We start from the raw sequence: 72,089 nt of genomic DNA on the forward strand, positions 1-72,089 counted from the left end.
AGGAGACCCCCCACTATACACTGTACTGTACACTACATGGAGAGGAGACCCCACTATACACTGTACTGTACACTACATGGAGAGGAGACCCCACTATACACTGTACTGTACACTACATGGAGAGGAGACCCCCCTATACACTGTACTGTACACTACATGGAGAGGACCCCACTATACACTGTACTGTACACTACATGGAGGGAGACCCCACTATACACTGTACTGTACACTACATGGAGGACCCCACTATGCACTGTACTGTACACTACATGGAGAGGACCCCCACTATACACTGTACTGTACACTACATGGAGAGGAGACCCCACTATACACTGTACTGTACACTACATGGAGAGGAGACCCCACTATACACTGTACTGTACACTACATGGAGAGGAGACCCCCCTATACACTGTACTGTACACTACATGGAGAGGAGACCCCACTATACACTGTACTGTACACTACATGGAGAGGAGACCCCACTATACACTGTACTGTACACTACATGGAGAGGACCCCCACTATACACTGTACTGTACACTACATGGAGGGGAGACCCCACTATACACTGTACTGTACACTACATGGAGAGGAGACACCGCACTATACACTGTACTGTACACTACAGGGAGAGGAGACCCCACTATACACTGTACTGTACACTACATGGAGAGGAGACCCCACTATACACTGTACTGTACACTACATGGAGAGGAGACCCCACTATACACTGTACTGTACACTACATGGAGGGGAGACCCCACTATACACTGTACTGTACACTACATGGAGGACCCCACTATACACTGTACTGTACACTACATGGAGAGGAGACCCCACTATACACTGTACTGTACACTACATGGAGAGGACCCCCACTATACACTGTACTGTACACTACATGGAGGGGAGACCCCACTATACACTGTACTGTACACTACATGGAGAGGAGACCGCACTATACACTGTACTGTACACTACAGGGAGAGGAGACCCCACTATACACTGTACTGTACACTACATGGAGAGGAGACCCCACTATACACTGTACTGTACCCTACATGGAGGGGAGACCCCACTATACACTGTACTGTACACTACATGGAGGACCCCACTATACACTGTACTGTACACTACATGGAGAGGAGACCCCACTATACACTGTACTGTATACTACACGGAGAGGAGACCCCACTATACACTGTACTGTACACTACATGGAGGGGAGACCCCACTATACACTGTACTGTACACTACATGGAGAGGAGACCCCACTATACACTGTACTGTACACTACACGGAGAGGACCCCACTATACACTGTACTGTACACTTCATGGAGAGGAGACCCCACTATACACTGTACTGTACACTACATGGAGAGGACCCCCCACTATACACTGTACTGTACACTACATGGAGAGGAGACCCCACTATACACTGTACTGTACACTACATGGAGAGGAGACCCCACTATACACTGTACTGTACACTACATGGAGAGGAGACCCCACTATACACTGTACTGTACACTACACAGAGAGGAGACCCCACTATACACTGTACTGTATACTACATGGAAAGGAGACCCCACTATACACTGTACTGTACACTACATGGAGAGGACCCCCACTATACACTGTACTGTACACTACATGGAGGGGAGACCCCACTATACACTGTACTGTACACTACATGGAGAGGAGACCCCACTATACACTGTACTGTACACTACATGGAGAGGAGACCCCACTATACACTGTACTGTACACTACATGGAGAGGAGACCCCACTATACACTGTACTGTACACTACATGGAGAGGAGACCCCACTATACACTGTACTGTACACTACATGGAGAGGAGACCCCACTATACACTGTACTGTACACTACATGGAGAGGAGACCCCACTATACACTGTACTGTACACTACATGGAGAGGAGACCCCACTATACACTGTACTGTACACTACATGGAGAGGAGACCCCACTATACACTGTACTGTACACTACATGGAGAGGACCCCCACTATACACTGTACTGTACACTACATGGAGGGGAGACCCCACTATACGCTGTACTGTACACTACATGGAGAGGAGACCCCACTATACACTGTACTGTACACTACATGGAGAGGAGACCCCACTATACACTGTACTGTACACTACATGGAGAGGAGACCCCACTATACACTGTACTGTACACTACATGGAGAGGAGACCCCACTATACACTGTACTGTACACTACATGGAGAGGAGACCCCACTATACACTGTACTGTACACTACATGGAGAGGAGACCCCACTATACACTGTACAGTACACTACATGGAGAGGAGACCCCACTATACACTGTACTGTACACTACATGGAGAGGAGACCCCACTATACACTGTACTGTACACTACATGGAGAGGAGACCCCACTATACACTGTACTGTACACTACATGGAGAGGATACCCCCCTATACACTGTACTGTACACTACATGGAGAGGAGACCCCCCTATACACTGTACTGTACACTACATGGAGAGGAGACCCCACTATACACTGTACTGTACACTACATGGAGAGGACCCCACTATACACTGTACTGTACACTACATGGAGGGGAGACCCCACTATACACTGTACTGTACACTACATGGAGGACCCCACTATGCACTGTACTGTACACTACATGGAGAGGACCCCACTATACACTGTACTGTACACTACATGGAGAGGAGACCCCACTATACACTGTACTGTACACTACATGGAGAGGAGACCCCACTATACACTGTACTGTACACTACATGGAGAGGAGACCCCCCTATACACTGTACTGTACACTACATGGAGAGGAGACCCCACTATACACTGTACTGTACACTACATGGAGAGGAGACCCCACTATACACTGTACTGTACACTACATGGAGAGGAGACCCCACTATACACTGTACTGTACACTACATGGAGAGGAGACCCCACTATACACTGTACTGTACACTACATGGAGAGGAGACCCCACTATACACTGTACTGTACACTACATGGAGAGGAGACCCCACTATACACTGTACTGTACACTACATGGAGAGGAGACCCCACTATACACTGTACTGTACACTACATGGAGAGGAGACCCCACTATACACTGTACTGTACACTACATGGAGAGGAGACCCCACTATACACTGTACTGTACACTACATGGAGAGGACCCCCACTATACACTGTACTGTACACTACATGGAGGGGAGACCCCACTATACGCTGTACTGTACACTACATGGAGAGGAGACCCCACTATACACTGTACTGTACACTACATGGAGAGGAGACCCCACTATACACTGTACTGTACACTACATGGAGAGGAGACCCCACTATACACTGTACTGTACACTACATGGAGAGGAGACCCCACTATACACTGTACTGTACACTACATGGAGAGGAGACCCCACTATACACTGTACTGTACACTACATGGAGAGGAGACCCCACTATACACTGTACAGTACACTACATGGAGAGGAGACCCCACTATACACTGTACTGTACACTACATGGAGAGGAGACCCCACTATACACTGTACTGTACACTACATGGAGAGGAGACCCCACTATACACTGTACTGTACACTACATGGAGAGGATACCCCCCTATACACTGTACTGTACACTACATGGAGAGGAGACCCCCCTATACACTGTACTGTACACTACATGGAGAGGAGACCCCACTATACACTGTACTGTACACTACATGGAGAGGACCCCACTATACACTGTACTGTACACTACATGGAGGGGAGACCCCACTATACACTGTACTGTACACTACATGGAGGACCCCACTATGCACTGTACTGTACACTACATGGAGAGGACCCCACTATACACTGTACTGTACACTACATGGAGAGGAGACCCCACTATACACTGTACTGTACACTACATGGAGAGGAGACCCCACTATACACTGTACTGTACACTACATGGAGAGGAGACCCCCCTATACACTGTACTGTACACTACATGGAGAGGAGACCCCACTATACACTGTACTGTACACTACATGGAGAGGAGACCCCACTATACACTGTACTGTACACTACATGGAGGACCCCACTAGACCCCCACAAGCAGACCCCCCGCGCCCCCTTGCACCGGCCGTGTCTATAAAAAGATTTCGCTTCCTTCGCACTAATGTGTCTGTTTTGCATCATGAATATTTATGGAAACGTTCTGCAGGAAGCGGCGGCAGAGAGAAAACTCGATGAGATTCTGAAGACCCTCAAGGTGATTGAGATGAGAAAACAAAGTGATGTATCCAGGGAAGGGAGGAGAAGAGAAGGGCAGGAGAGGGATCAGCAAAACCAACACCGAGCCCACCTAATGTCCTCAGAGACCCCCAGTGATCCCCCAGAACTACAGAGACCCCCAGTGATCCCCCAGTACTACAGATACCCCAGAATTACAGAGACCCCAGTGATCCTTCAGAACTACAGAGACCCCCAGTGATCCCCCAGAACTACAGTGACCCCCAGAACTACAGAGACCCCCAGTGATCCCCCAGAACTACAGAGACCCCAGAACTACATAGACCCCCAGTGATCCCCCAGAACTACAGAGACCCCAGAACTACATAGACCCCCAGTGATCCCCCAGAACTACAGAGACCCCCAGTGATCCCCCAGTACTACAGAGACCCCCCAGTAATCCCCCAGATCTACAGAGACCCCAGAACTACAGAGACCCCAGTGATCCTTCAGAACTACAGAGACCCCCAGTCAGAACTACAGAGACCCCCAGTGATCCTCCAGAACTACAGAGACCCCCAGTGATCCCCCAGATCTACAGAGACCCCAGAACTACAGAGACCCCCAGTGATCCCCCAGAACTACAGAGACCCCCAGTGATCCCCCAGAACTACAGAGACCTCCAGTGATCCCCCAGAACTACAGAGACCCCAGAACTACAGAGACCCCAGTGATCCTTCAGAACTACAGAGACCCCCAGTGATCCCCCAGAACTACATAGACCCCCAGTGATCCCCCAGAACTACAGAGACCCCAGAACTACATAGACCTCCAGTGATCCCCCAGAACTACAGAGACCCCCAGTGATCCCCCAGTACTACAGAGACCCCCAGTAATCCCCCAGATCTACAGAGACCCCAGAACTACAGAGACCCCAGTGATCCTTCAGAACTACAGAGACCCCAGAACTACAGAGACCCCCCAGTGATCCCCCAGAACTACAGAGACCCTCAGTGATCCCCCAAAACTACAGAGACCCCCAGTGATCCCCCAGATCTACAGAGACCCCAGAACTACAGAGACCCCCAGTGATCCCCCAGAACTACAGAGACCCCAGAACTACAGAAACCCCCAGTGATCCTTCAGAACTACAGAGACCCTCAGTGATCCCCCAAAACTACAGAGACCCCCAGTGATCCCCCAGATCTACAGAGACCCCAGAACTACAGAGACCCCCAGTGATCCCCCAGAACTACAGAGACCCCAGAACTACAGAAACCCCCAGTGATCCCCCAGAACTACAGAGACCCCAGAACTACAGAGACCCCCAGTGATCCCCCAGTACTACAGAGACCCCCAGAACTACAGAGACCCCAGTGATCCTTCAGAACTACATAGACCCCAGAACTACAGAGACCCCCAGTGATCCCCCAGAACTAAAGAGACCCCAGAACTACAGAGACCCCCAGTGATCCCCCAGTACTACAGAGACCCCAGAACTAGAGACCCCAGAACTACAGAGACCCCCAGTGATCTCCCAGATCTAGAGAGACCCCCAGTGATCCTTCAGAACTACAGAGACCCCAGAACTACAGAGACCCCCAGTGATCCCCCACAACTACAGAGACCCCCGGTGATCCTCCAGAACTACAGAGACCCCCAGTGATCCTTCAGAACTACAGAGACCCCAGAACTACAGAGACCCCCAGTGATCCTTCAGAACTACAGAGACCCCAGAACTACAGAGACCCCCAGTGTTCCCCCAGAACTACAGAGACCCCAGAACTACAGAGACCCCCAGCGATCCTTCAGAACTACAGAGACCCCAGAACTACAGAGACCCCCAGTGATCCCCCAGAACTACAGAGACCCCAGAACTACAGAGACCCCCAGTGATCCTTCAGAACTACAGAGACCCCAGAACTACAGAGACCCCCAGTGATCCTTCAGAACTACAGAGACCCCAGAACTACAGAGACCCCCTGATCCCCCAGAACTACAGAGACCCCAGAACTACAGAGACCCCCAGTGATCCTTCAGAACTACAGAGACCCCAGAACTACAGAGACCCCCAGTGATCCCCCAGAACTACAGAGACCCCAGAACTACAGAGACCCCCCAGTGATCCCCCAGTACTACAGAGACCCCAGGAGACCCCAGAACTACAGAGACCCCAGACACAACAAAGAACAACTACAGAGATACACAATGTCAGAAGGCTGCAGGGAGATAGAAAGGTGGCGGAGGGGACAGGAGGATCTAACACCAAGAGCTGTGAAATCCTGCAGAGCATTGCACCTCCACCAATATAATATCAGAGAACCAGGGACAGACCCCTATATACTGCCCGGGGATGGGGGGTACCTACACCATAAAGAGGTAATTCCTAATATACAGAAACATGAGGACAAGTGACCGGAGATTTATCAAACCCCGTCCAGAGGAATAGTTGCTCAGCTGCCCATAGCAACCAATCAGATTGTTTCTTTCATTTTTCAGAGGCCTTTTCAAAAATGAAAGAAGCGATCTGATTGGTTGTTATGGGCAACTCAGCAACTTTTCCTCTGGACAGGGTTAGATAAATCTCCCTCTTGTACATAGAAGGAAGTATTATAGTAGTTATATTCTTGTATATAGAAGCGGTATTATAGTAGTTATATTCTTGTATATAGGAGCAGTATTATAGTAGTTATATTCCTGTATATAGGAGCAGTATTATAGTAGATATATTCTTGTATATAGGAGCAGTATTATAGTAGTTATATTCTTGTATATAGAAGCGGTATTATAGTAGTTATATTCTTGTATATAGGAGCAGTATTATAGTAGTTATATTCTTGTATATAGGAGCAGTATTATAGTAGTTATATTCTTGTATATAGGAGCAGTATTATAGTAGTTATATTCTTGTATATAGGAGCAGTATTATAGTAGTTATATTCTTGTATATAGGAGCAGTATTATAGTAGTTATATTCTTGTATATAGGAGCAGTATTATAGTAGTTATATTCTTGTATATAGGAGCAGTATAATAGTAGTTATATTCTTGTATATAGGAGCAGTATTATAGTAGTTATATTCTTGTATGTAGGAGCAGTATTATAGTAGTTATATTCTTGTATATAGGAGCAGTATTATAGTAGTTATATTCTTGTATATAGGAGGCAGTATTATAGTAGTTATATTCTTGTATATAGGAGGCAGTATTATAGTAGTTGTTACGCCGAGCGCTCCGGGTCCCCGCTCCTCCCCGGAGCGCTCGCTACACTCTCGCTGCGATACCGCCTCCAGCCGGGATGCGATTCGCGATGCGGGTGGCGCCCGCTCGCGATGCGCACCCCGGCTCCCGTACCTGACTCGCTCTCCGTCGGTCCTGTCCCGGCGCGCGCGGCCCCGCTCCCTAGGGCGCGCGCGCGCCGGGTCTCTGCGATTTAAAGGGCCACTGCGCCGCTGATTGGCGCAAGTGGTTCTAATCAGTGTGTTCACCTGTGCACTCCCTATGTATACCTCACTTCCCCTGCACTTCCTTGCCGGATCTTGTTGCCATCGTGCCAGTGAAAGCGTTTCCTTGTATGTTCCTAGCCTGTGTTCCAGACCTCCTGCCGTTGCCCCTGACTACGATCCTTGCTGCCTGCCCCGACCTTCTGCTACGTCCAACCTTGCTTCTGCCTACTCCCTTGTACCGCGCCTATCTTCAGCAGTCAGAGAGGTTGAGCCGTTGCTAGTGGATACGACCTGGTCACTACCGCCGCAGCAAGACCATCCCGCTTTGCGGCGGGCTCTGGTGAAAACCAGTAGTGACTTAGAACCGGTCCACTAGCACGGTCCACGCCAATCCCTCTCTGGCACAGAGGATCCACCTCCTGCCAGCCGGCATCGTGACAGTAGATCCGGCCATGGATCCCGCTGAAGTTCCTCTGCCAGTTGTCGCCGACCTCACCACGGTGGTCGCCCAGCAGTCACAACAGATAGCGCAACAAGGCCACCAGCTGTCTCAACTGACCGTGATGCTACAGCAGCTACTACCACAGCTTCAGCAATCTTCTCCTCCGCCAGCTCCTGCACCTCCTCCGCAGCGAGTGGCCGCTTCAGGCCTACGACTATCCTTGCCGGATAAATTTGATGGGGACTCTAAATTTTGCCGTGGCTTTCTTTCTCAATGTTCCCTGCACTTGGAGATGATGTCGGACCAGTTTCCTACTGAAAGGTCTAAGGTGGCTTTCGTAGTCAGCCTTCTATCTGGAAAAGCTCTGTCATGGGCCACACCGCTCTGGGACCGCAATGACCCCGTCACTGCCTCTGTACACTCCTTCTTCTCGGAAATTCGAAGTGTCTTTGAGGAACCTGCCCGAGCCTCTTCTGCTGAGACTGCCCTGTTGAACCTGGTCCAGGGTAATTCTTCCGTTGGCGAGTACGCCGTACAATTCCGTACTCTTGCTTCTGAACTATCCTGGAATAATGAGGCCCTCTGCGCGACCTTTAAAAAAGGCCTATCCAGCAACATTAAAGATGTTCTGGCCGCACGAGAAATCCCTGCTAACCTACATGAACTCATTCATCTAGCCACTCGCATTGACATGCGTTTTTCCGAAAGGCGTCAGGAGCTCCGCCAGGATATGGACTTTGTTCGCACGAGGCGTTTTTTCTCCCCGGCTCCTCTCTCCTCTGGTCCTCTGCAATCCGTTCCTGTGCCTCCCGCCGTGGAGGCTATGCAGGTCGACCGGTCTCGCCTGACACCTCAAGAGAGGACACGACGCCGCATGGAGAATCTCTGCCTGTACTGTGCCGGTACCGAACACTTCCTGAAAGATTGTCCTATCCGTCCTCCCCGCCTGGAAAGACGTACGCTGACTCCGCACAAAGGTGACACAGTCCTTGATGTCAACTCTGCTTCTCCACGTCTTACTGTGCCTGTGCGGATATCAGCCTCTACCTTCTCCTTCTCTACTATGGCCTTCTTGGATTCCGGATCTGCAGGAAATTTTATTTTGGCCTCTCTCATCAACAGGTTCAACATCCCGGTGACCAGTCTCGCCAGACCCCTCTACATCAATTGTGTTAACAATGAAAGATTGGACTGTACCATACGTTACCGCACGGAGCCCCTCCTAATGTGCATCGGACCTCATCACGAGAAAATTGAGTTTTTGGTCCTCCCCAATTGCACTTCCGAAATTCTCCTCGGACTACCCTGGCTTCAACACCATTCCCCAACCCTGGATTGGTCCGCTGGGGAGATCAAGAGTTGGGGTTCCTCTTGTTTCAAGGACTGCCTTAAACCGGTTCCCAGTACTCCTTGCCGTGACCCTGTGGTTCCCCCTGTAACCGGTCTCCCTAAGGCCTATATGGACTTTGCGGATGTTTTTTGCAAAAAACAAGCTGAGACTCTACCTCCTCACAGGCCTTATGACTGTCCTATTGACCTCCTCCCGGGCACTACTCCACCCCGGGGCAGAATTTATCCTCTCTCTGCCCCAGAGACTCTTGCTATGTCTGAGTACATCCAGGAAAATTTAAAAAAGGGCTTTATCCGCAAATCCTCCTCTCCTGCCGGAGCCGGATTTTTCTTTGTGTCCAAAAAAGATGGCTCCCTACGTCCTTGCATTGACTACCGCGGTCTTAATAAAATCACGGTAAAGAACCGCTACCCCCTACCTCTCATCTCTGAACTCTTTGATCGCCTCCAAGGTGTCCACATCTTTACCAAACTGGACTTAAGAGGTGCTTATAATCTCATCCGCATCAGGGAGGGGGACGAATGTAAGACTGCATTTAACACTAGAGATGGACACTTTGAGTATCTGGTCATGCCCTTTGGCCTGTGCAACGCCCCTGCCGTCTTCCAAGACTTTGTTAATGAAATTTTTCGTGATCTCTTATATTCCTGTGTTGTTGTGTATCTGGACGATATCCTGATTTTTTCTGCCAACCTAGAAGAACACCGCCAGCATGTCCGCATGGTTCTTCAGAGACTTCGTGACAATCAACTTTATGCCAAAATGGAGAAATGTCTGTTTGAATGTCAATCTCTTCCTTTCCTAGGATACTTGGTCTCTGGCCAGGGACTACAAATGGATCCAGACAAACTCTCTGCCGTCTTAGATTGGCCACGCCCCTCCGGACTCCGTGCTATCCAACGTTTTTTGGGGTTCGCCAATTATTACAGACAATTTATTCCACATTTTTCTACCATTGTGGCTCCTATCGTGGCTTTAACCAAAAAGAATGCCAATCCTAAGTCATGGCCTCCTCAAGCGGAAGACGCCTTTAAACAGCTCAAGTCTGCCTTTTCTTCGGCTCCCGTGCTCTCCAGACCTGACCCATCTAAACCCTTCCTATTGGAGGTTGATGCCTCCTCAGTAGGAGCTGGAGCGGTCCTTCTACAAAAAAATTCTTCCGGGCATGCTGTTACTTGTGGTTTTTTTTCTAGGACCTTCTCTCCGGCGGAGAGGAACTACTCCATCGGGGATCGAGAGCTACTAGCCATTAAATTAGCACTTGAGGAATGGAGGCATCTGCTGGAGGGATCAAGATTTCCAGTTATTATTTACACCGATCACAAGAACCTCTCCTATCTCCAGTCTGCCCAACGGCTGAATCCTCGCCAGGCCAGGTGGTCTCTGTTCTTTGCCCGATTTAATTTTGAAATTCACTTTCGGCCTGCCGATAAGAACATTAGGGCCGATGCTCTCTCTCGTTCCTCGGATGCCTCGGAAGTAGAGCTCTCTCCGCAACACATCATTCCTCCTGACTGCCTGATCTCCACTTCTCCAGCCTCCATCAGGCAAACTCCTCCAGGGAAGACCTTCGTCTCTCCACGCCAACGCCTCGGAATCCTCAAATGGGGTCACTCCTCCCATCTCGCAGGTCATGCGGGCATCAAGAAATCCGTGCAACTCATCTCTCGTTTCTATTGGTGGCCGACTCTGGAGACGGATGTTGTGGATTTTGTGCGAGCCTGCACTGTCTGTGCCCGGGATAAGACTCCTCGCCAGAAGCCCGCTGGTCTTCTTCATCCTCTGCCTGTCCCCGAACAGCCTTGGTCTCTGATTGGCATGGACTTTATTACAGACTTACCCCCATCCCGTGGCAACACTGTTGTTTGGGTGGTCGTTGATCGATTCTCCAAGATGGCACATTTCATCCCTCTTCCTGGTCTTCCTTCAGCGCCTCAGTTGGCAAAACAATTTTTTGTACACATTTTTCGTCTTCACGGGTTGCCCACGCAGATCGTCTCGGACAGAGGCGTCCAATTCGTGTCAAAATTCTGGAGGGCTCTCTGTAAACAACTCAAGATTAAATTAAACTTTTCTTCTGCCTATCATCCTCAATCCAATGGGCAAGTAGAAAGAATTAACCAGGTCCTGGGTGATTATTTACGGCATTTTGTTTCCTCCCGCCAGGATGACTGGGCAGATCTTCTACCATGGGCCGAATTCTCGTATAACTTCAGAGTCTCTGAATCTTCCTCCAAATCCCCATTTTTCGTGGTGCACGGCCGTCACCCTCTTCCCCCCCTCCCTACTCCCTTGCCCTCTGGTTTGCCCGCTGTGGATGAAATATCTCGTGATCTTTCCACCATATGGAAAGAGACCCAAAATTCTCTCTTACAGGCTTCATCACGCATGAAGAAGTTTGCTGATAAGAAAAGAAGAGCTCCCCCCATTTTTTCTCCTGGAGACAAGGTATGGCTCTCCGCTAAATATGTCCGCTTCCGTGTCCCTAGCTACAAATTGGGACCACGCTATCTTGGTCCTTTCAAAATTTTGTGCCAGATTAATCCTGTCTCTTACAAACTTCTTCTTCCTCCTTCTCTTCGTATTCCTAATGCCTTTCACGTTTCTCTTCTTAAACCACTCATCATCAACCGTTTCTCTCCCAAACTTGTTTCTCCCACTCCTGTTTCCGGCTCCTCGGACATCTTCTCCGTTAAGGAGATACTGGCCTCCAAGAAGGTCAGAGGGAAAACTTTTTTTTTGGTCGATTGGGAGGGTTGTGGTCCTGAAGAGAGATCCTGGGAACCTGAGGACAATATCCTAGACAAAAGTCTGCTCCTCAGGTTCTCAGGCTCTAAGAAGAGGGGGAGACCCAAGGGGGGGGGGTACTGTTACGCCGAGCGCTCCGGGTCCCCGCTCCTCCCCGGAGCGCTCGCTACACTCTCGCTGCGATACCGCCTCCAGCCGGGATGCGATTCGCGATGCGGGTGGCGCCCGCTCGCGATGCGCACCCCGGCTCCCGTACCTGACTCGCTCTCCATCGGTCCTGTCCCGGCGCGCGCGGCCCCGCTCCCTAGGGCGCGCGCGCGCCGGGTCTCTGCGATTTAAAGGGCCACTGCGCCGCTGATTGGCGCAAGTGGTTCTAATCAGTGTGTTCACCTGTGCACTCCCTATGTATACCTCACTTCCCCTGCACTCCCTCGCCGGATCTTGTTGCCATTGTGCCAGTGAAAGCGTTTCCTTGTGTGTTCCTAGCCTGTGTTCCAGACCTCCTGCCGTTGCCCCTGACTACGATCCTTGCTGCCTGCCCCGACCTTCTGCTACGTCCGACCTTGCTTCTGCCTACTCCCTTGTACCGCGCCTATCTTCAGCAGTCAGAGAGGTTGAGCCGTTGCTAGTGGATACGACCTGGTCACTACCTCCGCAGCAAGACCATCCCGCTTTGCGGCGGGCTCTGGTGAAAACCAGTAGTGACTTAGAACCGGTCCACTAGCACGGTCCACGCCAATCCCTCTCTGGCACAGAGGATCCACCTCCTGCCAGCCGGCATCGTGACAGTAGTTATATTCTTGTATGTAGGAGCAGTATTATAGTAGTTATATACTTGTATATAGGAGGCAGTATTATAGTAGTTATATTCTTGTATATAGGAGCAGTATTATAGTAGTTATATTCTTGTATATAGGAGCAGTATTATAGTAGTTATATTCTTGTATATAGGAGCAGTATTATAGTAGTTATATTCTTGTATATAGGAGCAGTATAATAGTAGTTATATTCTTGTATATAGGAGCAGTATTATAGTAGTTATATTCTTGTATGTAGGAGCAGTATTATAGTAGTTATATTCTTGTATATAGGAGCAGTATTATAGTAGTTATATTCCTGTATATAGGAGCAGTATTATAGTAGTTATATTCTTGTATATAGGAGCAGTATTATAGTAGTTATATTCTTGTATATAGGAGGCAGTATTATAGTAGTTATATTCTTGTATGTAGGAGCAGTATTATAGTAGTTATATACTTGTATATAGGAGGCAGTATTATAGTAGTTATATTCTTGTATATAGGAGCAGTATTATAGTAGTTATATTCTTGTATATAGGAGCAGTATTATAGTAGTTATATTCCTGTATATAGGAGCAGTATTATAGTAGTTATATTCTTGTATATAGGAGGCAGTATTATAGTAGTTATATTCTTGTATATAGGAGCAGTATTATAGTAGTTATATTCTTGTATATAGGAGCAGTATTATAGTAGTTATATTCTTGTATATAGGAGGCAGTATTATAGTAGTTATATTCTTGTATATAGGAGCAGTATTATAGTAGTTATATTCTTGTATATAGGAGCAGTATTATAGTAGTTATATTCTTGTATATAGGAGCAGTATTATAGTAGTTATATTCTTGTATATAGGAGCAGTATTATAGTAGTTATATTCTTGTATATAGGAGGCAGTATTATAGTAGTTATATTCTTGTATATAGGAGGCAGTATTATAGTAGTTATATTCTTGTATATAGGAGCAGTATTATAGTAGTTATATTCTTGTATATAGGAGCAGTATTATAGTGATATATTCTTGTATATAGGAGCAGTATTATAGTAGTTATATTCCTGTATATAGGAGCAGTATTATAGTAGTTATATTCCTGTATATAGGAGCAGTATTATAGTAGTTATATTCTTGTATATAGGAGCAGTATTATAGTAGTTATATTCTTGTATATAGGAGGCAGTATTATAGTAGTTATATTCTTGTATATAGGAGGCAGTATTATAGTAGTTATATTCTTGTATATAGGAGCAGTATTATAGTAGTTATATTCTTGTATATAGGAGCAGTATTATAGTAGTTATATTCTTGTATATAGGAGCAGTATTATAGTAGTTATATTCATGTATATAGGAGGCAGTATTATAGTAGTTATATTCTTGTATATAGGAGGCAGTATTATAGTAGTTATATTCTTGTATATAGGAGCAGTATTATAGTAGTTATGAATCCAAAAGAAGAAATTCACATCTGCACTCACCTGTATACAACTTCACTTTATTTAGTCATCATAAAGAATATACAAGCCGGCCTGGTGGGATCGGGAAACAAGGAGCGCAACAGCCGAGGCTGTGCGGGTCGGCGGCGAACAGCTGGTTTCGCAGGTAAAACCGCTTCCTCTGGCCAGTAGTTATTATTATAGTAGTTATATTCTTGTATATAGGAGTAGTATTATAATAGTTATATTCTTGTATATAGGAGCAGTATTATAGTAGTTATATTCTTGTATATAGAAGTATTATAGTAGTTATATTCTTGTATATAGGGGCAGTATTATAGTAGTTATATTCTTGTATATAGAAGTATTATAGTAGTTATATTCTTGTATATAGGAGCAGTATTATAGTAGATATATTCTTGTATATAGGAGCAGTATTATAATAGTTATATTCTTGTATATAGGAGACAGTATTATAGTAGTTATATTCTTGTATATAGGAGCAGTATTATAGTAGTTATATTCTTGTATATAGGAGACAGTATTATAGTAGTTATATTCTTGTATATAGGAGCAGTATTATAGTAGTTATATTCTTGTATATAGGAGCAGTATTATAGTAGTTATATTCTTGTATATAGGAGCAGTATTATAGTAGTTATATTCTTGTATATAGGAGCAGTATTATAGTAGTTATATTCTTGTATATAGGAGGCAGTATTATAGTAGTTATATTCTTGTATATAGGAGCAGTATTATAGTAGTTATATTCTTGTATATAGGAGCAGTATTATAGTAGTTATATTCTTGTATATAGGAGGCAGTATTATAGTAGTTATATTCTTGTATATAGAAGTATTATAGTAGTTATATTCTTGTATATAGGAGCAGTATTATAGTAGTTATATTCTTGTATATAGAAGTATTATAGTAGTTATATTTTTGTACATAGGGGGCAGTAGTACAGTATCTGCATGCGCTTGCTCCATCCATGTTAGCCTCAAAAGTGACTGTCCTTTCTGCTCATTTACATTCACTATGCAATATATACTTGGACTTGTAGTTCCCATCTATACAATATCCTTTACCCAGTATCGGTATCCAGCTTTGTGTACTAGGAACATCTCAAGTTTTTTGCTGTTTGGGACCTAAAGCTGCCTTTCAATTTCACAGATATTTTGGGGAGGGGGGATTTGCATCACTAAAATTTCAAAAAGCCCCTTGTGGTCCAGTTATTGGCAGCGGCCGGACGCTCCCGTCTTTCATGGCTGCTCCAGTTACATGCGGAGGACTGAGCAGGCCCCAGGATTTGCCAAGTACAATTAGTATGTTGGCAGCGGTGCTGAGTGCCCGGGGGTCGGTGTAAACCCCCAGTGATTAGCTGTCTTCGAGGCCGCCATCGCCACAATGCCGGTCTGTCTCCGGTACAATGCCACTGAGACCCCTTTCACAGCGCAGATCACATGTATGCGGAACACATCCAAAGTGACCCCGGTTATCACCGGGTAGGAGATGGTTCAGCGACAAATCAGAGGAGAGGAAGGAACGAAGACTGCAGAGAAGTTATCTGAGGATCCGGAGGAGGAGAGAGATGGCGGCACAGGAGGCGCCATACATTATATAATACACAGATATCTATTATGGAAGATTTATCAGAAGCCGTCCAGAGGAAAAGTTACTGAGTTGCCCATAGCAACCAATCAGATCTCTTCTTTCATATTTAACAAGGCCTCTGCAAAATGAAAGCAGCGATCTGATTGGTTGCTATGGGCGACTCAGTAACTTTTGCTCTGGACAAGTTTTGATAAATCTCCCCCCTTGTGTCCTGGGATCATGTGGAAGGTAACACATACCACCTACCTAACCATTGTACAGACCAAATCTCCCCTTTCATGGCAGCGACTCCAGCAGGATAATGCCCCCCGGCCACACTGCAGACATAAATGAGGAGCAGGACACATAGATCAAGGTGGAGATTCCTCAGATCTCTTCCGATCGATCATCTGTGGGATGTGTTGGAGAAACAAGTCCATGAAGGCCGTACTTCACACCTTACAGGACCCGATACCACAGGACACAGCACAGGGATATGGGGTCCGGGCCTTGGGGGTCACATCAGAGGGCTATGGGGCCCGGGCCTCGGGGGTCACATCACAGAGCTATTGGGTCCAGACATTAGGGGTCACATCAGAGGGCTATGGGGCACGGGCCTCGGGGGTCACATCAGAGGGCTATGGGGCCCGGGCCTCGGGGGTCACATCACAGAGCTATTGGGTCCAGACATTAGGGGTCACATCAGAGGGCTATGGGGCACGGGCCTCGGGGGTCACATCAGAGGGCTATGGGGCCCGGGCCTCGGGGGTCACATCACAGAGCTATTGGGTCCAGACATTAGGGGTCACATCAGAGGGCTATGGGGCACGGGCCTCGGGGGTCACATCAGAGGGCTATGGGGCCCGGGCCTCGGGAGTCACATCACAGAGCTATTGGGTCCAGACATTAGGGGTCACATCACAGGGCTATGGGGCCCGGGCCTCGGGGGTCACATCACAGAGCTATTGGGTCCAGACCTTAGGGGTCACATCATCACAGGGCTATGGGGTTTGAACCAAGGAGCGGGGGACATGACAGGGCTATGGGTTCACTACCTCAGGGGACACATCACAGAGCTATGGGGTTTGGATCTTTAGGGGAAGCGACATGTTATGGCTGATCGGTGTACACATGTATATGGTAACTGCAGGTTCGTCAGGGTCTGGTAATGTATCGCCTACAGACGCCGTCTCTCTTCACACCTCTTACACGGATTAATCATGGGATCATAATAAACCATAATTAGTTCAGTGTATAGTAATGACTTCCTGCGCAATCACCGATTAATGACGTCTCCTGCTGTTATATAACAATGTGGTATAAATGCTGCCGACTCCTGAACACGCCAATAGTGACAAGTTCACTCCAATCAGAGAGAATACGGAGTAACAAAACCGCCACACCGCGACATGACGCTGACTGACACCAGATGAAACATTCAGTGCAGCAAAAATGTTTCTGACCCTTTCTCCAGATCTGAGCCTCCACACAATCCTGTCTATGAGCTCCACAGGCAGTTCTTTCCACCTCATGGCTTGTTGTTTGCTCTGATATACATTGTCAGCTGTGAGACCTTATATAGACAGGGCTGTGTCTGAGCTCTACAGGCAGTTCTTTCCTCTTCATGACTTGGTGTTTGCTCTGATATACATTGTCAGCTGTGAGATCTTATATAGACAGGGCTGTGTCTGAGCTCTGCAGGCAGTTCTTTCCTTCTCATGACTTGGTGTTTGTTCTGATATACATTGTCAGCTGTGAGACCTTATATAGACAGGGCTGTGTCTGAGCTCTACAGGCAGTTCTTTCCTCTTCATGACTTTGTGTTTGCTCTGATATACATTGTCAGCTGTGAGACCGTATATAGACAGGGCTGTGTCTGGTCCAAACCTCACAGGACTACAAGCTCCATACAGACCTCACACCACAGGAGAGGACTACAAGTACCATACAGACCTCACACCACAGGAGAGGACTACAAGCACCATACAGACCTCACACCACAGGAGAGGACTACAAGCTCCATACAGGATCACACCACAGGAGAGGACTACAAGTACCATACAGGATCACACCACAGGAGAGGACTACAAGCTCCATACAGGATCACACCACAGGAGAGGACTACAAGCACCATACAGACCTCACACCACAGGAGAGGACTACAAGTACCATACAGGATCACACCACAGGAGAGGACTACAAGTACCATACAGGATCACACCACAGGAGAGGACTACAAGCACCATACAGGATCACACCACAGGAGAGGACTACAAGCACCATACAGGATCACACCACAGGGGAGGACTACAAGCACCATACAGGATCACACAACAGGAGAGGACTACAAGCTCCATACAGGATCACACCACAGGAGAGGACTACAAGCACCATACAGGATTATACCACAGGAGAGGACTACAAGTACCATACAGGATCACACCACAGGAGAGGACTACAAGCTCCATACAGGATCACACCACAGGAGAGGACTACAAGCACCATACAGGATCACACCACAGGAGAGGACTACAAGCTCCATACAGGATCACACCACAGGAGAGGACTACAAGTACCATACAGACCTCACACCACAGGAGAGGACTACAAGTACCATACAGACCTCACACCACAGGAGAGGACTACAAGCTCCATACAGACCTCACACCACAGGAGAGGACTACAAGCACCATACAGGATCACACCACAGGAGAGGACTACAAGTACCATACAGACCTCACACCACAGGAGAGGACTACAAGCACCATACAGGATCACACCACAGGAGAGGACTACAAGCACCATACAGACCTCACACCACAGGAGAGGACTACAACCTCCATACAGGATCACACCACAGGAGAGGACTACAAGCACCATACAGGATCACACCACAGGAGAGGACTACAAGCTCCATACAGACCTCATACCACAGGAGAGGACTACAAGTACCATACAGGATCACACCACAGGAGAGGACTACAAGTACCATACAGACCTCACACCACAGGAGAGGACTACAAGTACCATACAGACCTCACACCACAGGAGAGGACTACAAGCTCCATACAGACCTCACACCACAGGAGAGGACTACAACCTCCATACAGGATCACACCACAGGAGAGGACTACAAGTACCATACAGGATTATACCACAGGAGAGGACTACAAGTACCATACAGGATCACACCACAGGAGAGGACTACAAGCTCCATACAGACCTCACACCACAGGAGAGGACTACAAGTACCATACTGACCTCACACCACAGGAGAGGACTACAAGCACCATACAGATCTCACACCACAGGAGAGGACTACAAGTACCATACTGACCTCACACCACAGGAGAGGACTACAAGCACCATACAGATCTCACACCACAGGAGAGGACTACAAGTACCATACAGACCTCACATCACAGGAGAGGACTACAAGCTCCATACAGGATCACACCACAGGAGAGGACTACAAGCTCCATACAGGATCACACCACAGGAGAGGACTACAAGCACCATACAGACCTCACACCACAGGAGAGGACTACAAGCACCATACAGACCTCACACCACAGGAGAGGACTACAAGTACCATACAGGATCACACCACAGGAGAGGACTACAAGCACCATACAGACCTCACACCACAGGAGAGGACTACAAGCACCATACAGACCTCACACCACAGGAGAGGACTACAAGTACCATACAGGATTATACCACAGGAGAGGACTACAAGCTCCATACTGACCTCACACCACAGGAGAGGACTACAAGCACCATACAGACCTCACACCACAGGAGAGGACTACAAGCACCATACAGGATCACACCACAGGAGAGGACTACAAGCACCATACAGGATCACACCACAGGAGAGGACTACAAGCTCCATACAGGATCACACCACAGGAGAGGACTACAAGCACCATACAGGATCACACCACAGGAGAGGACTACAAGCTCCATACAGGATCACACCACAGGAGAGGACTACAAGCACCATACAGGATCACACCACAGGAGAGGACTACAAGCTCCATACAGTCCTCACACCACAGGAGAGGACTACAAGCTCCATACAGACCTCACACCACAGGAGAGGACTACAAGCTCCATACAGACCTCACACCACAGGAGAGGACTACAAGTACCATACAGGATCACACCACAGGAGAGGACTACAAGTACCATACAGGATCACACCACAGGAGAGGACTACAAGCACCATACAGGATCACACCACAGGAGAGGACTACAAGTACCATACAGGATCACACCACAGGAGAGGACTACAACCTCCATACAGGATCACACCACAGGAGAGGACTACAACCTCCATACAGGATCACACCACAGGAGAGGACTACAAGTACCATACAGTCCTCACACCACAGGAGAGGACTACAAGCACCATACAGGATCACACCACAGGAGAGGACTACAAGCTCCATACAGACCTCACACCACAGGAGAGGACTACAAGCACCATACAGGATCACACCACAGGAGAGGACTACAAGCTCCATACAGACCTCACACCACAGGAGAGGACTACAAGCTCCATACAGGATCACACCACAGGAGAGGACTACAACCTCCATACAGGATCACACCACAGGAGAGGACTACAAGTACCATACAGGATCACACCACAGGAGAGGACTACAACCTCCATACAGGATCACACCACAGGAGAGGACTACAACCTCCATACAGGATCACACCACAGGAGAGGACTACAAGTACCATACAGTCCTCACACCACAGGAGAGGACTACAAGCTCCATACAGACCTCACACCACAGGAGAGGACTACAAGCACCATACAGACCTCACACCACAGGAGAGGACTACAAGCACCATACAGACCTCACACCACAGGAGAGGACTACAAGTACCATACAGGATCACACCACAGGAGAGGACTACAAGCACCATACAGGATCACACCACAGGAGAGGACTACAAGCTCCATACAGACCTCACACCACAGGAGAGGACTGCAAGCTCCATACAGGATCACACCACAGGAGAGGACTACAAGCTCCATACAGACCTCACACCACAGGAGAGGACTACAAGCTCCATACAGACCTCACACCACAGGAGAGGACTACAAGCACCATACAGGATCACACCACAGGAGAGGACTACAAGTACCATACAGGATCACACCACAGGAGAGGACTACAAGCACCATACAGGATCACACCACAGGAGAGGACTACAAGCTCCATACAGACCTCACACCACAGGAGAGGACTACAAGCACCATACAGACCTCACACCACAGGAGAGGACTACAAGTACCATACAGGATCACACCACAGGAGAGGACTACAAGTACCATACAGACCTCACACCACAGGAGAGGACTACAAGTACCATACAGGATCACACCACAGGAGAGGACTACAAGCACCATACAGACCTCACACCACAGGAGAGGACTACAAGTACCATACAGACCTCACACCACAGGAGAGGACTACAAGTACCATACAGGATCACACCACAGGAGAGGACTACAAGCTCCATACAGTCCTCACACCACAGGAGAGGACTACAAGTACCATACAGGATCACACCACAGGAGAGGACTACAAGCACCATACAGGATCACACCACAGGAGAGGACTACAAGTACCATACAGACCTCACACCACAGGAGAGGACTACATGTACCATACTGACCTCACACCACAGGAGAGGACTACAAGCTCCATACAGGATCACACCACAGGAGAGGACTACAAGCACCATACAGACCTCACACCACAGGAGAGGACTACAAGTACCATACAGACCTCACACCACAGGAGAGGACTACAAGCTCCATACAGACCTCACACCACAGGAGAGGACTACAACCTCCATACAGGATCACACCACAGGAGAGGACTACAAGCACCATACAGGATCACACCACAGGAGAGGACTACAAGCACCATACAGGATCACACCACAGGAGAGGACTACAAGTACCATACAGGATCACACCACAGGAGAGGACTACAAGCTCCATACAGGATCACACCACAGGAGAGGACTACAAGCTCCATACAGGATCACACCACAGGAGAGGACTACAAGCTCCATACAGGATCACACCACAGGAGAGGACTACAAGCACCATACAGACCTCACACCTCAGGAGAGGACTACAAGCTCCATACAGGATCACACCACAGGAGAGGACTACAAGTACCATACTGACCTCACACCACAGGAGAGGACTACAAGCTCCATACAGACCTCACACCACAGGAGAGGACTACAAGCTCCATACAGGATCACACCACAGGAGAGGACTACAAGCTCCATACAGACCTCACACCACAGGAGAGGACTACAAGCTCCATACAGGATCACACCACAGGAGAGGACTACAAGCTCCATACAGACCTCACAGCACAGGAGAGGACTACAAGCTCCATACAGGATCACACCACAGGAGAGGACTACAAGCTCCATACAGACCTCACACCACAGGAGAGGACTACAAGCACCATACAGGATCACACCACAGGAGAGGACTACAAGCACCATACAGGATCACACCACAGGAGAGGACTACAAGTACCATACAGGATCACACCACAGGAGAGGACTACAAGCACCATACAGGATCACACCACAGGAGAGGACTACAAGCACCATACAGGATCACACCACAGGAGAGGACTACAAGCACCATACAGGATCACACCACAGGAGAGGACTACAAGCACCATACAGGATCACACCACAGGAGAGGACTACAAGCATCATACAGACCTCACACCACAGGAGAGGACTACAAGCACCATACAGGATCACACCACAGGAGAGGACTACAAGCTCCATACAGGATCACACCACAGGAGAGGACTACAAGCTCCATACAGGATCACACCACAGGAGAGGACTACAAGTACCATACAGACCTCACACCACAGGAGAGGACTACAACCTCCATACAGACCTCACACCACAGGAGAGGACTACAACCTCCATACAGTCCTCACACCACAGGAGAGGACTACAAGCACCATACAGGATTACACCACAGGAGAGGACTACAAGCACCATACAGGATCACACCACAGGAGAGGACTACAAGCTCCATACAGGATCACACCACAGGAGAGGACTACAAGTACCATACAGACCTCACACCACAGGAGAGGACTACAAGCACCATACAGACCTCACACCACAGGAGAGGACTACAAGCACCATACAGGATCACACCACAGGAGAGGACTACAAGCTCCATACAGGATCACACCACAGGAGAGGACTACAAGTACCATACAGTCCTCACACCACAGGAGAGGACTAAAAGCACCATACAGACCTCACACCACAGGAGAGGACTACAAGCACCATACAGACCTCACACCACAGGAGAGGACTACAAGTACCATACAGACCTCACACCACAGGAGAGGACTACAAGTACCATACAGACCTCACACCACAGGAGAGGACTACAAGCACCATACAGGATCACACCACAGGAGAGGACTACAAGCTCCATACAGGATCACACCACAGGAGAGGACTACAAGTACCATACAGTCCTCACACCACAGGAGAGGACTAAAAGCACCATACAGACCTCACACCACAGGAGAGGACTACAAGCACCATACAGACCTCACACCACAGGAGAGGACTACAAGCTCCATACAGACCTCACACCACAGGAGAGGACTACAAGCTCCATACAGGATCACACCACAGGAGAGGACTACAAGTACCATACAGACCTCACACCACAGGAGAGGACTACAAGCTCCATACAGACCTCACACCACAGGAGAGGACTACAAGGACCATACAGGATCACACCACAGGAGAGGACTACAAGTACCATACAGGATCACACCACAGGAGAGGACTACAAGCTCCATACAGACCTCACACCACAGGAGAGGACTACAAGCTCCATACAGACCTCACACCACAGGAGAGGACTACAAGTACCATACAGGATCACACAACAGGAGAGGACTACAAGTACCATACAGACCTCACACCACAGGAGAGGACTACAAGCTCCATACAGGATCACACAACAGGAGAGGACTACAAGTACCATACAGACCTCACACCACAGGAGAGGACTACAAGTACCATACAGGATCACACCACAGGAGAGGACTACAACCTCCATACAGACCTCACACCACAGGAGAGGACTACAAGTACCATACAGTCCTCACACCACAGGAGAGGACTACAAGTACCATACAGGATCACACCACAGGAGAGGACTACAAGTACCATACAGACCTCACACCACAGGAGAGGACTACAAGCACCATACAGGATCACACCACAGGAGAGGACTACAAGTACCATACAGACCTCACACCACAGGAGAGGACTACAAGCTCCATACAGACCTCACACCACAGGAGAGGACTACAAGCTCCATACAGTCCTCACACCACAGGAGAGGACTACAAGCACCATACAGGATCACACCACAGGAGAGGACTACAAGTACCATACAGGATCACAGCACAGGAGAGGACTACAAGCTCCATACAGACCTCACACCACAGGAGAGGACTACAAGCTCCATACAGACCTCACACCACAGGAGAGGACTACAAGCTCCATACAGGATCACACCACAGGAGAGGACTACAAGTACCATACAGGATCACACCACAGGAGAGGACTACAAGCTCCATACAGGATCACACCACAGGAGAGGACTACAAGCTCCATACAGGATCACACCACAGGAGAGGACTACAAGTACCATACAGACCTCACACCACAGGAGAGGACTACAAGTACCATACAGACCTCACACCACAGGAGAGGACTACAAGCTCCATACAGACCTCACACCACAGGAGAGGACTACAACCTCCATACAGACCTCACACCACAGGAGAGGACTACAAGTACCATACAGACCTCACACCACAGGAGAGGACTACAAGTACCATACAGGATCACACCACAGGAGAGGACTACAAGCTCCATACAGACCTCACACCACAGGAGAGGACTACAAGCTCCATACAGGATCACACCACAGGAGAGGACTACAAGTACCATACAGTCCTCACACCACAGGAGAGGACTACAAGCACCATACAGACCTCACACCACAGGAGAGGACTACAAGCTCCATACAGACCTCACACCACAGGAGAGGACTACAAGCTCCATACAGGATCACACCACAGGAGAGGACTACAAGTACCATACAGACCTCACACCACAGGAGAGGACTACAAGTACCATACTGACCTCACACCACAGGAGAGGACTACAAGCTCCATACAGACCTCACACCACAGGAGAGGACTACAAGCTCCATACAGGATCACACCACAGGAGAGGACTACAAGCACCATACAGGATCACACCACAGGAGAGGACTACAAGCACCATACAGGATCACACCACAGGAGAGGACTACAAGCTCCATACAGGATCACACCACAGGAGAGGACTACAAGCTCCATACAGGATCACACCACAGGAGAGGACTACAAGCTCCATACAGGATCACACCACAGGAGAGGACTACAAGCTCCATACAGGATCACACCACAGGAGAGGACTACAAGCACCATACAGGATCACACCACAGGAGAGGACTACAAGCACCATACAGGATCACACCACAGGAGAGGACTACAAGCACCATACAGACCTCACACCACAGGAGAGGACTACAAGCTCCATACAGTCCTCACACCACAGGAGAGGACTACAAGCTCCATACAGGATCACACCACAGGAGAGGACTACAAGCTCCATACAGGATCACACCACAGGAGAGGACTACAAGCTCCATACAGACCTCACACCACAGGAGAGGACTACAAGCACCATACAGACCTCACACCACAGGAGAGGACTACAAGCTCCATACAGGATCACACCACAGGAGAGGACTACAAGCTCCATACAGGATCACACCACAGGAGAGGACTACAAGCTCCATACAGGATCACACCACAGGAGAGGACTACAAGCTCCATACAGGATCACACCACAGGAGAGGACTACAAGCTCCATACAGGATCACACAACAGGAGAGGACTACAAGTACCATACAGACCTCACACCACAGGAGAGGACTACAAGCTCCATACAGACCTCACACCACAGGAGAGGACTACAAGCTCCATACAGGATCACACCACAGGAGAGGACTACAAGTACCATACAGACCTCACACCACAGGAGAGGACTACAAGCTCCATACTGACCTCACACCACAGGAGAGGACTACAAGCTCCATACTGACCTCACACCACAGGAGAGGACTACAAGCACCATACAGACCTCACACCACAGGAGAGGACTACAAGCTTCATACAGGATCACACCACAGGAGAGGACTACAAGCTCCATACAGGATCACACCACAGGAGAGGACTACAAGCTCCATACAGGATCACACCACAGGAGAGGACTACAAGTACCATACAGACCTCACACCACAGGAGAGGACTACAAGTACCATACTGACCTCACACCACAGGAGAGGACTACAAGCTTCATACAGGATCACACCACAGGAGAGGACTACAAGCTCCATACAGGATCACACCACAGGAGAGGACTACAAGCTCCATACAGGATCACACCACAGGAGAGGACTACAAGTACCATACAGACCTCACACCACAGGAGAGGACTACAAGTACCATACTGACCTCACACCACAGGAGAGGACTACAAGCTTCATACAGGATCACACCACAGGAGAGGACTACAAGCTCCATACAGGATCACACCACAGGAGAGGACTACAAGCTCCATACAGGATCACACCACAGGAGAGGACTACAAGTACCATACAGACCTCACACCACAGGAGAGGACTACAAGTACCATACTGACCTCACACCACAGGAGAGGACTACAAGCTCCATACAGACCTCACACCACAGGAGAGGACTACAAGCTCCATACAGGATCACACCACAGGAGAGGACTACAAGCACCATACAGGATCACACCACAGGAGAGGACTACAAGCACCATACAGGATCACACCACAGGAGAGGACTACAAGCTCCATACAGGATCACACCACAGGAGAGGACTACAAGCTCCATACAGGATCACACCACAGGAGAGGACTACAAGCTCCATACAGGATCACACCACAGGAGAGGACTACAAGCTCCATACAGGATCACACCACAGGAGAGGACTACAAGCACCATACAGGATCACACCACAGGAGAGGACTACAAGCACCATACAGGATCACACCACAGGAGAGGACTACAAGCACCATACAGACCTCACACCACAGGAGAGGACTACAAGCTCCATACAGTCCTCACACCACAGGAGAGGACTACAAGCTCCATACAGGATCACACCACAGGAGAGGACTACAAGCTCCATACAGGATCACACCACAGGAGAGGACTACAAGCTCCATACAGACCTCACACCACAGGAGAGGACTACAAGCACCATACAGACCTCACACCACAGGAGAGGACTACAAGCTCCATACAGGATCACACCACAGGAGAGGACTACAAGCTCCATACAGGATCACACCACAGGAGAGGACTACAAGCTCCATACAGGATCACACCACAGGAGAGGACTACAAGCTCCATACAGGATCACACCACAGGAGAGGACTACAAGCACCATACAGACCTCACACCACAGGAGAGGACTACAAGCTCCATACAGGATCACACCACAGGAGAGGACTACAAGCTCCATACAGGATCACACCACAGGAGAGGACTACAAGTACCATACAGGATCACACCACAGGAGAGGACTACAAGCTCCATACAGGATCACACAACAGGAGAGGACTACAAGTACCATACAGACCTCACACCACAGGAGAGGACTACAAGCTCCATACAGACCTCACACCACAGGAGAGGACTACAAGCTCCATACAGGATCACACCACAGGAGAGGACTACAAGTACCATACAGACCTCACACCACAGGAGAGGACTACAAGCTCCATACTGACCTCACACCACAGGAGAGGACTACAAGCTCCATACTGACCTCACACCACAGGAGAGGACTACAAGCACCATACAGACCTCACACCACAGGAGAGGACTACAAGCTTCATACAGGATCACACCACAGGAGAGGACTACAAGCTCCATACAGGATCACACCACAGGAGAGGACTACAAGCTCCATACAGGATCACACCACAGGAGAGGACTACAAGCTCCATACAGGATCACACCACAGGAGAGGACTACAAGCTCCATACTGACCTCACACCACAGGAGAGGACTACAAGTACCATACAGGATCACACCACAGGAGAGGACTACAAGCACCATACAGGATCACACCACAGGAGAGGACTACAAGCACCATACAGGATCACACCACAGGAGAGGACTACAAGCTCCATACAGGATCACACCACAGGAGAGGACTACAAGCACCATACAGGATTATACCACAGGAGAGGACTACAAGTACCATACAGGATCACACCACAGGAGAGGACTACAAGCTCCATACAGACCTCACACCACAGGAGAGGACTACAAGTACCATACAGACCTCACACCACAGGAGAGGACTACAAGCACCATACAGGATCACACCACAGGAGAGGACTACAAGCTCCATACAGGATCACACCACAGGAGAGGACTACAAGCACCATACAGGATCACACCACAGGAGAGGACTACAAGCTCCATACAGGATCACACCACAGGAGAGGACTACAAGCACCATACAGACCTCACACCACAGGAGAGGACTACAAGCTCCATACAGACCTCACACCACAGGAGAGGACTACAAGCTCCATACAGACCTCACACCACAGGAGAGGACTACAAGCACCATACAGACCTCACACCACAGGAGAGGACTACAAGCACCATACAGACCTCACACCACAGGAGAGGACTACAAGCACCATACAGGAACACACCACAGGAGAGGACTACAAGCACCATACAGGATCACACCACAGGAGAGGACTACAAGCTCCATACAGGATCACACCACAGGAGAGGACTACAAGCTCCATACAGGATCACACCACAGGAGAGGACTACAAGTACCATACAGGATCACACCACAGGAGAGGACTACAAGCACCATACAGGATCACACCACAGGAGAGGACTACAAGTACCATACAGACCTCACACCACAGGAGAGGACTACAAGTACCATACTGACCTCACACCACAGGAGAGGACTACAAGCTCCATACAGACCTCACACCACAGAAGAGGACTACAAGCTCCATACAGGATCACACCACAGGAGAGGACTACAAGTACCATACAGGATCACACCACAGGAGAGGACTACAAGCACCATACAGGATCACACCACAGGAGAGGACTACAAGTACCATACAGGATTACACCACAGGAGAGGACTACAAGCTCCATACAGACCTCACACCACAGGAGAGGACTACAAGTACCATACAGACCTCACACCACAGGAGAGGACTACAAGCACCATACAGACCTCACACCACAGGAGAGGACTACAAGTACCATACAGGCCTCACACCACAGGAGAGGACTACAAGTACCATACTGACCTCACACCACAGGAGAGGACTACAAGCACCATACAGACCTCACACCACAGGAGAGGACTACAAGTACCATACTGACCTCACACCACAGGAGAGGACTACAAGTACCATACAGACCTCACACCACAGGAGAGGACTACAAGTACCATACTGACCTCACACCACAGGAGAGGACTACAAGTACCATACAGACCTCACACCACAGGAGAGGACTACAAGTACCATACAGGATCACACCACAGGAGAGGACTACAAGCACCATACTGACCTCACACCACAGGAGAGGACTACAAGTACCATACAGACCTCACACCACAGGAGAGGACTACAAGTACCATACAGACCTCACACCACAGGAGAGGACTACAAGTACCATACAGGATCACACCACAGGAGAGGACTACAAGCACCATACAGACCTCACACCACAGGAGAGGACTACAAGCTCCATACAGGATCACACCACAGGAGAGGACTACAAGTACCATACAGGATCACACCACAGGAGAGGACTACAAGCTCCATACAGACCTCACACCACAGGAGAGGACTACAAGTACCATACTGACCTCACACCACAGGAGAGGACTACAAGTACCATACTGACCTCACACCACAGGAGAGGACTACAAGTACCATACTGACCTCACACCACAGGAGAGGTATCTGGAAGGAAATCTGTTTATAATTGATCGAAGGAAATTGAGAGCAAAACGTGCACCAGGAGCCAAGTGTGACCGTGTATATCTGACTCCAGATCCGGAGGATATTATTTATATCACATGATATGGAGAACGGATCCAAAGAAGAGACTGTTCTATTCAGGGTAAGGAGAGAAAGATATCATCCATATTGACTGAGAATTTATTACAGACTAACTATTCACTAGAGATCAGCGGTGACATCACTGAGAATACAGCCTATCCATCACTAGAGATCAGCGGTGACATCACTGAGAATACAGCCTATCCATCACTAGAGATCAGCGGTGACATCACTGAGAATACAGCCTATCCATCACTAGAGATCAGCGGTGATATATCTGAGAATACAGCCTATCCATCACTAGAGATCAGCGGTGATATATCTGAGAATACAGCCTATCCATTCACTAGAGATCAGCGGTGACATCACTGAGAATTCAGTCTATCCATTCACTAGAGATCAGCAGTGACATCACTGAGAATACAGCCTATTCATCACTAGAGATCAGCGGTGACATCAATGAGAATACATCCTATCCATCACTAGAGATCAGCGGTGACATCACTGAGAATACAGCCTATTCATCACTAGAGATCAGCGGTGACATCACTGAGAATACTGCCTATCCATTCACTAAAGATCAGCAGTGACATCACTGAGAATACAGCCTATCCATCACTAGAGATCAGTGGTGACATCACTGAGAATACAGCCTATCCATCACTAGAGATCAGCGGTGACATCACTGAGAATACAGCCTATCCATCACTAGAGATCAGCGGTGACATCACTGAGAATACAGCCTATCCATCACTAGAGATCAGCGGTGACATCACTGAGAATACAGCCTATCCATCACTAGAGATCAGCGGTGACATCACTGAGAATACAGCCTATCCATTCACTAGAGATCAGCAGTGACATCACTGAGAATACAGCCTAACCATTCACTAGAGATCAGCAGTGACATCAGTGAGAATGCAGCCTATCCATCACTAGAGATCAGCGGTGACATCACTGAGAATACAGCCTATCCATTCACTAGAGATCAGCGGTGACATCACTGAGAATACAACCTATCCATTCACTAGAGATCAGCAGTGATAACACTGAGAATACAGCCTATCCATCACTAGAGATCAGCGGTGACATCACTGAGAATACAGCCTATCCATCACTAGAGATCAGCGGTAAAATCACTGAGAATACAGCCTATCCATTACTAGAGATCAGCAGTGACATCACTGAGAATACAGCCTATCCATCATTAGAGATCAGCGGTGACATCACTGAGAATACAGCCTCTCCATTCACTAGAGATCAGCGGTGACATCACTGAGAATACAGCCTATCCATCACTAGAGATCAGCGGTGATATATCTGAGAATACAGCCTATCCATTACTAGAGATCAGCAGTGACATCACTGAGAATACAGCCTATCCATCACTAGAGATCAGCGGTGACATCACTGAGAATACAGCCTCTCCATTCACTAAAGATCAGCGGTGACATCACTGAGAATACAGCCTATCCATTCACTAGAGATCAGCAGTGACATCAGTGAGAATACAGCCTATCCATCACTAGAGATCAGCGGTGATATCACTGAGAATACAGCCTATCCATTCACTAGAGATCAGTGGTGACATGACTGAGAATACAGCCTATCCATTCACTAGAGATCAGCGGTGACATCACTGAGAATACAGCCTATCCATCACTATAGATCAGCGGTGATATCACTGAGAATACAGCCTATCCATCACTAGAGATCAGTGGTGACATGACTGAAAATACAGCCTATCCATTACTAGAGATCAGTGGTGATATCACTGAGAATACAGCATATCCATCACTAGAGATCAGCGGTGACATCACTGAGAATAAAGCCTATCCATCACTAGAGATCAGCGGTGACATCATTGAGAATACATCCTATCCATCACTAGAGATCAGCGGTGATAACAGTGAGAATACAGCCTCTCCATTCACTAGAGATCAGCGGTGACATCACTGAGAATACAGCCTATCCATTACTAGAGATCAGTGGTGACATCACTGAGAATACAGCCTATCCATCACTAGAGATCAGCGGTGACATCGCTGAGAATACAGCCTCTCCATACACTAGAGATCAGTGGTGATAACACTGGAAATACAGCCTATCCATCACTAGAGATCAGCGGTGACATCACTGAGAATACAGCCTATCCATCACTAGAGATCAGCGGTGACATCACTGAGAATAAAGCCTATCCATCACTAGAGATCAGCGGTGACATCACTGAGAATACAGCCTATCCATTACTAGAGATCAGCGGTGACATCACTGTGAATACAGCCTATCCATCACTAGAGATCAGCGGTGACATCACTGTGAATACAGTCTATCCATCACTAGAGATCAGCGGTGACATCACTGAGAATACAGCCTATCCATCACTAGAGATCAGCGGTGACATCACTGAGAATACAGCCTATCCATCACTAGAGATCAGCGGTGATAACACTGAGAATACAGCCTATCCATCACTAGAGATCAGCGGTGATAACACTGAGAATACAGCCTATCCATCACTAGAGATCAGTGGTGATATATCTGAGAATACAGCCTCTCCATTCACTAGAGATCAGCAGTGACATCACTGAGAATACAGCCTATCCATCACTAGAGATCAGCGGTGATATCACTGAGAATACAGCCTATCCATCACTAGAGATCAGCGGTGACATCACTGAGAATACAGCCTATCCATTCACTAGAGATCAGCGGTGACATCACTGAGAATACAGCCTATCCATCACTAGAGATCAGTGGTGACATCACTGAGAATACAGCCTATCCATCACTAGAGATCAGCGGTGACATCGCTGAGAATACAGCCTATCCATCACTAGAGATCAGCAGTGACATTACTGAGAATAAAGCCTATCCATCACTAGAGATCAGCGGTGACATCATTGAGAATACATCCTATCCATCACTAGAGATCAGCGGTGATAACAGTGAGAATACAGCCTATCCATCACTAGAGATCAGTGGTGATATATCTGAGAATACAGCCTCTCCATACACTAGAGATCAGCGGTGACATCACTGAGAATACAGCCTATCCATTACTAGAGATCAGTGGTGACATCACTGAGAATACAGCCTATCCATTCACTAGAGATCAGCGGTGACATCACTGAGAATACATCCTATCCATCACTAGAGATCAGCGGTGACATCACTGAGAATACAGTCTATCCATCACTAGAGATCAGCGGTGACATCGCTGAGAATACAGCCTCTCCATACACTAGAGATCAGTGGTGATAACACTGGAAATACAGCCTATCCATTACTAGAGATCAGCGGTGACATCACTGAGAATACAGCCTATCCATCACTAGAGATCAGCGGTGACATCACTGAGAATACAGCCTATCCATCACTAGAGATCAGCGGTGACATCACTGAGAATAAAGCCTATCCATCACTAGAGATCAGCGGTGACATCACTGTGAATACAGTCTATCCATCACTAGAGATCAGCGGTGACATCACTGAGAATACAGCCTATCCATCACTAGAGATCAGCGGTGACATCACTGAGAATACAGCCTATCCATCACTAGAGATCAGCGGTGACATCACTGAGAATACATCCTATCCATCACTAGAGATCAGCGGTGATAACACTGAGAATACAGCCTATCCATCACTAGAGATCAGCGGTGATAACACTGAGAATACAGCCTATCCATCACTAGAGATCAGCGGTGACATCACTGAGAATACAGCCTATCCATCACTAGAGATCAGTGGTGATATATCTGAGAATACAGCCTCTTCATTCACTAGAGATCAGCGGTGACATCACTGAGAATACAGCCTATCCATCACTATAGATCAGCGGTGATATCACTGAGAATACAGCCTATCCATCACTAGAGATCAGCGGTGACATCACTGAGAATACAGCCTATCCATTCACTAGAGATCAGCGGTGACATCACTGAGAATACAGCCTATCCATCACTAGAGATCAGCGGTGACATCACTGAGAATACAGCCTATCCATCACTAGAGATCAGCGGTGACATCACTGAGAATACAGCCTATCCATCACTAGAGATCAGCGGTGACATCACTGAGAATACAGCCTATCCATCACTAGAGATCAGCGGTGACATCGCTGAGAATACAGCCTATCCATTCACTAGAGATCAGCGGTGACATCACTGAGAATACAGCCTCTCCATACACTAGAGATCAGTGGTGATAACACTGAAAATACAGCCTATCCATTCACTAGAGATCAGTGGTGACATCACTGAGAATACAGCCTATCCATTACTAGAGATCAGCGGTGACATCACTGAGAATACAGCCTATCCATTCACTAGAGATCAGTGGTGACATCACTGAGAATACAGTCTATCCATCACTAGAGATCAGCGGTGACATCGCTGAGAATACAGCCTATCCATCACTAGAGATCAGCGGTGACATCACTGAGAATACAGCCTATCCATCACTAGAGATCAGCGGTGACATCACTGAGAATACAGCCTATCCATCACTAGAGATCAGCGGTGACATCAATGAGAATACAGTCTATCCATCACTAGAGATCAGCGGTGATAACACTGAAAATACAGCCTATCCAATACTAGAGATCAGCGGTGACATCACTGAGAATACAGCCTATCCATCACTAGAGATCAGCGGTGATATCACTGAGAATACAGCCTATCCATCACTAGAGATCAACGGTGACATCACTGAGAATACAGCCTATCCATTCACAAGAGATCAGCAGTGACATCACTGAGAATACAGCCTAACCATTCACTAGAGATCAGCAGTGACATCAGTGAGAATGCAGCCTATCCATCACTAGAGATCAGCGGTGACATCACTGAGAATACAGCCTATCCATTCACTAGAGATCAGTGGTGACATGACTGAGAATACAGCCTATCCATTCACTAGAGATCAGCAGTGACATCACTGAGAATACAGCCTATCCATCACTAGAGATCAGCGGTGACATCACTGAGAATACAGCCTATCCATTACTAGAGATCAGCAGTGACATCACTGAGAATACAGCCTAACCATTCACTAGAGATCAGCGGTGACATCACTGAGAATACAGCCTAACCATTCACTAGAGATCAGCAGTGACATCAGTGAGAATGCAGCCTATCCATCACTAGAGATCAGCGGTGACATCACTGAGAATACAGCCTATCCATTCACTAGAGATCAGCGGTGACATCACTGAGAATACAACCTATCCATCACTAGAGATCAGCGGTGACATCACTGAGAATACAGCCTATCCATCACTAGAGATCAGCGGTGACATCACTGAGAATACAGCCTATCCATTACTAGAGATCAGCAGTGACATCAGTGAGAATGCAGCCTATCCATCACTAGAGATCAGCGGTGACATCACTGAGAATACAGCCTATCCATTCACTAGAGATCAGCGGTGACATCACTGAGAATACAACCTATCCATCACTAGAGATCAGCGGTGACATCACTGAGAATACAGCCTATCCATCACTAGAGATCAGCGGTGACATCACTGAGAATACAGCCTATCCATCACTAGAGATCAGCGGTGATAACACTGAGAATACAGCCTATCCATCACTAGAGATCAGCGGTGATAACACTGAGAATACAGCCTATCCATCACTAGAGATCAGTGGTGATATATCTGAGAATACAGCCTCTCCATTCACTAGAGATCAGCGGTGACATCACTGAGAATACAGCCTATCCATCACTAGAGATCAGCGGTGATATCACTGAGAATACAGCCTATCCATCACTAGAGATCAGCGGTGACATCACTGAGAATACAGCCTATCCATTCACTAGAGATCAGCGGTGACATCACTGAGAATACAGCCTATCCATCACTAGAGATCAGCGGTGACATCGCTGAGAATACAGCCTCTCCATACACTAGAGATCAGTGGTGTTAACACTGGAAATACAGCCTATCCATTACTAGAGATCAGCGGTGACATCACTGAGAATACAGCCTATCCATCACTAGAGATCAGCGGTGACATCACTGAGAATACAGCCTATCCATCACTAGAGATCAGCGGTGACATCACTGAGAATACAGCCTATCCATCACTAGAGATCAGCGGTGACATCACTGAGAATACAGCCTATCCATCACTAGAGATCAGCGGTGACATCACTGAGAATACAGCCTATCCATCACTAGAGATCAGCGGTGATAACACTGAGAATACAGCCTATCCATCACTAGAGATCAGTGGTGATAACACTGAGAATACAGCCTATCCATCACTAGAGATCAGCGGTGATAACACTGAGAATACAGCCTATCCATCACTAGAGATCAGCGGTGATAACACTGAGAATACAGCCTATCCATCACTAGAGATCAGTGGTGATATATCTGAGAATACAGCCTCTTCATTCACTAGAGATCAGCGGTGACATCACTGAGAATACAGCCTATCCATCACTATAGATCAGCGGTGATATCACTGAGAATACAGCCTATCCATCACTAGAGATCAGCGGTGACATCACTGAGAATACAGCCTATCCATTCACTAGAGATCAGCGGTGACATCACTGAGAATACAGCCTATCCATCACTAGAGATCAGCGGTGACATCACTGAGAATACAGCCTATCCATCACTAGAGATCAGCGGTGACATCACTGAGAATACAGCCTATCCATCACTAGAGATCAGCGGTGACATCGCTGAGAATACAGCCTATCCATTCACTAGAGATCAGCGGTGACATCACTGAGAATACAGCCTCTCCATACACTAGAGATCAGTGGTGATAACACTGAAAATACAGCCTATCCATTCACTAGAGATCAGTGGTGACATCACTGAGAATACAGCCTATCCATTACTAGAGATCAGCGGTGACATCACTGAGAATACAGCCTATCCATTCACTAGAGATCAGTGGTGACATCACTGAGAATACAGTCTATCCATCACTAGAGATCAGCGGTGACATCGCTGAGAATACAGCCTATCCATCACTAGAGATCAGCGGTGACATCACTGAGAATACAGCCTATCCATCACTAGAGATCAGCGGTGACATCACTGAGAATACAGCCTATCCATCACTAGAGATCAGCGGTGATATCACTGAGAATACAGCCTATCCATCACTAGAGATCAGCGGTGACATCACTGAGAATACATCCTATCCATCACTAGAGATCAGCGGTGACATCACTGAGAATACAGCCTATCCATTCACTAGAGATCAGCAGTGACATCACTGAGAATACAGCCTAACCATTCACTAGAGATCAGCAGTGACATCAGTGAGAATGCAGCCTATCCATCACTAGAGATCAGCGGTGACATCACTGAGAATACAGCCTATCCATTCACTAGAGATCAGCGGTGACATCACTGAGAATACAACCTATCCATCACTAGAGATCAGCGGTGACATCACTGAGAATACAGCCTATCCATCACTAGAGATCAGCAGTGACATCACTGAGAATACAGCCTATCCATTACTAGAGATCAGCAGTGACATCACTGAGAATACAGCCTAACCATTCACTAGAGATCAGCAGTGACATCACTGAGAATACAGCCTATCCATTCACTAGAGATCAGCGGTGACATCACTGAGAATACAGCCTCTCCATTCACTAAAGATCAGCGGTGACATCACTGAGAATACAGCCTATCCATCACTAGAGATCAGCGGTGACATCACTGAGAATACAGCCTATCCATCACTAGAGATCAGCGGTGACATCACTGAGAATACAGCCTATCCATTACTAGAGATCAGCAGTGACATCACTGAGAATAGAGGCTATCCATCACTAGAGATCAGCGGTGACATCACTGAGAATACAGCCTCTCCATTCACTAAAGATCAGCGGTGACATCACTGAGAATACAGCCTATCCATCACTAGAGATCAGCGGTGATATATCTGAGAATACAGCCTATCCATTACTAGAGATCAGCAGTGACATCACTGTGAATACAGCCTATCCATCACTAGAGATCAGCGGTGACATCACTGAGAATACAGCCTCTCCATTCACTAAAGATCAGCGGTGACATCACTGAGAATACAGCCTATCCATTCACTAGAGATCAGCAGTGACATCAGTGAGAATACAGCCTATCCATCACTAGAGATCAGCGGTGACATCACTGAGAATACAGCCTATCCATCACTAGAGATCAGGGGTGACATCACTGAGAATACAGCCTATCCATCACTGGAGATCAGCGGTGACATCACTGAGAATACAGCCTATCCATCACTATAGATCAGCGGTGATATCACTGAGAATACAGCCTATCCATCACTAGAGATCAGTGGTGACATGACTGAAAATACAGCCTATCCATTCACTAGAGATCAGCGGTGACATCACTGAGAATACAGCCTATCCATTACTAGAGATCAGCGGTGACATCACTGAGAATACAGCCTATCCATTACTAGAGATCAGCGGTGACATCACTGAGAATACAGCCTATCCATCACTAGAGATCAGCGGTGACATCACTGAGAATACAGCCTATCCATTACTAGAGATCAGCGGTTACATTGCTGAGAATACAGCCTATCCATCACTAGAGATCAGCGGTGACATCACTGAGAATACAGCCTATCCATTACTAGAGATCAGCGGTGACATCACTGAGAATACAGCCTATCCATCACTAGAGATCAGTGGTGATATCACTGAGAATACAGCATATCCATCACTAGAGATCAGCGGTGACATCACTGAGAATAAAGCCTATCCATCACTAGAGATCAGCGGTGACATCATTGAGAATACATCCTATCCATCACTAGAGATCAGCGGTGAAAACAGTGAGAATACAGCCTATCCATACACTAGAGATCAGTGGTGATATATCTGAGAATACAGCCTCTCCATACACTAGAGATCAGCGGTGACATCACTGAGAATACAGCCTATCCATTACTAGAGATCAGTGGTGACATCACTGAGAATACAGCCTATCCATTCACTAGAGATCAGCGGTGACATCACTGAGAATACATCCTATCCATCACTAGAGATCAGCGGTGACATCACTGAGAATACAGCCTATCCATCACTAGAGATCAGCGGTGACATCGCTGAGAATACAGCCTCTCCATACACTAGAGATCAGTGGTGATAACACTGGAAATACAGCCTATCCATTACTAGAGATCAGCGGTGACATCACTGAGAATACAGCCTATCCATCACTAGAGATCAGCGGTGACATCACTGAGAATACAACCTATCCATCACTAGAGATCAGCAGTGACATCACTGAGAATACAGCCTATCCATCACTAGAGATCAGCGGTGACATCACTGAGAATACAGCCTATCCATCACTAGAGATCAGCGGTGACATCATTGAGAATACAGCCTATCCATCACTAGAGATCAGCGGTGATAACAGTGAGAATACAGCCTATCCATACACTAGAGATCAGTGGTGATATATCTGAGAATACAGCCTCTCCATACACTAGAGATCAGCGGTGACATCACTGAGAATACAGCCTATCCATTACTAGAGATCAGTGGTGACATCACTGAGAATACAGCCTATCCATTCACTAGAGATCAGCGGTGACATCACTGAGAATACATCCTATCCATCACTAGAGATCAGCGGTGACATCACTGAGAATACAGCCTATCCATCACTAGAGATCAGCGGTGACATCGCTGAGAATACAGCCTATCCATCACTAGAGATCAGCGGTGACATCACTGAGAATACAGCCTATCCATCACTAGAGATCAGCGGTGACATCACTGAGAATACAGCCTATCCATCACTAGAGATCAGCGGTGATAACACTGAGAATACAGCCTATCCATCACTAGAAATCAGCGGTGACATCACTGAGAATACAGCCTATCCATCACTAGAGATCAGCGGTGACATCACTGAGAATACAGCCTATCCATCACTAGAGATCAGCGGTGACATCACTGAGAATACAGCCTATCCATCACTAGAGATCAGTGGTGATATATCTGAGAATACAGCCTCTCCATTCACTAGAGATCAGCGGTGACATCACTGAGAATACAGCCTATCCATCACTATAGATCAGCGGTGATATCACTGAGAATACAGCCTATCCATCACTAGAGATCAGCGGTGACATCACTGAGAATACAGCCTATCCATTCACTAGAGATCAGCGGTGACATCACTGAGAATACAGCCTATCCATCACTAGAGATCAGCGGTGACATCACTGAGAATACAGCCTATCCATCACTAGAGATCAGCGGTGACATCGCTGAGAATACAGCCTATCCATCACTAGAGATCAGCAGTGACATTACTTTGAATAAAGCCTATCCGTCACTAGAGATCAGCGGTGACATCATTGAGAATACATCCTATCCATCACTAGAGATCAGCGGTGACATCACTGAGAATACAGCCTATCCACCACTAGAGATCAGCGGTGACATCACTGAGAATACATCCTATCCATCACTAGAGATCAGCGGTGATAACAGTGAGAATACAGCCTATCCATCACTAGAGATCAGTGGTGATATATCTGAGAATACAGCCTCTCCATACACTAGAGATCAGCGGTGACATCACTGAGAATACAGCCTATCCATTACTAGAGATCAGTGGTGACATCACTGAGAATACAGCCTATCCATTCACTAGAGATCAGCGGTGACATCACTGAGAATACATCCTATCCATCACTAGAGATCAGCGGTGACATCACTGAGAATACAGCCTATCCATCACTAGAGATCAGCGGTGACATCGCTGAGAATACAGCCTCTCCATACACTAGAGATCAGTGGTGATAACACTGGAAATACAGCCTATCCATTACTAGAGATCAGCGGTGACATCACTGAGAATACAGCCTATCCATCACTAGAGATCAGCGGTGACATCACTGAGAATACAGCCTATCCATCACTAGAGATCAGCGGTGACATCACTGAGAATACAGCCTATCCATCACTAGAGATCAGCGGTGACATCACTGAGAATAAAGCCTATCCATCACTAGAGATCAGCGGTGACATCACTGTGAATACAGTCTATCCATCACTAGAGATCAGCGGTGACATCACTGAGAATACAGCCTATCCATCACTAGAGATCAGCGGTGATATCACTGAGAATACAGCCTATCCATCACTAGAGATCAGCGGTGATAACACTGAGAATACAGCCTATCCATCACTAGAGATCAGTGGTGATATATCTGAGAATACAGCCTCTCCATTCACTAGAGATCAGCGGTGACATCACTGAGAATACAGCCTATCCATCACTATAGATCAGCGGTGATATCTTTGAGAATACAGCCTATCCATCACTAGAGATCAGCGGTGACATCACTGAGAATACAGCCTATCCATTCACTAGAGATCAGCGGTGACATCACTGAGAATACAGCCTATCCATCACTAGAGATCAGCGGTGACATCACTGAGAATACAGCCTATCCATCACTAGAGATCAGCGGTGACATCACTGAGAATACAGCCTATCCATCACTAGAGATCAGCGGTGACATCACTGAGAATACAGCCTATCCATCACTAGAGATCAGCGGTGACATCGCTGAGAATACAGCCTATCCATTCATTAGAGATCAGCGGTGACATCACTGAGAATACAGCCTATCCATTACTAGAGATCAGCGGTGACATCACTGAGAATACAGCCTATCCATTCACTAGAGATAAGTGGTGACATCACTGAGAATACAGCCTATCCATTACTAGAGATCAGCGGTGACATCACTGAGAATACAGCCTATCCATTCACTAGAGATCAGTGGTGACATCACTGAGAATACAGCCTATCCATCACTAGAGATCAGCGGTTACATTGCTGAGAATACAGCCTATCCATTCACTAGAGATCAGCGGTGACATCACTGAGAATACAGCCTATCCATTCACTAGAGATCAACGGTGACATCACTGAGAATACAGCCTATCCATCACTAGAGATCAGCGGTGACATCACTGAGAATACAGCCTATCCATTCATTAGAGATCAGCGGTGACATCACTGAGAATACAGCCTCTCCATACACTAGAGATCAGTGGTGATAACACTGAAAATACAGCCTATCCATTCACTAGAGATCAGTGGTGACATCACTGAGAATACAGCCTATCCATTACTAGAGATCAGCGGTGACATCACTGAGAATACAGCCTATCCATCACTAGAGATCAGCGGTTACATTGCTGAGAATACAGCCTATCCATCACTAGAGATCAGTGGTGACATCACTGAGAATACAGCCTATCCATCACTAGAGATCAGCGGTGACATCACTGAGAATACAGCCTATCCATCACTAGAGATCAGCGGTGACATCACTGAGAATACAGCCTATCCATCACTAGAGATCAGCGGTGATAACAGTGAGAATACAGCCTATCTATCACTAGAGATCAGCGGTGACATCACTGAGAATACAGCCTATCCATCACTAGAGATCAGTGGTGACATCACTGAGAATACAGCCTATCCATCACTAGAGATCAGCGGTGACATCACTGAGAATACAGCCTATCCATCACTAGAGATCAGCGGTGACATCACTGAGAATACAGCCTATCCATCACTAGAGATCAGCGGTGATAACAGTGAGAATACAGCCTATCTATCACTAGAGATCAGCGGTGACATCACTGAGAATACAGCCTATCCATCACTAGAGATCAGTGGTGACATCACTGAGAATACAGCCTATCCATCACTAGAGATCAGCGGTGATAACACTGAGAATACAGCCTATCCATTACTAGAGATCAGCGGTGACATCACTGAGAATACAGCATATCCATCACTAGAGATCAGCGGTGACATCACTGAGAATAAAGCCTATCCATCACTAGAGATCAGCGGTGACATCACTGAGAATACAGCCTATCCATCACTAGAGATCAGCGGTGATAACAGTGAGAATACAGCCTATCTATCACTAGAGATCAGCGGTGACTTCACTGAGAATACATCCTATCCATCACTAGAGATCAGCGGTGACATCACTGAGAATACAGCCTATCCATACACTAGAGATCAGTGGTGATATATCTGAGAATACAGCCTCTCCATACACTAGAGATCAGCGGTGACATCACTGAGAATACAGCCTATCCATTACTAGAGATCAGTGGTGACATCACTGAGAATACAGCCTATCCATCACTAGAGATCAGCGGTGACATCACTGAGAATACAGCCTATCCATCACTAGAGATCAGCGGTGACATCACTGAGAATACAGCCTATCCATCACTAGAGATCAGCGGTGACATCGCTGAGAATACAGCCTATCCATCACTAGAGATCAGCGGTGATAACACTGAGAATACAGCCTATCCATCACTAGAGATCAGCGGTGATAACACTGAGAATACAGCCTATCCATCACTAGAGATCAGTGGTGATATATCTGAGAATACAGCCTCTCCATTCACTAGAGATCAGCGGTGACATCACTGAGAATACAGCCTATCCATCACTATAGATCAGAGGTGACATCACTGAGAATACAGCCTATCCATCACTAGAGATCAGCGGTGACATCACTGAGAATACAGCCTATCCATTCACTAGAGATCAGCAGTGACATCAGTGAGAATACAGCCTATCCATCACTAGAGATCAGCGGTGATATCACTGAGAATACAGCCTATCCATTCACTAGAGATCAGTGGTGACATCACTGAGAATACAGCCTATCCATTCACTAGAGATCAGCGGTGACATCACTGAGAATACAGCCTATCCATTACTAGAGATCAGCGGTGACATCGCTGAGAATACAGCCTATCCATCACTAGAGATCAGCGGTGATAACACTGAGAATACAGCCTATCCATCACTAGAGATCAGCGGTGATAACACTGAGAATACAGCCTATCCATCACTAGAGATCAGCGGTGACATCACTGAGAATACAGCCTATCCATTCACTAGAGATCAGCAGTGACATCAGTGAGAATACAGCCTATCCATCACTAGAGATCAGCGGTGATATCACTGAGAATACAGCCTATCCATTCACTAGAGATCAGTGGTGACATGACTGAGAATACAGCCTATCCATTCACTAGAGATCAGCGGTGACATCACTGAGAATACAGCCTATCCATCACTATAGATCAGCGGTGATATCACTGAGAATACAGCCTATCCATCACTAGAGATCAGCGGTGACATCACTGAGAATACAACCTATCCATCACTAGAGATCAGCGGTGACATCACTGAGAATACAGCCTATCCATCACTAGAGATCAGCGGTGACATCACTGAGAATACAGCCTATCCATCACTAGAGATCAGCGGTGACATCGCTGAGAATACAGCCTATCCATTCACTAGAGATCAGCGGTGACATCACTGAGAATACAGCCTATCCATCACTAGAGATCAGCGGTGACATCACTGAGAATACAGCCTATCCATACACTAAAGATCAGCGGTGACATCACTGAGAATACAGCCTATCCATCACTAGAGATCAGCGGTGACATCACTGAGAATACAGCCTATCCATTACTAGAGATCAGCGGTGACATCACTGAGAATACAGCCTATCCATCACTAGAGATCAGCGGTTACATTGCTGAGAATACAGCCTATCCATCACTAGAGATCAGTGGTGACATCACTGAGAATACAGCCTATCCATCACTAGAGATCAGCGGTGACATCACTGAGAATAAAGCCTATCCATCACTAGAGATCAGCGGTGACATCATTGAGAATACAGCCTATCCATCACTAGAGATCAGCGGTGATAACACTGAGAATACAGCCTATCCATCACTAGAGATCAGTGGTGATATATCTGAGAAGACAGCCTCTTCATTCACTAGAGATCAGCGGTGACATCACTGAGAATACAGCCTATCCATCACTATAGATCAGCGGTGATATCACTGAGAATACAGCCTATCCATCACTAGAGATCAGCGGTGACATCACTGAGAATACAGCCTATCCATTCACTAGAGATCAGCGGTGACATCACTGAGAATACAGCCTATCCATCACTAGAGATCAGCGGTGACATCACTGAGAATACAGCCTATCCATCACTAGAGATCAGCGGTGACATCACTGAGAATACAGCCTATCCATCACTAGAGATCAGCGGTGACATCACTGAGAATACAGCCTATCCATCACTAGAGATCAGCGGTGACATCGCTGAGAATACAGCCTACCCATTCACTAGAGATCAGCGGTGACATCACTGAGAATACAGCCTCTCCATACACTAGAGATCAGTGGTGATAACACTGAAAATACAGCCTATCCATTCACTAGAGATCAGTGGTGACATCACTGAGAATACAGCCTATCCATTACTAGAGATCAGCGGTGACATCACTGAGAATACAGCCTATCCATTCACTAGAGATCAGTGGTGACATCACTGAGAATACAGTCTATCCATCACTAGAGATCAGCGGTGACATCGCTGAGAATACAGCCTATCCATCACTAGAGATCAGCGGTGACATCACTGAGAATACAGCCTATCCATCACTAGAGATCAGCGGTGACATCACTGAGAATACAGCCTATCCATCACTAGAGATCAGCGGTGACATCACTGAGAATACAGTCTATCCATCACTAGAGATCAGCGGTGACATCACTGAGAATACAGCCTATCCATCACTAGAGATCAGCGGTGATAACACTGAAAATACAGCCTATCCAATACTAGAGATCAGCGGTGACATCACTGAGAATACAGCCTATCCATCACTAGAGATCAGCGGTGATATCACTGAGAATACAGCCTATCCATCACTAGAGATCAGCGGTGACATCACTGAGAATACATCCTATCCATCACTAGAGATCAGCGGTGACATCACTGAGAATACAGCCTATCCATTCACTAGAGATCAGCAGTGACATCACTGAGAATACAGCCTAACCATTCACTAGAGATCAGCAGTGACATCAGTGAGAATGCAGCCTATCCATCACTAGAGATCAGCGGTGACATCACTGAGAATACAACCTATCCATCACTAGAGATCAGCGGTGACATCACTGAGAATACAGCCTATCCATCACTAGAGATCAGCGGTGACATCACTGAGAATACAGCCTATCCATTACTAGAGATCAGCAGTGACATCACTGAGAATACAGCCTAACCATTCACTAGAGATCAGCAGTGACATCACTGAGAATACAGCCTAACCATTCACTAGAGATCAGCAGTGACATCAGTGAGAATGCAGCCTATCCATCACTAGAGATCAGCGGTGACATCACTGAGAATACAGCCTATCCATTCACTAGAGATCAGCGGTGACATCACTGAGAATACAGCCTCTCCATTCACTAAAGATCAGCGGTGACATCACTGAGAATACAGCCTATCCATCACTAGAGATCAGCGGTGACATCACTGAGAATACAGCCTATCCATCACTAGAGATCAGCGGTGACATCACTGAGAATACAGCCTATCCATTACTAGAGATCAGCAGTGACATCACTGAGAATAGAGCCTATCCATCACTAGAGATCAGCGGTGACATCACTGAGAATACAGCCTCTCCATTCACTAAAGATCAGCGGTGACATCACTGAGAATACAGCCTATCCATCACTAGAGATCAGCGGTGATATATCTGAGAATACAGCCTATCCATTACTAGAGATCAGCAGTGACATCACTGTGAATACAGCCTATCCATCACTAGAGATCAGCGGTGACATCACTGAGAATACAGCCTCTCCATTCACTAAAGATCAGCGGTGACATCACTGAGAATACAGCCTATCCATTCACTAGAGATCAGCAGTGACATCAGTGAGAATACAGCCTATCCATCACTAGAGATCAGCGGTGACATCACTGAGAATACAGCCTATCCATCACTAGAGATCAGGGGTGACATCACTGAGAATACAGCCTATCCATCACTGGAGATCAGCGGTGACATCACTGAGAATACAGCCTATCCATCACTATAGATCAGCGGTGATATCACTGAGAATACAGCCTATCCATCACTAGAGATCAGTGGTGACATGACTGAAAATACAGCCTATCCATTCACTAGAGATCAGCGGTGACATCACTGAGAATACAGCCTATCCATTACTAGAGATCAGCGGTGACATCACTGAGAATACAGCCTATCCATTACTAGAGATCAGCGGTGACATCACTGAGAATACAGCCTATCCATCACTAGAGATCAGCGGTGACATCACTGAGAATACAGCCTATCCATTACTAGAGATCAGTGGTGATATCACTGAGAATACAGCATATCCATCACTAGAGATCAGCGGTGACATCACTGAGAATAAAGCCTATCCATCACTAGAGATCAGCGGTGACATCATTGAGAATACATCCTATCCATTACTAGAGATCAGTGGTGATATCACTGAGAATACAGCATATCCATCACTAGAGATCAGCGGTGACATCACTGAGAATACAGCCTATCCATCACTAGAGATCAGCGGTGATAACAGTGAGAATACAGCCTATCCATACACTAGAGATCAGTGGTGATATATCTGAGAATACAGCCTCTCCATACACTAGAGATCAGCGGTGACATCACTGAGAATACAGCCTATCCATCACTAGAGATCAGTGGTGACATCACTGAGAATACAGCCTCTCCATACACTAGAGATCAGTGGTGACATGACTGAGAATACAGCCTATCCATTCACTAGAGATCAGCGGTGACATCACTGAGAATACATCCTATCCATCACTAGAGATCAGCGGTGACATCACTGAGAATACAGCCTATCCATCACTAGAGATCAGCGGTGACATCGCTGAGAATACAGCCTCTCCATACACTAGAGATCAGTGGTGATAACACTGGAAATACAGCCTATCCATTACTAGAGATCAGCGGTGACATCACTGAGAATACAGCCTATCCATCACTAGAGATCAGCGGTGATATATCTGAGAATACAGCCTATCCATCACTAGAGATCAGCAGTGACATCACTGAGAATACAGCCTATCCATCACTAGAGATCAGCGGTGACATCACTGAGAATACAGCCTATCCATCACTAGAGATCAGCGGTGACATCATTGAGAATACATCCTATCCATCACTAGAGATCAGCGGTGATAACAGTGAGAATACAGCCTATCCATACACTAGAGATCAGTGGTGATATATCTGAGAATACAGCCTCTCCATACACTAGAGATCAGCGGTGACATCACTGAGAATACAGCCTATCCATTACTAGAGATCAGTGGTGACATCACTGAGAATACAGCCTATCCATTCACTAGAGATCAGCGGTGACATCACTGAGAATACATCCTATCCATCACTAGAGATCAGCGGTGACATCACTGAGAATACAGCCTATCCATCACTAGAGATCAGCGGTGACATCGCTGAGAATACAGCCTATCCATCACTAGAGATCAGCGGTGACATCACTGAGAATACAGCCTATCCATCACTAGAGATCAGCGGTGACATCACTGAGAATACAGCCTATCCATCACTAGAGATCAGCGGTGATAACACTGAGAATACAGCCTATCCATCACTAGAGATCAGCGGTGACATCACTGAGAATACAGCCTATCCATCACTAGAGATCAGTGGTGATATATCTGAGAATACAGCCTCTCCATTCACTAGAGATCAGCGGTGACATCACTGAGAATACAGCCTATCCATTCACTAGAGATCAGCGGTGACATCACTGAGAATACAGCCTATCCATCACTAGAGATCAGCGGTGACATCACTGAGAATACAGCCTATCCATCACTAGAGATCAGCGGTGACATCGCTGAGAATACAGCCTATCCATCACTAGAGATCAGCGGTGACATCATTGAGAATACATCCTATCCATCACTAGAGATCAGCGGTGACATCACTGAGAATACAGCCTATCCACCACTAGAGATCAGCGGTGACATCACTGAGAATACATCCTATCCATCACTAGAGATCAGCGGTGATAACAGTGAGAATACAGCCTATCCATCACTAGAGATCAGTGGTGATATATCTGAGAATACAGCCTCTCCATACACTAGAGATCAGCGGTGACATCACTGAGAATACAGCCTATCCATTACTAGAGATCAGTGGTGACATCACTGAGAATACAGCCTATCCATTCACTAGAGATCAGCGGTGACATCACTGAGAATACATCCTATCCATCACTAGAGATCAGCGGTGACATCACTGAGAATACAGCCTATCCATCACTAGAGATCAGCGGTGACATCGCTGAGAATACAGCCTCTCCATACACTAGAGATCAGTGGTGATAACACTGGAAATACAGCCTATCCATTACTAGAGATCAGCGGTGACATCACTGAGAATACAGCCTATCCATCACTAGAGATCAGCGGTGACATCACTGAGAATACAGCCTATCCATCACTAGAGATCAGCGGTGACATCACTGAGAATACAGCCTATCCATCACTAGAGATCAGCGGTGACATCACTGAGAATAAAGCCTATCCATCACTAGAGATCAGCGGTGACATCACTGTGAATACAGTCTATCCATCACTAGAGATCAGCGGTGACATCACTGAGAATACAGCCTATCCATCACTAGAGATCAGCGGTGATATCACTGAGAATACAGCCTATCCATCACTAGAGATCAGCGGTGATAACACTGAGAATACAGCCTATCCATCACTAGAGATCAGTGGTGATATATCTGAGAATACAGCCTCTCCATTCACTAGAGATCAGCGGTGACATCACTGAGAATACAGCCTATCCATCACTAGAGATCAGCGGTGACATCACTGAGAATACAGCCTATCCATTCACTAGAGATCAGCGGTGACATCACTGAGAATACAGCCTATCCATCACTAGAGATCAGCGGTGACATCACTGAGAATACAGCCTATCCATCACTAGAGATCAGCGGTGACATCACTGAGAATACAGCCTATCCATCACTAGAGATCAGCGGTGACATCGCTGAGAATACAGCCTATCCATTCATTAGAGATCAGCGGTGACATCACTGAGAATACAGCCTATCCATTACTAGAGATCAGCGGTGACATCACTGAGAATACAGCCTATCCATTCACTAGAGATAAGTGGTGACATCACTGAGAATACAGCCTATCCATTACTAGAGATCAGCGGTGACATCACTGAGAATACAGCCTATCCATTCACTAGAGATCAGTGGTGACATCACTGAGAATACAGCCTATCCATCACTAGAGATCAGCGGTTACATTGCTGAGAATACAGCCTATCCATTCACTAGAGATCAGCGGTGACATCACTGAGAATACAGCCTATCCATTCACTAGAGATCAACGGTGACATCACTGAGAATACAGCCTATCCATCACTAGAGATCAGCGGTGACATCACTGAGAATACAGCCTATCCATTACTAGAGATCAGTGGTGACATCACTGAGAATACAGCATATCCATCACTAGAGATCAGCGGTGACATCACTGAGAACAAAGCCTATCCATCACTAGAGATCAGCGGTGATAACAGTGAGAATACAGCCTATCTATCACTAGAGATCAGCGGTGACTTCACTGAGAATACATCCTATCCATCACTAGAGATCAGCGGTGACATCACTGAGAATACATCCTATCCATACACTAGAGATCAGTGGTGATATATCTGAGAATACAGCCTATCCATTCATTAGAGATCAGCGGTGACATCACTGAGAATACAGCCTCTCCATACACTAGAGATCAGTGGTGATAACACTGAAAATACAGCCTATCCATTCACTAGAGATCAGTGGTGACATCACTGAGAATACAGCCTATCCATCACTAGAGATCAGCGGTTACATTGCTGAGAATACTGCCTATCCATCACTAGAGATCAGCGGTGACATCACTGAGAATACAGCCTATCCATCACTAGAGATCAGTGGTGACATCACTGAGAATACAGCCTATCCATCACTAGAGATCAGCGGTGACATCACTGAGAATACAGCCTATCCATCACTAGAGATCAGCGGTGACATCACTGAGAATACAGCCTATCCATCACTAGAGATCAGCGGTGATAACAGTGAGAATACAGCCTATCTATCACTAGAGATCAGCGGTGACATCACTGAGAATACAGCCTATCCATCACTAGAGATCAGTGGTGACATCACTGAGAATACAGCCTATCCATCACTAGAGATCAGCGGTGACATCACTGAGAATACAGCCTATCCATCACTAGAGATCAGCGGTGACATCACTGAGAATACAGCCTATCCATCACTAGAGATCAGCGGTGATAACAGTGAGAATACAGCCTATCTATCACTAGAGATCAGCGGTGACATCACTGAGAATACAGCCTATCCATCACTAGAGATCAGCGGTGACATCGCTGAGAATACAGCCTATCCATTCACTAGAGATCAGCGGTGACATCACTGAGAATACAGCCTATCCATCACTAGAGATCAGCGGTGACATCACTGAGAATACAGCCTATCCATACACTAGAGATCAGCGGTGACATCACTGAGAATACAGCCTATCCATCACTAGAGATCAGCGGTGACATCACTGAGAATACAGCCTATCCATTACTAGAGATCAGCGGTGACATCACTGAGAATACAGCCTATCCATCACTAGAGATCAGCGGTTACATTGCTGAGAATACAGCCTATCCATCACTAGAGATCAGTGGTGACATCACTGAGAATACAGCCTATCCATCACTAGAGATCAGCGGTGACATCACTGAGAATAAAGCCTATCCATCACTAGAGATCAGCGGTGACATCATTGAGAATACATCCTATCCATCACTAGAGATCAGCGGTGATAACAGTGAGAATACAGCCTATCCATACACTAGAGATCAGTGGTGATATATCTGAGAATACAGCCTCTCCATACACTAGAGATCAGCGGTGACATCACTGAGAATACAGCCTATCCATTACTAGAGATCAGTGGTGACATCACTGAGAATACAGCCTATCCATCACTAGAGATCAGCGGTGACATCACTGAGAATAAAGCCTATCCATCACTAGAGATCAGCGGTGACATCACTGTGAATACAGTCTATCCATCACTAGAGATCAGCGGTGACATCACTGAGAATACAGCCTATCCATCACTAGAGATCAGCGGTGATAACACTGAGAATACAGCCTATCCATCACTAGAGATCAGCGGTGATAACACTGAGAATACAGCCTATCCATCACTAGAGATCAGTGGTGATATATCTGAGAATACAGCCTCTCCATTCACTAGAGATCAGCGGTGACATCACTGAGAATACAGCCTATCCATCACTATAGATCAGCGGTGATATCACTGAGAATACAGCCTATCCATCACTAGAGATCAGCGGTGACATCACTGAGAATACAGCCTATCCATTCACTAGAGATCAGCGGTGACATCACTGAGAATACAGCCTATCCATCACTAGAGATCAGCGTTGACATCACTGAGAATACAGCCTATCCATCACTAGAGATCAGCGGTGACATCACTGAGAATACAGCCTATCCATTACTAGAGATCAGCGGTGACATCGCTGAGAATACAGCCTATCCATTCACTAGAGATCAGCGGTGACATCACTGAGAATACAGCCTCTCCATACACTAGAGATCAGTGGTGATAACACTGAAAATACAGCCTATCCATTCACTAGAGATCAGTGGTGACATCACTGAGAATACAGCCTATCCATTACTAGAGATCAGCGGTGACATCACTGAGAATACAGCCTATCCATTACTAGAGATCAGCGGTGACATCACTGAGAATACAGCCTATCCATTCACTAGAGATCAGTGGTGACATCACTGAGAATACAGCCTATCCATCACTAGAGATCAGCGGTTACATTGCTGAGAATACAGCCTATCCATCACTAGAGATCAGTGGTGACATCACTGAGAATACAGCCTATCCATTACTAGAGATCAGTGGTGACATCACTGAGAATACAGCCTATCCATCACTAGAGATCAGCGGTGACATCACTGAGAATAAAGCCTATCCATCACTAGAGATCAGCGGTGACATCATTGAGAATACATCCTATCCATCACTAGAGATCAGCGGTGATAACAGTGAGAATACAGCCTATCCATACACTAGAGATCAGTGGTGATATATCTGAGAATACAGCCTCTCCATACACTAGAGATCAGCGGTGACATCACTGAGAATACAGCCTATCCATCACTAGAGATCAGCGGTGACATCACTGAGAATACAACCTATCCATCACTAGAGATCAGCGGTGACATCACTGAGAATACAGCCTATCCATTACTAGAGATCAGTGGTGACATCACTGAGAATACAGCCTATCCATCACTAGAGATCAGCAGTGACATCACTGAGAATACAGCCTATCCATCACTAGAGATCAGCGGTGACATCACTGAGAATACAGCCTATCCATTCACTAGAGATCAGCGGTGACATCACTGAGAATACAGCCTATCCATTCACTAGAGATCAGCGGTGACATCACTGAGAATACATCCTATCCATCACTAGAGATCAGCAGTGACATCACTGAGAATACAGCCTATCCATTCACTAGAGATCAGCGGTGACATCACTGAGAATACATCCTATCCATCACTAGAGATCAGCGGTGACATCACTGAGAATACAGCCTATCCATCACTAGAGATCAGCGGTGACATCGCTGAGAATACAGCCTCTCCATACACTAGAGATCAGTGGAGATAACACTGGAAATACAGCCTATCCATTACTAGAGATCAGTGGTGACATCACTGAGAATACAGCCTATCCATCACTAGAGATCAGCGGTGACATCACTGAGAATACAGCCTATCCATCACTAGAGATCAGCGGTGACATCACTGTGAATACAGTCTATCCATCACTAGAGATCAGCGGTGACATCACTGAGAATACAGCCTATCCATCACTAGAGATCAGCGGTGATATCACTGAGAATACAGCCTATCCATCACTAGAGATCAGCGGTGATAACACTGTGAATACAGTCTATCCATCACTAGAGATCAGCGGTGATAACACTGAGAATACAGCCTATCCATCACTAGAGATCAGTGGTGATATATCTGAGAATACAGCCTATCCATTACTAGAGATCAGCGGTGACATCACTGAGAATACAGCCTATCCATCACTAGAGATCAGCGGTGACATCACTGAGAATACAGCCTATCCATCACTAGAGATCAGCGGTGACATCACTGAGAATAAAGCCTATCCATCACTAGAGATCAGCGGTGACATCACTGAGAATACAGCCTATCCATCACTAGAGATCAGCGGTGATAACACTGAGAATACAGTCTATCCATCACTAGAGATCAGCGGTGATAACACTGAGAATACAGCCTATCCATACACTAGAGATTAGTGGTGATATATCTGAGAATACAGTCTATTCATACACTAGAGATCAGCGGTGATAACACTGAGAATACAGCCTATCCATTCACTAGAGATCAGCAGTGACATCACTGAGAATACAGCCTATCCATCACTAGAGATCAGCGGTGACATCACTGAGAATACAGCCTATCTATTCACTAGAGATCAGCAGTGACATCACTGAGAATACAGCCTATCCATTCACTAGAGATCAGCGGTGACATCACTGAGAATACAGCCTATCCATTCACTAGAGATCAGCGGTGACATCACTGAGAATACAGCCTATCCATTACTAGAGATCAGCGGTGACATCACTGAGAATACAGCCTATCCATCACTAGAGATCAGCGGTGATAACACTGAGAATACAGCCTATCCATCACTAGAGATCAGCGGTGACATCACTGAGAATACAGCCTATCCATTACTAGAGATCAGCGGTGACATTACTGAGAATACATCCTATCCATTACTAGAGATCAGCGGTGACATCACTGAGAATACAGCCTATCCATCACTATATATCCACTCTAGATCTTCTCCTTCTTCCTCAGGCTGAGGCGTCTTCTCCTTCTTCCTCAGGCTGAGACATCTTCTCCTTCTTCCTTAGGCTGAGACGTCTTCTCCTTCTTCCTCAGGCTGAGGCGTCTTCTCCTTCTTCCTCAGGCTGAGACGTCTTCTCTTTCTTCCTCAGGCTGAGGCGTCCTCTTCTTCTTCCTCAGGCTGAGGTGTCTTCTCCTTCTTCTTCCTCAGGCTGAAGTGTCTTCTCCTTCTTCTTCCTCAGGCTGAAGTGTCTTCTCCTTCTTCCTCAGGCTGAGGCGTGTTCTCCTTCTTCTTCCTCAGGCTGAGGTGTCCTCTTCTTCTTCCTCAGGCTGAAGTGTCTTCTCTTTCTTCCTCAGGCTGAGGTGTCTTCTCCTTCTTCCTCAGGCTGAGGCGTCTTCTCTTTCTTCCTCAGGCTGAGGCGTGTTCTCCTTCTTCCTCAGGCTGAGGCGTCCTCTTCTTCCTCAGGCTGAGGCGTCCTCTTCTTCCTCAGGCTGAGGCATTTTCACCTTCTTCCTCAGGCTGAGGCATCCTCTTCTTCCTCAGGCTGAGGCGTCCTCTTCTTCCTCAGGCTGAGGCGTCATCTCCTTCTTCCTCAGGCTGAGGCGTCTTCTTCTTCCTCAGGCTGAGGTGTCCTCTTCTTCTTCCTCAGGCTGAGGTGTCTTCTCCTTCTTCCTCAGGCTGAGGCGTCCTCTTCTTCCTCAGGCTGAGGCGTCCTCTTCTTCCTCAGGCTGAGGCGTCCTCTTCTTCCTCAGGCTGAGGCGTCATCTCCTTCTTCCTCAGGCTGAGGCGTCTTCTTCTTCCTCAGGCTGAGGTGTCCTCTTCTTCTTCCTCAGGCTGAGGTGTCTTCTCCTTCTTCCTCAGGCTGAGGCGTCCTCTTCTTCCTCAGGCTGAGGCGTCTTCTTCTTCCTCAGGCTGAGGCGTCCTCTTCTTCCTTAGGCTGAGGCGTCTTCTTCTTCTTCCTCAGGCTGAGGCGTCTTCTTCTTCCTCAGGCTGAGGTGTCTTTTTCTTCCTCAGGCTGAGGCGTCTTCTTCCTCAGGCTGATGCGTCCTCTTCTTCCTCAGGCTGAGGCGTCTTCTTCTTCCTCAGGCTGAGGCGTCCTCTTCTTCCTCAGGCTGAGGCGTCCTCTTCTTCCTCAGGCTGAGGCGTCTTCTTCTTCCTCAGGCTGAGGCGTCTTCTTCTTCCTCAGGCTGAGGCGTCCTCTTCTTCCTCAGGCTGAGGTGTCTTCTCCTTCTTCCTCAAGCTGAGGCGTCCTCTTCTTCCTCAGGCTGAGGTGTCTTCTCCTTCTTCCTCAGGCTGAGGCGTCCTCTTCTTCCTAAGGCTGAGGCGTCCTCTTCTTCCTCAGGCTGAGGTGTCTTCTCCTTCTTCCTCAGGCTGAGGCGTCCTCTTCTTCCTAAGGCTGAGGCGTCCTCTTCTTCCTCAGGCTGAGGTGTCCTCTTCTTCCTCAGGCTGAGGCATCCTCTTCTTCCTCAGGCTGAGGCGTCCTCTTCTTCCTCAGGCTGAGGCGTCCTCTTCTTCCTCAGGCTGAGGCGTCCTCTCCTTCCTCAGGCTGAGGCGTCTTCTTCTTCCTCAGGCTGAGGCGTCCTCTTCTTCCTCAGGCTGAGGCGTCCTCTCCTTCCTCAGGCTGAGGCGTCCTCTTCTTCCTCAGGCTGAGGCGTCCTCTTCTTCCTCAGGCTGAGGCGTCCTCTTCTTCCTCAGGCTGAGGCGTCCTCTCCTTCCTCAGGCTGAGGCGTCTTCTTCTTCCTCAGGCTGAGGCGTCCTCTTCTTCCTCAGGCTGAGGCGTCCTCTTCTTCCTCAGGCTGAGGCATCCTCTTCTTCCTCAGGCTGAGGCGTCCTCTTCTTCCTCAGGCTGAGGCGTCCTCTTCTTCCTCAGGCTGAGGCGTCCTCTCCTTCCTCAGGCTGAGGCGTCTTCTTCTTCCTCAGGCTGAGGCGTCCTCTTCTTCCTCAGGCTGAGGCATTTTCTTCTTCCTCAGGCTGAGGCGTCTTCTTCTTCCTCAGGCTGAGGCATCCTCTTCTTCCTCAGGCTGAGGCGTCCTCTTCTTCCTCAGGCTGAGGCGTCCTCTTCTTCCTCAGGCTGAGGCGTCCTCTTCTTCCTCAGGCTGAGGCGTCCTCTTCTTCCTCAGGCTGAGGCGTCTTCTTCTTCCTCAGGCTGAGGCGTCCTCTTCTTCCTCAGGCTGAGGCGTCCTCTTCTTCCTCAGGCTGAGGCGTCCTCTTCTTCCTCAGGCTGAGGCGTCTTCTTCTTCCTCAGGCTGAGGCGTCCTCTTCTTCCTCAGGCTGAGGCGTCCTCTTCTTCCTCAGGCTGAGGCGTCCTCTTCTTCCTCAGGCTGAGGTGTCAGTAGCTACAGCAGGTTCTGCCAGGAGATGTCAGAGCACAAGAAATTCTTTCCATGTGAAGTAGAAGGATCTATTGCGGGGAATTCAGGAAAAGAAGAAGAAACCGCTTCACGGAAAAAGTGATGATAATGTATAATTTGTGTTGGTTCCGCTACCTACACAATATCTAACAGATAATCATCCATCATCAGCTGCACAGAGTATTTCAGATGGAGTGTGCTGTTCCTGTGAGAGGTCAAAGGTGGAGAGTTCAATAGTAGAAAGAAATATATTAAAGGGGTAATATGGGAAGACATTTTCTTTTAAATCAACTGGTGCCAGAAAGTTAAACAGATTTGTAAATCACTTCTATTAAAAAAAAAATCCCAATCCTTTCAGTACTTATCAGCTGCTGTATACTATAGAGGAAGTTCTTTTCTTTTTGAATTTCCTTTCTGTCTGACAACATGCTCTCTGCTGACACCTCTGTCCATTTTAGGAACTGTCCAGAGTAGGAGCAAATCCCCATAGCAAACCTCTCCTGCTCTGGTAAGTTCCTGACACTGACAGAGGTGTCAGCAGAGAGCATGTTGTCAGACAGAGAGGAAAGTCAAAAAGAAAAGAACTTCCTCTGTAGTATACATCATCTAATAAGTACTGGAAGGATTAGGATTTTTTAATAGAAGTAAAACAAATCTGTTTAACTTTCTGGAACCAGTTGATTTAAAAGAAAATGTTTTCCAGGGGAGTACCCCTTTAACCCCCAATGTATTCACTCCCCTAAATGTATTCTCCCTCATATATATTACCCCGTATATATGTATTCACCCCAATATGTATCAACCTCGTATGTAATGTAGTGGACTCATATGTACTAATATAAACTGTAGTGGATTGAACTGTACTAACATATATACTGTATATACTGTATAAAATGTCTATTTTTCCCAAACTGCATACAGAGATCCTCCTCCAGCTGAATTGCTCCTCCCCCTCCCATCGAGAATCAAAGATGGCATTGGAATGTAGCAGAGATAAGATGTTACTTTCTAGAAGAATACATAGAAGGAGTATTAACCAATTAGCTTTTATTCACACCCAATTCACGTAACCTCCTGCACACAGCTTTGTATAACCATATAAATAAATATATAGTCGCTTCCTCTGTAATAAAGAAAGTAACAACTCAGCTGACAGGTGTCTGGGTGGTCTTTCTTAGCGCGTGCACCGCTTCAGATAAAACTAATCAGGAAGGGGCAGATCTTCACTGGGTACAACCAGGATCTATTTCAGTAATAGCCCCCAAATGTAATCACCCCCCATATGTAATCACCCCCATATGTAATCACCCCCCATATGTAATCACCCCCATATGTAATCACCCCCATATGTAATCACCCCCCATATGTAATCACCCCCATATGTAATCACCCCCCATATAATCACTCCCATATGTAATCACCCCCATATGTAATCACCCCCATATGTAATCATCCCATATGTAATCACCCCCATATGTAATCACCCCCATATGTAATCACCCCCATATGTAATCACCCCCATATGTAATCACCCCCCATATAATCACTCCCATATGTAATCACCCCCATATGTAATCACCCCCATATGTAATCACCCCCCATATAATCACTCCCATATGTAATCACCCCCATATGTAATCATCCCATATGTAATCACCCCCATATGTAATCACCCCCATATGTAATCACCCCCATATGTAATCACCCCATATGTATCCACCCCATATGTATCCACCCCATATGTAATCACCCCCATATGTAATCACCCCCCATATGTAATCACCCCCATATGTAATCACCCCCCCATATAACCACCCCCATATGTAAACACCCCCATATGTAATCACCCCCATATGTAATCACCCCCATATGTAATCACCCCCATATGTAATCACCTCCATATGTACTCACCCCCCATATGTAGTCACCCCATATGTAATCACCCCCATATGTAATCACCCCCCATATAATCACTCCCATATGTAATCACCCCCATATGTAATCACCCCCCATATAATCACTCCATATGTAATCACCCCCATATGTAATCACCCCCATATAATCACTCCCATATGTAATCACCCCCATATGTAATCACCCCGATATGTAATGACCCCATATGTAATCACCCCCCATATGTAATCACCCCCATATGTAATCACCCCCATATGTAATCAGCCCCATATGTAATCACCCCATATGTAATCACCCCCCATGTAATCACCCCCATATGTAATCACCCCCATATGTAATCACCCCCATATGTAATCATCCCCATATGTAATCACCCCATATGTAATCACCCCATATGTAATCACCCCCGTATGTAATCACCCCATATGTAATCACCCCCATATGTAATCACCCCCCATATGTAATCACCCCCATATATAATCACCCCATATGTAATCACCCCATATGTAATCACCCCCATATGTAATCACCCCCATATGTATCCACCCCATATGTATCCAACCCATATGTAATCACCCCCATATGTAATCACCCCATATGTCATCACCCCCATATGTATCCACCCCATATGTCATCACCCCCATATGTATCCACCCCATATGTCATCACCCCCATATGTCATCACCCCCATATGTAATCACCCCCATATGTAATCACCCCCATATGTAATCACCCCCATATGTATCCACCCCATATGTAATCACCCCCTTAGCTACGAGCTCTAAATTAGGTTGGATCCATTTTATTCCCCTGAGAAGTCACACAATGGGGGGAATTTATCAGACCATATGCAGTCGACCATAGCAACCAATCAGATTCCAGCTTTCATTTTTGCAACATAAAAAAAAAATCTAAAAAATTAAAGCTGGAATCTGATTGGTTGTTTTAGGCAACAAAGACAGTTACTAATAAAAAGTTTTTGATGATATTATTGGTAACCAATAAGATTTCTTCTTTTATTTGTAAACAGGCACATGGAAAATAAAAGCCGGAATCTGATTGGTTCCTCTGCACGGGGCCTGACACAATGTTGGAGCAGAGAAAACAATGGTGTGATCAGCCCATCGCAACCAATCACCTTTTCTCTAATTGCCCTTGTAAAATGAAAGCTGAGCTGTGATTGGTTGCTATGGGCAAACCAGATTTGAATGTGGACCCCTGAGTGTGATCAAAGTGTCACATGACCTGTCACATGATGTTGGTATACATCCATTTGTCCTGAGGTGCCCCAAGTTTTTCCCACTAGACAAGAACATAAAGACCTAGAAGCCTCCAAACATCAAAGAGACAACGTTGTGGGAAATAGAGATCAGGAGAGTTATAAAGGAAGATCCCAGACGTCATGAAAAACCCTTAAATGTCACCGACGGCCTCAATCCAATGGGGAATCTGTGGATGACCGGAAGATAGCCGAACACTAGAGGTGCTGAGCAGGACTGCCTGGAAAAATGGGCAGAAATCCCAATGTAGAGGTCATGAGCTCACAGAGACAGACCCCCAGAGATGAGACAGACCCCGAGAGGTGGGACAGAACCGAGAGATGAGACAAACCCTGGGAGACAGTGTAGACCCTGAGAGACAAGATGAGGCGTCATCTCCTTCTTCCTCAGGCTGAGGCGTCTTCTTCTTCCTCAGGCTGAGGTGTCCTCTTCTTCTTCCTCAGGCTGAGGTGTCTTCTCCTTCTTCCTCAGGCTGAGGCGTCCTCTTCTTCCTCAGGCTGAGGCGTCTTCTTCTTCCTCAGGCTGAGGCGTCCTCTTCTTCCTTAGGCTGAGGCGTCTTCTTCTTCTTCCTCAGGCTGAGGCGTCTTCTTCTTCCTCAGGCTGAGGTGTCTTTTTCTTCCTCAGGCTGAGGCGTCTTCTTCCTCAGGCTGATGCGTCCTCTTCTTCCTCAGGCTGAGGCGTCTTCTTCTTCCTCAGGCTGAGGCGTCCTCTTCTTCCTCAGGCTGAGGCGTCCTCTTCTTCCTCAGGCTGAGGCGTCTTCTTCTTCCTCAGGCTGAGGCGTCTTCTTCTTCCTCAGGCTGAGGCGTCCTCTTCTTCCTCAGGCTGAGGTGTCTTCTCCTTCTTCCTCAAGCTGAGGCGTCCTCTTCTTCCTCAGGCTGAGGTGTCTTCTCCTTCTTCCTCAGGCTGAGGCGTCCTCTTCTTCCTAAGGCTGAGGCGTCCTCTTCTTCCTCAGGCTGAGGTGTCTTCTCCTTCTTCCTCAGGCTGAGGCGTCCTCTTCTTCCTAAGGCTGAGGCGTCCTCTTCTTCCTCAGGCTGAGGTGTCCTCTTCTTCCTCAGGCTGAGGCATCCTCTTCTTCCTCAGGCTGAGGCGTCCTCTTCTTCCTCAGGCTGAGGCGTCCTCTTCTTCCTCAGGCTGAGGCGTCCTCTCCTTCCTCAGGCTGAGGCGTCTTCTTCTTCCTCAGGCTGAGGCGTCCTCTTCTTCCTCAGGCTGAGGCGTCCTCTCCTTCCTCAGGCTGAGGCGTCCTCTTCTTCCTCAGGCTGAGGCGTCCTCTTCTTCCTCAGGCTGAGGCGTCCTCTTCTTCCTCAGGCTGAGGCGTCCTCTCCTTCCTCAGGCTGAGGCGTCTTCTTCTTCCTCAGGCTGAGGCGTCCTCTTCTTCCTCAGGCTGAGGCGTCCTCTTCTTCCTCAGGCTGAGGCATCCTCTTCTTCCTCAGGCTGAGGCGTCCTCTTCTTCCTCAGGCTGAGGCGTCCTCTTCTTCCTCAGGCTGAGGCGTCCTCTCCTTCCTCAGGCTGAGGCGTCTTCTTCTTCCTCAGGCTGAGGCGTCCTCTTCTTCCTCAGGCTGAGGCATTTTCTTCTTCCTCAGGCTGAGGCGTCTTCTTCTTCCTCAGGCTGAGGCATCCTCTTCTTCCTCAGGCTGAGGCGTCCTCTTCTTCCTCAGGCTGAGGCGTCCTCTTCTTCCTCAGGCTGAGGCGTCCTCTTCTTCCTCAGGCTGAGGCGTCCTCTTCTTCCTCAGGCTGAGGCGTCTTCTTCTTCCTCAGGCTGAGGCGTCCTCTTCTTCCTCAGGCTGAGGCGTCCTCTTCTTCCTCAGGCTGAGGCGTCCTCTTCTTCCTCAGGCTGAGGCGTCTTCTTCTTCCTCAGGCTGAGGCGTCCTCTTCTTCCTCAGGCTGAGGCGTCCTCTTCTTCCTCAGGCTGAGGCGTCCTCTTCTTCCTCAGGCTGAGGTGTCAGTAGCTACAGCAGGTTCTGCCAGGAGATGTCAGAGCACAAGAAATTCTTTCCATGTGAAGTAGAAGGATCTATTGCGGGGAATTCAGGAAAAGAAGAAGAAACCGCTTCACGGAAAAAGTGATGATAATGTATAATTTGTGTTGGTTCCGCTACCTACACAATATCTAACAGATAATCATCCATCATCAGCTGCACAGAGTATTTCAGATGGAGTGTGCTGTTCCTGTGAGAGGTCAAAGGTGGAGAGTTCAATAGTAGAAAGAAATATATTAAAGGGGTAATATGGGAAGACATTTTCTTTTAAATCAACTGGTGCCAGAAAGTTAAACAGATTTGTAAATCACTTCTATTAAAAAAAAAATCCCAATCCTTTCAGTACTTATCAGCTGCTGTATACTATAGAGGAAGTTCTTTTCTTTTTGAATTTCCTTTCTGTCTGACAACATGCTCTCTGCTGACACCTCTGTCCATTTTAGGAACTGTCCAGAGTAGGAGCAAATCCCCATAGCAAACCTCTCCTGCTCTGGTAAGTTCCTGACACTGACAGAGGTGTCAGCAGAGAGCATGTTGTCAGACAGAGAGGAAAGTCAAAAAGAAAAGAACTTCCTCTGTAGTATACATCATCTAATAAGTACTGGAAGGATTAGGATTTTTTAATAGAAGTAAAACAAATCTGTTTAACTTTCTGGAACCAGTTGATTTAAAAGAAAATGTTTTCCAGGGGAGTACCCCTTTAACCCCCAATGTATTCACTCCCCTAAATGTATTCTCCCTCATATATATTACCCCGTATATATGTATTCACCCCAATATGTATCAACCTCGTATGTAATGTAGTGGACTCATATGTACTAATATAAACTGTAGTGGATTGAACTGTACTAACATATATACTGTATATACTGTATAAAATGTCTATTTTTCCCAAACTGCATACAGAGATCCTCCTCCAGCTGAATTGCTCCTCCCCCTCCCATCGAGAATCAAAGATGGCATTGGAATGTAGCAGAGATAAGATGTTACTTTCTAGAAGAATACATAGAAGGAGTATTAACCAATTAGCTTTTATTCACACCCAATTCACGTAACCTCCTGCACACAGCTTTGTATAACCATATAAATAAATATATAGTCGCTTCCTCTGTAATAAAGAAAGTAACAACTCAGCTGACAGGTGTCTGGGTGGTCTTTCTTAGCGCGTGCACCGCTTCAGATAAAACTAATCAGGAAGGGGCAGATCTTCACTGGGTACAACCAGGATCTATTTCAGTAATAGCCCCCAAATGTAATCACCCCCCATATGTAATCACCCCCATATGTAATCACCCCCCATATGTAATCACCCCCATATGTAATCACCCCCATATGTAATCACCCCCATATGTAATCACCCCCATATGTAATCACCCCCATATGTAATCACCCCCCATATGTAATCACCCCCATATGTAATCACCCCCCATATAATCACTCCCATATGTAATCACCCCCATATGTAATCACCCCCATATGTAATCATCCCATATGTAATCACCCCCATATGTAATCACCCCCATATGTAATCACCCCCATATGTAATCACCCCCATATGTAATCACCCCCATATAATCACTCCCATATGTAATCACCCCCATATGTAATCACCCCCATATGTAATCACCCCCCATATAATCACTCCCATATGTAATCACCCCCATATGTAATCATCCCATATGTAATCACCCCCATATGTAATCACCCCCATATGTAATCACCCCCATATGTAATCACCCCATATGTATCCACCCCATATGTATCCACCCCATATGTAATCACCCCCATATGTAATCACCCCCCATATGTAATCACCCCCATATGTAATCACCCCCCCATATAACCACCCCCATATGTAAACACCCCCATATGTAATCACCCCCATATGTAATCACCCCCATATGTAATCACCCCCATATGTAATCACCTCCATATGTACTCACCCCCCATATGTAGTCACCCCATATGTAATCACCCCCATATGTAATCACCCCCCATATAATCACTCCCATATGTAATCACCCCCATATGTAATCACCCCCCATATAATCACTCCATATGTAATCACCCCCATATGTAATCACCCCCATATAATCACTCCCATATGTAATCACCCCCATATGTAATCACCCCGATATGTAATGACCCCATATGTAATCACCCCCCATATGTAATCACCCCCATATGTAATCACCCCCATATGTAATCAGCCCCATATGTAATCACCCCATATGTAATCACCCCCCATGTAATCACCCCCATATGTAATCACCCCCATATGTAATCACCCCCATATGTAATCATCCCCATATGTAATCACCCCATATGTAATCACCCCATATGTAATCACCCCATATGTAATCACCCCCGTATGTAATCACCCCATATGTAATCACCCCCATATGTAATCACCCCCCATATGTAATCACCCCCATATATAATCACCCCATATGTAATCACCCCATATGTAATCACCCCCATATGTAATCACCCCCATATGTATCCACCCCATATGTATCCAACCCATATGTAATCACCCCCATATGTAATCACCCCATATGTCATCACCCCCATATGTATCCACCCCATATGTCATCACCCCCATATGTATCCACCCCATATGTCATCACCCCCATATGTCATCACCCCCATATGTAATCACCCCCATATGTAATCACCCCCATATGTAATCACCCCCATATGTATCCACCCCATATGTAATCACCCCCTTAGCTACGAGCTCTAAATTAGGTTGGATCCATTTTATTCCCCTGAGAAGTCACACAATGGGGGGAATTTATCAGACCATATGCAGTCGACCATAGCAACCAATCAGATTCCAGCTTTCATTTTTGCAACATAAAAAAAAAATCTAAAAAATTAAAGCTGGAATCTGATTGGTTGTTTTAGGCAACAAAGACAGTTACTAATAAAAAGTTTTTGATGATATTATTGGTAACCAATAAGATTTCTTCTTTTATTTGTAAACAGGCACATGGAAAATAAAAGCCGGAATCTGATTGGTTCCTCTGCACGGGGCCTGACACAATGTTGGAGCAGAGAAAACAATGGTGTGATCAGCCCATCGCAACCAATCACCTTTTCTCTAATTGCCCTTGTAAAATGAAAGCTGAGCTGTGATTGGTTGCTATGGGCAAACCAGATTTGAATGTGGACCCCTGAGTGTGATCAAAGTGTCACATGACCTGTCACATGATGTTGGTATACATCCATTTGTCCTGAGGTGCCCCAAGTTTTTCCCACTAGACAAGAACATAAAGACCTAGAAGCCTCCAAACATCAAAGAGACAACGTTGTGGGAAATAGAGATCAGGAGAGTTATAAAGGAAGATCCCAGACGTCATGAAAAACCCTTAAATGTCACCGACGGCCTCAATCCAATGGGGAATCTGTGGATGACCGGAAGATAGCCGAACACTAGAGGTGCTGAGCAGGACTGCCTGGAAAAATGGGCAGAAATCCCAATGTAGAGGTCATGAGCTCACAGAGACAGACCCCCAGAGATGAGACAGACCCCGAGAGGTGGGACAGAACCGAGAGATGAGACAAACCCTGGGAGACAGTGTAGACCCTGAGAGACAAGATGGACCCAGAAAGACAAAACAGACCCCGAGAGGTGGGACAGAACCGAGAGATGGGACAGAACCGAGAGATGGGACAGAACCGAGAGATGAGACAAACCCTGGGAGACAGTGTAGACCCTGAGAGACAAGATGGACCCAGAAAGACAAAACAGACCCCGAGAGGTGGGACAGAACCGAGAGATGAGACAAACCCTGGGAGACAGTGTAGACCCTGAGAGACAAGATGGACCCAGAAAGACAAAACAGACCCCGAGAGATGGGACAGACCCAAAGAGACAAAACAAACCCAGAAAGACAAGACAGACCCCGAGAGACGGGACAGACCCTGAGAGACGGGACAGACCCCAAGAGATAAGACAGACCCAAGCAACGAGCCAGATACCAAGAGACATAACAGACCCTGGGCAACAGGATAGACCCGAGAGATGGAATAGACCTAAGAAACATGAAAGACCCCAAGTGACTCGACAGACCACAAGAGGCAAGATGGTCCCCGAGCGACGAGCTAGATGCCGAGAGAAGGAACAGACCCTGAGAGACAGGATAGACCCCGAGAGACAGGATAGACCCTGAGAGACAGGATAGACCCTGAGAGATAGGATAGACCCCCAAGAGATGAGATAAACCCCCAGAGACAGAATAGACCCTGAGAGATTACTCAGACCCTGGGAGACTGAACAGACTCTGAAAGACAGGACAGACCCCAAGTGACAGGATAGCCCCTGAGAGACAAGATGGACCCACAGAGATAAGACAGACCCTGATAGACAGGATAGATCCCAAGAGATTAGACAATCCCTAAGAGACAGTACATCCCCGAGAGACTAGACAGACCCCAAGAGACAAGACGGACCTAGGGAGACAAGACAGACCCAAAGAGAAGGGACCAACCACAAAAAACATGACGGACCCCGAGAGACAAGATGGACCTGAGAGACGAGACAAACCCCAAGAAACAGGAAAGACCCCAAGAAACAGGACAGACCCAGAGAGATGAGACAGATCTCAGGGGTGAACACGTATGCATGTTAAAGTGACAGTTTTTGGTCTTAGGTTTAGTTTTTGTTACAGTAAAACATATTTTGCCCCCTCCTAGCGGTCGTCATGTAGTCACATGATACAAGACCCCCAGAATTCATTTATATTCCAAGTCATAATACAACATAACAGGAAAATCACCAAGTAGGTGAATGAGGTTTAACACACCGACTCTGCTACATCTGCTGGTTACACCCTGATTTGGTGCAGTGGGGAATGGCTCAGGGTGACTGGTGAGGGTCAGTGACTGCTATGGACCCCGGAGCGCGATGGTTTGGAGAGGTCTCCGCCCCCCGCAGTCCATTCACAGATAGAGACAAAGGAGCTGAGATTCCAGCACATGGAGAGATGGCTCATCAATGGACACAGCAGCACGTCCCACGATCCCCCCGGACCCCCCGCCCGTCTGCTGCTATCATCACCTGCTCATAGACAACACAGTCTGCTGCAATGGCCGTCACTGGTCCAGACAAAAGCAAACTGCAATAGAGAATAGAGTAGTGTGCAAACTGGGGCTCTGCAGCTGTAGTGGAACTACAACTCCTAGCATGGTGTGGTCATTGGGGGAGGGGGGTCTGTACTTTCTGTCATTCTTCTCATCAATGAACATGACAGTTCACATCTAGCCAACCTGATAACAGGGGACAACCGATTGCATTCAACCATTTTATACTCAGCCTAGCTTAAAATGGCTGACAACAGGGAGCAATAGATACTCGCTACAAATAAGAAGACGTACTACAGTTTTGACTGCACTGACAAAGTGACTACTGGTCGGACCCTCTGGATGATGTCTCACCTGCAGAAGGCTCCGGTGTTCTCCACGATGTAGCACTGGCCCCCGTTGTAGCAGTAGGTGGGGTAGATGTCGCACAGTGACTTGCAGGAGTTGTTGCGCTTCACGTAGCCGCTCCGGCACTCACTGGTGTTTTCATGGTTTCCAAACAAGCTGTGGGTCTGATCTCTATTGATGTCCGGATTGTACTTGGGTGACTGTTCTCCATAGAAGAGGCCATCTTGTCTTCCTGTCGGCTTTGTATTGACCACTGGAGTCTGTATCTTTGGAGTTACGGTAGTGGCCTTAGGGATGTCCCCAACTCCCCTCGCAGTGATGTCATCATCATCATCAGCTTCCTCAAAATCGTCATCTTCATTGTCATCTTCAATGTCCACTTCATAACCTTCTGCATAGAAAGACGGAGTAGGGTAATAGTAGGTTTCATCAAAAGGCAAGAGGTCGTCATAATGGACTGGCTTGTGCCAAGGGGCAAGTTTATCATGAATGGACTTGGTGGAATCCCCCCCAGGGAAGGATGGCTCTGGATAGTGAGGGATCCTCCAGTGATCCTCAATTTCCAGTCGCTCATCATAATCTATGTCGTGGTCAGATGGGGGCTTGGAGGCTTTTGGGGCACCATCAGGAGGTATGCTGGTAGAAGAGAACTCTTCTTGGGGTCTTTCAGTGACCAGAGTCTTATCAGTGCCCCCCTTAGCACCCTGGGCGCTCGACTGACTGGATGTTTTCTCCAAAGCAGGTCCCTGAGGCTTCTCTGCTTCAAAACTGACCTCCCCCCTGGACATGTTGGGGCTATGAGGATCAGAAGAAGATGGAGGCTGGAGGACGGTTTCTCTGGACACTTGGAGGAGATGGTCAATCTCTGCAGAGTCCGGGCTTATGGCCTTTTCAGTAGATGGAATGAGGGGAGTGATGTTGCCAGTCATGGATGTCTGGGAAGGAGTAGAAGTCTCCCTATCCATAAAGTTATGTAAATGTATTTCCGATCCGGGCCGTGTGACTTGGTCAGAAGGATTTTTGACATGAGGGTCACCACTCCCGGAATCTTCTTGGCTTTCGGTCACAGAAGGGCGATCCCCTTTGACCAAACTCTTTCTAAAATCTAAGTCCATGGTTCTTTGGCCAAGAGCCCAATCCAAGCTGGTCACCGACTCTACATTGTCCGTGTCGTCCTCTGAGAGCAATGACCTCGACGGAGGCTTCTCATTATACATTTCGCCGCCACAGTTGATGCAAGTCACTGATTCATTTTCCATCTTGGCAGGATGGCGGCTCAGTGGACTCTGTGTAGAAGAGACCTCCTTGGCTTGGCCAGTCGTACCCTCTGAAGAGACCGGACCTCCCGCAGTGGCCGGAGATTGAGCTGGGGGCTTTTTATGAGATTTCTTGGACTTCCAGGACTTTCTGTCCATGAATGAATCTTCTCCACCGGATCTGAGTATTCGAGTCGATGACACGTCTAACACGCCTTTCTGAAGAAGAGAGTGCAGGACTGTGGCAGCCGATTCCTTGCCAGGGTTCTTCTCCCCAATCTTAAGGCTCAGGCTTCCATTTGTTTGATCTGACACTGATGGAAAGGAGATAGAAAGTGAAAAGAGAAAAAAAGCAGAAAAGTGTTATTGACCGACGAAACGAAAGTTGGTGATTATCTAGTTACATGGCAACATGGCAGCGCCCCACCCATCACCCTATAGGAGGCGGTACTCCTCCCTCAGAGTCCTGTCAGACTTCAGACAAACTGTAAAAAAATTGAAAATGTAGGTCATGTGAATCCTTCTGTATGCTAATGAGATGATAATGAACAAGGCTCCTTTTAAAGGGAAAGTGACCCTTTAAAAGGAGCTGGGGTGATGTATCCCTCCATTCCAATGCTCCAGTATAAAGATAAAACAGAAACTCATGTGGACTGGGAACTAAACGGTTAATGGTTGATGGGAACATATCACTATTATCTGGAGAGATGGCAGAGAATGGCGGTTCACACACTTCTCTATTGGTTCTATGATCTATAGGTAGCACTGGGAGTTGTATGGAGCAGATACATGTGTGTATGTACGGAGGGGTGTATGTATGTATGTATGGATGAGTGTATGTACGGAGATGTGTATATATGGAGGGGTGTATGTATGAAAGGGTGTATGTATGTATGGGCAAGTTTATGTACAAAGGTGTGTATGTATGGATGTGTGTATGTCTGGATGTGTGTATGTATGGAGGTGTGTGTACAGATGTGTGTATGTATAGATGTGTGTATGTATGGATGTGTGTATGTATGGAGGTGTGTGTACAGATGTGTGTATGTATAGATGTGCTTATGTATGGAGGTGTGTATGTATGGATGTGTGTATGTATGGATGTGTTTATGTATGGAGGTGTGTATGTATGGAGGGGTGTATGTATGGACAAGTGTATGTACGGAGGGGTGTATGTATGAAAGGGTGTGTGTATGTATAGATGTGCGCATGTATGGAGGTGTGTATGTATGGATGTGTGTATGTATGGATGTGTTTATGTATGGATGTGTGTATGTATGGAGGCGTGTATGTATGAATGTGTGTATGTATGGATGTGTGTATGTATGGAGGCATGGATGTATGTATGGATGTGTGTATGTATGGAGGTGTGTATGTATGGAAGTGTGTATGTATGGAGGTGTGTATGTATGGATGTGTGTATGTATGGATGTGTTTATGTATGGAGGTTTTTATGTATGGATGTGTGTATGTATGGAGGTGTGTATGTATGGATGTGTGTATGTATTAATGTGTGTATGTATGGAGGCATGGATGTATGTATGGATGTGTGTATGTATGGAGGTGTGTATGTACGGAGGTGTGTATGTATGGATGTGTGTATGTATGGAGGTGTGTGTACAGATGTGTGTATGTATAGATGTGTGTATGTATGGATGTGTGTATGTATGGATGTGTGTATGTATGGAGGTGTGTGTACAGATGTGTGTATGTATAGATGTGTGTATGTATGGATGTGTGTTTGTATGGATGTGTGTATGTATGGATGTGTGTATGTATGGAGGTGTGTGTACAGATGTGTGTATGTATAGATGTGTGTATGTATGGATGTGTGTTTGTATGGATGTGAGTGTATGTATGAATGTGTGTATGTATGGAGGTATGGATGTGTGTATATATGGAGGTGTGTATGTACAGATGTGTGTATGTATGGAGGTGTGTGTACAGATGTGTGTATGTATAGATGTGTGTATGTATGGATGTGTGTTTGTATGGATGTGAGTGTATGTATGAATGTGTGTATGTATGGAGGTATGGATGTGTGTATATATGGAGGTGTGTATGTATGGAGGTGTGTATGTACAGATGTGTGTATGTATGGATGTGTGTATGTATGGAGGTGTGTGTACAGATGTGTGTATGTACAGATGTGTGTATGTATGGATGTGTGTTTGTATGGATGTGAGTGTATGTATGGATGTGTGTATGTATGGATGTGTGTATGTATAGATGTGTGTATGTATGGATGTGTGTATGTATAGATGTGTGTATGTATGGATGTGTGTTTGTATGGATGTGAGTGTATGTATAGATGTGTGTATGTATGGATGTGTGTATGTATAGATGTGTGTATGTATGGATGTGTGTATGTATAGATGTGTGTATGTATGGATGTGTGTATGTATGGAGGTGTGTATGTATGGATGTGTATATGTATGGAGGTGTGTATGTATGGATGTGTTTATGGATGGATGTGAGTG

At 46.9% G+C, this 72,089-nt stretch overlaps 1 protein-coding gene and 1 long non-coding RNA gene across 2 annotated transcripts in view; one reads left to right on the forward strand and one right to left on the reverse strand.

Annotated features, from left to right (window-relative positions):
* The first annotated feature begins 6,479 nt into the window (after positions 1 to 6,479).
* On the forward strand, positions 6,480 to 58,910 carry LOC130272486 (uncharacterized). Its single transcript, XR_008843575.1, has 3 exons — positions 6,480 to 6,642; positions 14,550 to 14,648; positions 58,669 to 58,910. It is a non-coding gene; the product is annotated as an uncharacterized LOC130272486 (long non-coding RNA).
* Positions 58,911 to 68,339: 9,429 nt separating this feature from the next.
* LOC130272487 (chondroitin sulfate proteoglycan 5-like) overlaps positions 68,340 to 72,089 on the reverse strand; it is a 15,812-nt gene continuing 12,062 nt past the window's right edge. Inside the window, exon 2 of the mRNA XM_056518324.1 lies at positions 68,340 to 69,923. Coding sequence (XP_056374299.1) covers positions 68,356 to 69,923 — 1,568 coding nt within the window. The 3' untranslated portion in view covers positions 68,340 to 68,355. The remainder of the gene's footprint in view (positions 69,924 to 72,089) is intronic.

Source organism: Hyla sarda, chromosome 5, assembly GCF_029499605.1.
Source record: "Hyla sarda isolate aHylSar1 chromosome 5, aHylSar1.hap1, whole genome shotgun sequence".
Taxonomy (NCBI): Eukaryota; Metazoa; Chordata; class Amphibia; order Anura; family Hylidae; genus Hyla; species Hyla sarda.